The sequence below is a fragment of the Pezoporus wallicus genome, unplaced genomic scaffold (assembly GCF_028554395.1).
Source record: "Pezoporus wallicus isolate ANWC-B61680 ecotype Strahan unplaced genomic scaffold, APGP_CSIRO_Pwel_v1 contig_5690, whole genome shotgun sequence".
NCBI classification, from domain to species: Eukaryota; Metazoa; Chordata; class Aves; order Psittaciformes; family Psittacidae; genus Pezoporus; species Pezoporus wallicus.
The window spans coordinates 451,493-523,581 of NW_026642407.1; the positions used below are offsets into that span (position 1 = coordinate 451,493).

General features: G+C 39.6%; 2 protein-coding genes across 2 annotated transcripts; one reads left to right on the forward strand and one right to left on the reverse strand.

Moving 5' to 3' along the window:
* Window positions 1-27,423: 27,423 nt before the first annotated feature.
* On the forward strand, window positions 27,424-29,830 carry MAD2L1 (mitotic arrest deficient 2 like 1). The gene is made up of 5 exons (XM_057429904.1): window positions 27,424-27,559; window positions 27,727-27,873; window positions 28,030-28,150; window positions 28,762-28,865; window positions 29,383-29,830. Exons 1-5 carry the CDS (start codon window positions 27,484-27,486, stop codon window positions 29,553-29,555), a joined length of 621 nt encoding a protein of 206 aa, XP_057285887.1. The 5' UTR covers window positions 27,424-27,483; the 3' UTR covers window positions 29,556-29,830.
* Window positions 29,831-30,547: 717 nt separating this feature from the next.
* On the reverse strand, window positions 30,548-35,098 carry RPL7L1 (ribosomal protein L7 like 1). The gene is made up of 7 exons (XM_057429917.1): window positions 35,038-35,098; window positions 34,803-34,911; window positions 32,789-32,952; window positions 32,491-32,628; window positions 32,120-32,229; window positions 31,659-31,871; window positions 30,548-31,410 (listed from the first exon to the last, which is right to left on the reverse strand). The coding sequence occupies exons 1-6, from the start codon at window positions 35,049-35,051 to the stop codon at window positions 31,663-31,665; spliced, it is 744 nt and encodes a 247-aa protein (XP_057285900.1). The 5' UTR covers window positions 35,052-35,098; the 3' UTR covers window positions 30,548-31,410; window positions 31,659-31,662.
* Window positions 35,099-72,089: the final 36,991 nt, after the last annotated feature.

Consider the following 72,089-nt stretch of genomic DNA (forward strand, 5'->3'; position numbering starts at 1 on the left):
CAAAGGTAGATTTAAGCCATTGAATTAAAACACTTGAAAGGCAAGAGAAAGCCATAGTAAAAAACCTGAAAGCAATACACTGTGAGCCCCCCAAGAGTATCCACCAACTGTACAGAGTACAAGGGTGGAGGAAAAGCAGAGTATCCAATGAGAGATAACATAAATAAAAGCATAAAGTCATGTGGAATACAGAAAGAGTTCAGCATGTACTGAATTTCTGCATGGGTGAAAATAAATCTCTCCATTCTATATAATTTATGTGATACCCTAGGATTTGTGACTACTGTTGCCTTTAATCAACATCATAATATAAAAAAAATATTATTAATAATTATTTGTATTACTTAGGACATGGTCTAAAATGAGGGATTCCAGTTGCTAACCAAGCAAAGTATACAGTTGCTACCCCCAAATATGGACAAATAGATAATACTAAAACCAAACCAAAAACTAAGATGATTAGTCAATAATATGATCAATCATTTCAGCACATTATCCGTATACTTACTTGCTTTCAATATTTCTGTAGACTTCCTGCCAAAATAGAAGTACCAGAGGCTGAAGAAGAGTTCTGAAGTGCCTTTGCTAACTTACGTGGAGATCCTTCTAAACATCGAGAACAAGTTAGAAAAACACACAAGAGGAAGAAATCAGAGGCACAAAACCCTCACAGAAAAGGAGGAAGGAGCTGGAGAGGAATAAATAGGGAGGTAGAAGAGAAATCAGGAGAAGACAGAGGCACAGCAGCCAGAGCAGACATGACCTCAAGCAAGCAAATGCAGTTGGATGGGTCAAAGGGGATAAGCAGGGACACTGATCAGAGACGTGGCTAACTCTGAACAGAGCTTCAGTCATGATAAGTTATGAGGCAGCTGCATAACCACTAGCAAAGACTTGGGTCACATAAGCACCATATTTATTTACTGGAACTCACTGGAACAAAATCAACTGTACAGGAAAATCATCCATTTTTCTTGTTGTTCTTGGATATAAGGACTGAGTACTGAACAACTTTATGGTTGAACAGTAGGACCCTGGCTTGCAAAAGAAACATGGGTTAAACAAAAAATCTTTGAACATAGTTTAGTAATTTTTTTTCACTCCAGCCAAGCACTGATGCCTGGAAATAAACAGGTGTTCACACCACTGCTTGTGCCACAGGTAAATCCATGAGCAAGCCAGACATTGTTTTCTTCCTTCCTTTTCTGCAGATCAGAGTTAACTATTTACCACAGATTTGATTTGTCATGTTTATTCTTCATGTCATGGCCCAAAATATTTCCTTAGGCCCAAAATATTTCCTTAGTCTCTTAATCAGGCTGCTTCCTTGGTAGTTGCTATCCTTCCTTCTAGAAATTACTGTACATATATTATTTGTAAAAAAAAATAAAAGAGAACAGTTATCAGTAACGGGGCGGGGGAAGAAACCCAATGGGGAAGTTTCATTCCTAAAACATTTCATTCTCAGCCATACATCAAATCCATCCATATATGAAGAACTTAGAAAGATGTTACAACATTTTATAAATGGTAACAGTAATGTTCTCTCATTATGCATACTAAATATCCTGGGTGATTATATATTCACTACATTGTTCTGATTCTTTAGGATAGGCAAATCTCACTGTATGTTTCACTGCTCTATACTTACATTCTTCCTATCTCAGTTATGTTGAGCTATGAGTTACTGAACAAAGAGTAGGGAGATAAAGACATTCAAATTCTGTTGTTTTCTACTCATAGAAGAACAAGCAACAAAAAATTCTGCTTCCACGTCAAACCCCTTCACTCACACTGCATCCAAGGGCAGTTTTGTGCAGCGTTACCACACCCGGCATTCTCATGGAAAACGTACTTTTTTTGGTTTTTTTTTAATGTCTATTTTTCCATACACAGTTGAGCAAGGAGCAATGTTGCCAGCTGTCACAAAATGCATAAACAGTTCATAATCTGTAATAGTTCCTTAGACAGCTGCAAGACTATAAGGAACAAAACTTTTCTTCCTCAAAAGCTTTCATGAAACATGTTATTTAGTTCCAAAATAGACAGCTATTTCAGAAACCATATACCATAAGGAAAAAGTAAATTTCTCTATTAAATTAAATGGTTTTGTAGAGTAGCCCAGAGAGTTAATTCTGGGCATCTTGTCCTAAAAGGAAACAACTGTTAAAAGACACATAGGCCCAGTGCAAATGAAGTAAATCAATTTACCAATTTAATTTGTGAAATTAAACTAGTCAGCTGACTTCACCAGATGAGTGTCTAGTTCTGAGTGACTTCACAACATGGCATTCTTACCAAGCAGAAGATTAACTCAAAGTGAGCAAAGTTGTTCCAGTTAGGCAAAGTCTACTTACCAGTCCATAGGGGGAGAAAGTTCAGACTTGGATAAAAGCTGAGCAACAGTAAACAAACGTAAATCTTCATACCCTTCATGCTGCTGGTGCTCGTTGCCACAGGCCAGATTTCATCTTGCTCTACAGTACTTCAGAAATCATACAATAATGACAGTTTGTAAGACTAAAGGGCAATTTATGCCAGATGGAGAAAATGGCTTATGGATAAGCAGAGTCCAGGGGAAGACAAAAGGAAACAAGGCTCGATGTGGCACAGAGATACATAACAGCAGAAACAGATCAGAACTGAAATTCAGCACAAAATGCAAAAAACAAGGTGGGTTTCAATGTATGGAATCCACAGAAGGATATAAGGACTGCCGTACTGACTCAGAGCAAAGGGCCCACACTGTCCAATATGCTAACCTGAACAAGACAGCAGGTACCCTGGCGAGGTTTTAAGACCCCTGATCCTTTTCTTCTCCAGGCTAAAGAGTTGCAGATCTCTCATCCTCTCTGTATTTGAGAAAGGCTCCAGCCCTTTAATCTTTGTAGCCCTCCACTGGACTTGCTCCAGCAAGTCCACATAGACACATAAACTGGGGAACCCAGAACAGGACCTAGCACTCCACATGTGTTTCACCAGCACTGAATACAAGGGACCTCACCGGCTGAGAATACTCTGCCTAACACAGCCCAGGAGGCTGTTCACCTTCTTTGCTGTGAAGTTTACTGTCCACCAGAATGCCCAGGCCCTTCTCTGCAGACCTGCTTTCCAACCAGCTGGCCTGCAGCTTGTACCAGTGTCTGGGATGATTTCTTTGTACTTCCCTTTGTTGAACTCCACAAGATTTCTCTCTGCCTCATTCTCCAACCTGTCAAGGTCCCTCTGAATGGCAGCAAATCCATCCGATATATCAACTGTGTGGTTATCTGTGTGCCTTTGTGTGAAGATGTGGGCCCATTTGTACAGTAACACGATCACATCTTTTGTCTTGTCATCAATATTCTCTCAGGGACACCTGACACATTGCTGATTGGTTCTGTTGCCACAGCACATTAAACCAATGGTTTAGTGGAGCTGCCAATGATGGAAAGATCTCTCGTTTCTGAATTATAACCTCCAGTTCTGAATCCAGGATTATCTAAGTACAATTTACTTCTTTCTAGATGCATAATCTTCCAGTAATTTACACTAAGAATTTTCTGCCACTTTTTGCCAATTTAGTTTTGTGAGATCCCTATGTGTTACTGCAATAGGTTATAAAGCGTCATCAACTCTGCAATTTCACATTATCTATCAATCATGCACTGATTTCCTAACGTAAAATCTAGGACACAAAGATAGGTCCTCTATTTTTCCTTCAACTTTTACCACTATGCCACAATTAAAGCATCAGCACAAATATGCTTCTTTAGGGATCCATGTCAGTATTGACACTTATTAATGTGGTAAATCCTTGTTACTATATAAAGACCAAAAAGATCACATAATATTATATATTAAGTGAGCCTAAATGCTCACTTCCCTGAATGACGCTGCTGTGCTTGTTTAACATTACAGATTTAAAATGTTTAAAAATGGTTTAGAGAAGCTCAGTTTTATTATGTATGACTTCAAACGCCTTAAAAAAATAATTTCAGAAGTGCTGGGTACTTTTGCTCTGAAAAGCAAGACTTTATAAAGAGTTTTGGGTTTCCAACCAGATAAAATTCAATTTAAAATGCTTATTTCCACTCACGAGGTCATGGATGAAGAAAAAGCTATTTTCCAGAACCTCTCCAGTTTCCTGTCTTCTCATAGTTATATTATGCAAGGAATGAAGGCCCCTAACTGTCCTGGCATGAATAAAATAGCAAACATAGGAAGATCATAGAAATATTCAGGCTACAACAGAGCTGTTCAGACTTGGTGGCTTTCCTTTACAAAGAGCTTGTGCAAACATTCTGTTTAATTTTGTATCTGTGGGAGCTTGCATCCTGCACATCTAATTTTCAGAAACAAACTCACACAAATCCTTATTCTTATTATAAACATTCTCAGCTACATCTCACCTAAATTTTTCATGGTGCTGAGTTTAATAAAAGCTGGATTTAGCACCATTATTTAGACAAGACTTGTTAAAAGGTTTCTGAGAAAGAATCCTTTTTTCACCTGCACTGAGAGGCACAGAATTTGGTGTCTTACGATACTCTGCATGACAACAGTTCTAAAAAAAAGATAACACGAAGATTATCTGAGTGATTCCAGCATATAAACCCATCCTTTTGCAAAGGATTAAAAAAAAACAAACACTGTTCACACTAGTGTCTTCTATGTGTAACATCAAATAGCATAGTTATTGTAAAACACAACAGAATGTTCAAAAATCCTTTGTTTCCATGAACAAATTCTTGTTTCTGGACAATTTACATTAAACCAAATTTATCTGCAATGTCCACCCATTGGTACTCTGACACATTTGACAGGTTTTCTTACAGCAGTAGATAATCTTCAAATACTTGAATGAAGCCAAAGTTTATAGGTGCTAAGGATCAGTTTTCAGTTAATTGTAACTACCGAAGCTTAGGGTTTAGCATTTTTACTTGTTAGCAACAATCTATCACACTCATGATCCAAACGAAGTAATTGATTACCAAGGTAATCTGGGAACTATGAGTAGCTTGCTCTTTCAAAATTATCCATAGTATGGCACAGTGTAGGGAAATAAAAATATAGATGAAAAGTTTCCAGTATGATTATGAAATTGAAAGTTCCTTTTCCTCTGTTCCAAGTCTTTTAGAAGAGCTTATTTATGAAAGCATGCACATCACAGTAAATGGTGTTTCATTCCAAGTATCACTGCTGAAAGCCTTGGCTTACTTAAGTTTGAACAATGTGTTCTCTCTAGCTCCTAGTTTTTCAGCCTTCTAAATACAGTAGAAAACACTATATTGTGTTTCTTTCACCAGAAACTTTGATAATGGAGCTCTGTCATGCTTCCTTGATGAAGCCTGCATTGCCTTAGGCTGATCTGAAAGGCCATCTGGAAATTACAACTGATTAATTAGCTGTGAGCTTATGATGTGAAGAGGGCAGATGGAAGAACATAGGACTTCATTGCTCCCTGCCCTCCAAGAGCTACCAGTACAATACACAATCTATTATCAAGGTCCCAGTCTCTTTCCATGAAGATTTAGAAAGATTCAGGTAAGTCTGCCACAGTAATTGTCTTTCCTCAGCTCTCCCAGCTCTGTTCACTGAAGATACCGATGCTGACAAAGATAACGTCTAAAAACCATGAGGGTAGGGAGCTGACAATAGTGTTTTCAGATGAAGTTCTGCCTTGCAACCCAGCTTAGGTAAAACCAGCCTGGCTTTATATTTATCACTTCTAGATGTATTCCCAAATGAAAAATCATAAACCTAAACTTTGTTTAGGAAGTGAAAAGGTCTTAAGACTAATAGACCACATGATAGAAATGGTAAAGATATTATTGCTCTTGATAAGGTAATCACATTTTGGAGCTCCAGTCATGAACCACCACATTATACAAGGTCTTACGCAATCACAGACGAGTATCTGATATAACCACTACACCAAAGTGAGAGAGACAAAAATTATTTATTCTATTTAGAAATATAACTATGTATGAACCAGAAGTAATCAAGCAGTTCTTAATTTCTTACTGGACACAATACAATGTTGTCATAGATATTCTAATGAAGGACGTAGAAGTTAGCTTACAAAGCATATTTATGCAAAAAGATTATCTTTGTACTATTTTGACTGCTACTTGTATTTGAAAATTAAGACAGATAAGCAAAGAGGTATCATCTTTGGTAAATAGCTTTTTCTGCACAAACAGTATCATAACATATCAGCTTGAATTTAAGTCTTATTTCTTTCATACTGATTGCTGATGAAATACGCATGCATGAGCACCACTGAAAACTGCATTTTCACAAGTTTTCCAGGAAACCTGGTGACAACTGAAGATTTAAGATTTACTTAAGATCAACATCAAATGTTTGCCAGAAGATGGCTGGTAAGAGGCATGGAGAATTATAGCACATTTACAATTAATGTTGAGACGGAACTTGACAGAAGTTCTTCAATAAACATGTTTATTAATATTTTGTTGTACTTGGAATAAAATGATATTTTGACCCAGATAAAAGCGTAAGATTCAGTATTTGTTCATCAAATCATTTTTCTCTCTTTATATCACTTAAGAGCCCATGTTTCGAAACATTAACCTCCTGACTAAAGACAGAAAAAAAGCCACTTGATGTCCACAACAAAAAAATCTTTCCTTCTGCACTGAAATCTGAAAAGAGTCAACCTCTGCCTATTTTACCCTGTCATACTTGCTGACATCAGCCTTGCCATTTTGAACTTGTCACACGGCCCTCTGACTATCTATTTTCAACTAAATTGAAAATATTCCAGGAGCAGCCCAAAGGAAAGAAACATCAGTGTATCTAGTTTGCACAACATTTCCAGATCATCATTATTTTCCAAGTGCGGAAGTCTGAAGATCTTTATTTTTTTCCCAGTGAGAAAAATTATATATGAACTCAAATGTGAGTCCACACATTGAAGCACTTTAGCTGTTTGCTGTCCATTACAAGGTGAGAAGTTCAAGGTTCCTGATATTAGCTAACAGTAATATACATGTATGGAAAATCTTGTTTACCTTTCCCCCTCCTATTGTTTCCTCTTCCTTCTCTAAACCATTTCAGTGCCTGTGTCCTGACATCCTGAACTCCACAGGTTAAGCTGCTTTTGATTTGCAAAGAGAGTTACAATAGTTAATTACTAAGCACGATTTTCTGCGACTCAAACATTTTGCATTTATAGGCCTTTGATATAGTCCAGAGCAAGAGGCTAACCCATATTTAATTTGTTCAACACGTTTCTGGTTAAAGCTCCATCAAATGGGTGACTGGTATCCCTCCAATTCAGCTGGAAAAGTCACTTTGAAGGAGGTGTTTATCAGCAACATTTGCCTCAGTGGAAACAGAAGGCCCAAAGGGCCAGGGGAAAATCAGTGGTTGGTTGTAATAGTCAAAACCAGCTATTACCCACAGGATAAAGTGTCAATAATAGGTTAGATCCTATTATTTGGAACTGATTTTACAGCAGGTATAAAATTAAAGAAAATAAGGCCGTTTCCTTAGGCAACAAAGGTCTCTGCTTTGAAATGCCCTCTAGCTTGACCCCCACAGCCCCAGAAGCAGGAGGAGGATCCAGCAGGGCTTGCTTCACAGCCGGCGTGCCCAGCATCATGCAGCTGCTCTGCACAGAACAGCTGAGCATGATTAACATAGCTAAAGGCCCACAGGGCTTAGCACAATTAAATCAACAGGCTGTAGCTCATTCCTCCAGCATGACAGATTAAAGGCACGAAACCTAGATGCCTTTGCTTTCTTCTATCTTCATGTTTGCTGGAGCGATTTTTGTTGAGTGTTTAATCCTCTCTGCAGCCCAACATTGACACAAAAATTTAATATGCATGTGGTTTTGACTGAAAAACTCCCAACCCAGAATGTCATGAGCCCACATTTTCAAGTGATACATTCAGTAGTTAATTCTGAGGGGGCTATACATTAAAATGAGAAACATTTTTAACAGTATTGTGAAGGAATATGTTGGGCAGCCTGAAACTATGAATGTTTTTCTTTTCTTGCAAATGGACACTCTGGAACACCTATACAGAGAAAGCCACAAACTCCTTTACAGGAGGAGCACTGTCAGACTGCTTTATCTTGAGGAAAAGATATTGTGTAGTCTTTTACATTAAATTATTCATGAGGCCTTTTATAGAAGACCTGTATATACTGTCCTGAATGAGACAGCTTAGTAAGATCCCTTCCAACTGTACTGCTATTGTAAAGGTGATGAAATTATTCTTTGCAGAACACAGCAAAGAACATCCTTACAAATCTGTAGAATAAGAATGACCTTGCTAAATAGTGGTACTAAACAAAAATGTGGATACATTCTCCATCTACAGCATCCCAGCCAGGCGTGGTAAGCAAAAGTTCCTCTTGTTCAAGCCAACAATTATTATTCTTTCTGGTTGTTTCACTGTCCCTAGAAAATTTAATGGATACTGTTCTCAAAAGCATTAATGTTCATATGTTTCACTGAACTTGAGCTCCTCATTGACAAACACCTCTAAAACTTAGCCTAAGCTTAATTCTTAAAATGCTATAGTCACTCAGGAACCAAAGTCTCAGTGAAACCCTGATACTCCCAACTCCTTTCTGAAAACAGACTAGCTCATAAATCACTGAGCATTTTGTCTAAAGAAAAAAAAAAAAAAAAAGCTACTTTTTTTTTGCCCTGTTGTAATGAGGTACAAATGCACTAGTCCAATTGGACTTACTTCCAGTAATATCAGGTCTAAGGTTCAGCAACCACATGTAAAATCTGAATGTATAAAAACCTAATTTCAGTCTTGCCTTTTGAAGTAGTTGTGTGGATTCTCTTTTTTAATTTCATCTCCCATCTTCATTCACTTCTCTCTTTGCCTCCTTCATGCTCTCCTTTTACATTTTTTTGCGTTTCTATCTTCACTCAGTCCTTCTTCATTGCCCCTTCAAAGATTATTTTAAGCATGTTAAAACCAGAAATGTAGGACCGAACCCCATGATGAACACCATATTTTGAAAGAAACCAGACTGTATCTAGAAAAGGTTTCAGGTGGTTTTGTTGATTTTTTTTTTCTTTTAAAAAAGAGTTTACTGCTTTACCAGTCTGAAAAGGTCCTTTGGCTCTGAAAGCGGAGACCATAGCACTCTTGATGAAGAAGGTATAAAGTGCATGGCCCCATGGGAGAATATGATGGAATATCTGTTCTGTCTGCACCAAAACACAGTCACAAAAATTTCTTCTAAACCTGTCAATGCATTGCCTTTTTCTCAAGAGAGAAAGTAACAGAACACCATGGTTACAGACAGGGGCCTGTGAGCATCACATCCTAGTGCAATGTTCTTTATGTTTGAAAGCCCTGTATCAGCCTCTCACCCAGCTCTGTCCTGAGCTTTCACACAGGAGGTGGTTGAATCTAACCAAGAGTGGAGGAAAAGCTAAGACCTCTGTTTTCATGCACATTTGGAATTCCCAGAGATACAAATGCTAATACAAAATCTTTGTCAGTCAGCACTATTTCACATACCTTGATGTGCCCTTTCTTGTCACACTATGGTTGCGTAAGGAAAAAGTGTGTTGTGCTTCCCCTACTTGTGAGTTGCAAACTGTTAAATGTTTGTGGCAAATGTGCTCTTATTCAGCAGTGCGGGACTGTGAGCTACATCAGAGTGATTCGTGTCAGCAACTCAGGGATCCTAGTGATCATTTCACTTTGTGTGGAGATGGAATCCCTTGTGATCATTGTGCTCTGTGTAAAGGGTATGATATGTGTCCCTGTCAATATCACAGTGAGGAGGAAGAAGAAACAAGGGAATAATTCCCCTGGGTCAACCGCAATATTGTGCAAGGAAATGTTTTGTTCTTTGTTTAATTGCATGAATGTTCTTAAAAGGGGTGGGGGGGGTGGGGGGGGGTGGGGTAGGTAACTTAGAGATATGTCCTGTTATAGAACATTGTGAAATCTGTGCTCACAAATAAACGTATAAGGAGTGGAATTTATGGGGGCTAAGATGGCGGTCAGACTTGTGATAGACATCTTCCTGTTAATGCATTACCAAGACGTTTAGTAAACCTAAGATATTTCTTCACCCGGAGACAAGACCCCAGCAACAGGAGGAGAAGCCTGGGAAAAGAAGACAACAGGATTGGCTGAAACCCAAGAAGCCTGGGAAAAGAAGACAACAGGATTGGCTGAAACCCAAGATTGAAAAGTATAAGAGACTATCCCCAGAAGTTCCCCTCATGCGTCTCGGGCAGAGCAGAGGCTCCCTGGCGCACCCAGCGCTGCTTGTTTATTGCCTCTCGATATTAATTATAATAAAAATCAATTAAAACAGATTGGAGATATTAGGTTTTTATAACAGGGACTGTTGTCAATCTGTTGATAACTTACATACATCTTTGTCATTTCCTTCCCTAAGCTGTCATCAGACTATGAATCTCAAAGCTGGGGGGACCTTGGTAAATTTTTCTCACTGTCAGACTTAAGCATACTTTGAAAACACAGTACTGTTGTGAACAGACATCTGACTTTAGTGCTACAGCGCTCTGAAGTATTGGGATGAGAGCTGGAAGTAAAAAATGGCTAGTTTCACAACTAAGATTACAAGTATCCTTCTCCTAACATATACAGAGAGCAACAAAAAAACTGTCCTAACTTGCTCTGGCACTCTCCATTATCAGTTGATTCGGAGAAAACTCGAGGAACAAACTCGCCAACAAAGTTAACAAGCAGGTACTCTTTATTGCGGCGCCGGCAGTCACAGGGGATAGCTCCTCTTAACAAGTGTCCTCGTATTGTTACACAAGCTGTCCTTTATATAGTCACTGGGCATATATGAATATTCATGAGGCTGTATATGAATTACATCATTTTCCAGAAAGTTTCCTGCATGCATACAAATATGTGGTGGTGGTCTCTGACGGTCCTTTACTTCTTCCAACGATCTCCATCACTTCTGGCAGCCTTTGAAGCACTCCCAGTAGATGTTCACATCAGCTTAATTAACATTACAGACATAGCAATCATCCTGTCCTTCTACTTATCAGTTAGTTTAACTGCTCCCATCCTGGACTTCTGCTAGTCCCAGATACTCCCCAGTAGATGTTTCCACCGGCTTAATGGGTTTGTTAACACTACAGACACAGCAATAATCCCATTCTTCTACTTATCAGTTAGTTTAACTGTGCCCATCCTGGACATCTGCTAGTCCCAGATACTCCCCATCCCTAGGTCCTGTTTTTCTATCCTGTTTTTCTTACACTTTTTGTACTAAGGTCATAAGGACCTAAAACTATGTCAACTACAAGGGTTTATCTTCATGCACCTCAGTTATTTCCCATTGGTACTGTTACCCATCAAACTTAACGTTACTTAAAACTGATTCCACTTATTTACAAAAGTTTATATTCTATTTAGTGCTTTTGTGCCTCCTTGTCTCATAGTGCATGTCCTCTACATTATAAAAAAAGAAACAGCCTCATGGGTCCATGATTTGATTTACACCATCATGTAACTAATACATTAAGCAGTTACTGGAGTCCTTGGTGCACTGCTTTTGGATGAAGTTGTTAGCGTAAGAACTGACACATAACCACCGGAATGGTTATATGAGGTGCTTTATTGCAGCGCTGGGAAACCAGGGGCACACACCCAAATCTGGCTTCAACCCCGTTACATTGCACTCGCAATTTATACACTAAAAATGTCGTCACTAATACATACTCAACACAGATTACATCATTGACTAATACATATGCATCAAGGATTGCCATATCAGACTATTACGACATCAGCCTCTTCTGCGCTTGCGCAGCCCCCCCTCTGGTGGTCGTCCTGATGAAGTAAGGAGTCTTCCTCGGATGAAGTAAGAAGTCTTCCTCAGGTCATCCTGTTCACTTTTCTGTTCCTTGGACATGTCCCAGTCATTATGTGGACGCCAGCATTCTCTTATTTTCACTTGACTACTCCTGGTACCTTTGTGAGTTCTGCTTCGGTAGTTTCACAATACTCCCCTGGATCCACCCATATACCCTTCCCCATATATGGCTATGTTAATTGCTTATCATTATAGCTACCATTGTAATATTTAGTTATAAAGTAACTAAGATACACAATAGCAGAATTTCAACTTGTTCTTAATACAAAAGAAACCCTCTACTGATTAACAGATTTTCAAATATAATCATCTTTTCTCTTTGTATTATTGTTTCAACACACAATTTCACCTATTACTAACAAAGTGTGCACAAAACACATTTGGTCTATTAAGCTATGGAAACATTATATATGGTAAGGGCTGATGAAAAAAAGAGACCAGTGAAATCTTCAAACCTAAATACATTTGCCAAAGTTGGGGGTCTGATTCTGGTAATTGCCAGTACCAAGCTGGAATAATGTAATTAAAAATATGTGATGTTACATAGGGCTAAACATAACAGAAGATTCCAGTGTGAAACAACATTCCAAATGAAATGCTGAACTTCATTAGGTAAAGCTTCAGCCAATCATCTGACACTCAAAAAAAAAAAAAAAAAAAAAACCCACTAACTTACCAACCAACAGTGTGAAACTGTGCAAGTTTCCAGCATCTTTTTACAAGAAGTATCAATTCAAATGGATTTTGCCACTATTATGAAGAGAAGCTGCTAGGTTTCTATGTGGGATTAGCTTGTCTGACAAACAAATCTTTGAAAATACATTTTCACAGATATCCTTGAAGCATAACTTTGTAGCCACTTTTACACATAAGTATCTCTAAATATGATATGAATCATTTTTTCAAGTAAGCTACTAATCTGGCTAGTTACAGTAAAATAGTTTATGGAGTATTTGGGCTGTTTGGATTTGTGCTGAAGGAGATACACAAATAACGACTTTTGATTCTGTAAAATCAGTGTCTTCAGGTACTCCAAAACTGTTATTTGAGATTAACAACACCAAGAGTCAGGTACACCTTTTCAAGTTTCCAATTTGATTTCATACATGATTATTCTCTTTTTATTTTTTTTTTCAAACAGGAGCAGGTAGCAGTGCTGTGTTCTGGCATTAATTACATACACACGGAAACAGAAAACCTGAAGTAAATCTGGTAGCATTTTAAGAATCCAGCTATTGTGAATTCATCTGGAATTTATTGGGCTACCCCTGGCTGTAATAAATTCATGCTGTATCAGTAGTAACATCACATGTACACTAATAGATGTTCTACTGAGATCAGTATTATTTAATTGACTCAAAGGATTAGTTTAAGATCAATTTTCTTTTACCTATATTTTTCAAATAGCTTTCTACTGAAACACAGCCTTTCACAGGACAAAAAGAAGGAATCAGAAGAAAAACATACATAAGAAAATACATAAAATCTGACATTTTTGTCTTCTTAAGATACAAAAAGCATTAGAATCATATAGTCTATCCCCCATGTAAACAAATACATTGTGTTTACTTATAGAAAAATCTTCCATGGGAAACAAAACATTCATCTCTACAAAAGTGAACAGACGCAGATTCAAGAGAGTTAAGATGCATCCAACTAAAAATTATCTCTATTACTGAAACTGAAAAAGAAATGATGCAAACAATCTGTTTGTAAAGAAGTGCTGAGCAGTATCATCTGCACGTTTCTGCTTTGTTTCACGCCAAATAAGAGAACACAAATAACATGCAGAAGATTTCACTGGTACCAGCTGCATGACTGAGGTACAGTAAGTAATGGAAAAACAATGGCTTGAGTATCAGGGTTGGAAAGGGAAGATGTTCTTGACTGTTTGCTGTATCTTGTGAACTGTACCAGAAATACTAATTCTGTATTCCTCCTGTGGTCCAAACTATACTCTAGACTTGAGTGCATGACTCATTTGGTGGCATTGTTATGAAAACACATTTAAGGGAAGTATCACAGCAACAAATGGTGTGGCTTTACACCAATCATCTACTACATTTCTGAATGCAGGAATCTGTAAGAAAGCTCAACAGGGAGGTCTATCAAGAGTCCCCTGGGATAGCCTTTTTGTCAAAAGGAGTACTTTAATCTGGTTTTCATACTGAGTTAAAAAAGCCAGTCAGAGTTAACAGGAATTCAACTGATTGTAATTCAGATTTGTTTTATATGGTTACTATTAGAATTCAGTTTCTCATAGCAAAACAACAAAATGGACATTAAAAGTGAGTAAACAGTGAAAGAATCCCAACTTGCTGAAATTCAATTTTCTTCAAGCAAACTTATACCTTGTGTAAAACTTGCAAAGGCACAGGGGATTAAACAAACAGCGTAAGAAAGATATACTGAACACATGGACACAACATAACTACAGAACTTGCTAACATTTAACAAAAAAATCATTCACACAGAGAAAGGAGACCACCTTTGTGGAGTACACTGCTTCATAACATGTGTGAAAAAGACCCTTGTTACAATGCCCTCCTGAAGCACACCCACAGCAAAGGACCAGCAACAGCCTCCCTCCAAAGACAAATACACATAATTCAGAAGATTAACTCAACAACTGAACTAGAAGGGGCAGAAATTACATAGCAGTCACCAACTAAATGACAGAACTAGTTTCCAAACAATACAGCACTTTGATCCAGACCAGATCCCTATGTCTGTTTTAGGACAAGTATCTGTTGGTTTGTAAACCAGCTATTGAAATTCAGGGAAAAGAAGCTGTGCATACTTTGGGCATCTAGGATGGGGCTAAGAATAAGACTAGAGTAACACTGGCAGGAAGTAGGACTCCACAGAACAAGAGTAGTGCTGAGCTGGGACTACCTGGCACTACAGATACCTTGCACTTGGACTCCTTCATTTACCCCACTTTAGCAGAGGCTTTGTACCATGCTACGACAGTAATAGGCTCTGCAAGGGCAGCAAAGACTTCTAACTAATTTTAACACTGAACAATAAGCTGAATGTAAAGGTTTACCTCCTTTTTTCCCCTTCTTCAATAAAAACAGCCCAAAAGACTGTGGTCTTTTAAAAACTAAGCTTGAGGCTCTTCCTACCTGAATGCCTCTATTCTTGTTCCGCCTTTCAGCACTAACAGTTTAATAGATTTACCAATGAGCCTATCCCCTCTAGCCCTCTAGGATAAAATGCACTGAGATAAGATGAACATAAAGGGACAAGAAAAATATCTGCAGGAAATACTGAATACAGCTTTTATAGCATTCACTGTAAAAAAGCAGGCTTATGTGCTAAGGTTGATTACTGAAAAAAAGCTGCTGTTTCAATCATTTGTAAACAGAAACTTTTACACGAGCACCAGAATGATTTAATGAAAAATAAATAAATTTACTGAGGCATCCAGTGTGGGTAACATTAAAAAGTAAGAGAAGTATCATGTTACACATATCCTGTATTCTTGTTGCTTCTTGTGAGTTACTGAGAGACATCTGGCTTCATAGGTATTGTGCCAAAGCCTGTTCCCATTTTCATGAATATAAAGAAGGTGTAACTATACTGGTTTCATTGTTTAACTGAGCTTGCCTTGCTGAACATTCCCATAGGGCACAAATGAGTTACTAAGCATCATTCTTAAAGGTATTTTGATGTGGGGTTGGCCATCTAGCTAGAAAGCAGCTTGCAAAATGATCTGGACACCAGGTTGAACATGAGGCAGCAATGTGTCCTTGACACAAAGAAGGCTAACAGTATCCCGGGCTGCACTAGGAGTGTTACAGCAAGCTGAGGGAGATGATCTTTTACCTCTACTTGGCACTAATGAGGCTGCGCCTGGAGTGCAGGGACCAGTTCCAAGCTCCCCAGCAACAGAAACACGGAGCTACTGGAAAGAGTCCAGAGAAAGGTCACTGAGATTATGAAGGGACTGAATCCTCTTATGAGGAAAGGCTGAAAGACTTGGGACTGTTCAGCCCAGAGAAGATCTCTATACTTGGAGATATTCAAAAGTCATCTGGACGTAGTCCTAGGAAATTTGCTCTAGGTGATCCTGCTTGGGCAGAGGAGCTGGACAAGATGACCTCTCCAACCAAGCAGGGGATTGTACAAGATGACCTCCCTTACAAACTCAACCATTCTGTGGTTCTGTATCTCCTTCAAAGTGCTAGAAATAACATGTGTTATGAATCATTACATGTTGAATTGCATGTATAAGCTTTTCACTTCTATTACCTGAAAAAAATAATTACAGAAAAGAAAACCAAATCCACAAGAGCAAGTATACATATATAAAACCATGTTTGAGATAGAGTAATACAAAAGCATAAAACACAGTAAATACAAATGAGGAATATCTGAAACTTGACTTACTTGTGAATATTTCACTGCCACACACCATGTAAATTTACACCTTCCCTGGTTCCTCACATTATTCAAAACTTTATTTTTCACTTTCCTCAGATATAGACAGATTCAGATGATTTATAAATTCTGACAGCAAGCTGTTGCCAATTTCACTATATACATGATTTAGACCTGGTTTTAGTTTAATTGACAGTTTGCTTTTTTAAAACACAAAAACTGGGCACGGAGGAAAAACTTCTAACAGAATCACTGAAATATTACCAAAAGTAGCCCATAAATCACTAAAAATTATTTTTAGATTCACAGAGAATGAACAGCCAGTGTGTCAAATAGAATGGAGGATTGATGGGGAAGGAGTATGTTTTTCTAGGAGCAATTATTTTGCTTCACAAAACAGAGTCCAGTTATAGAAGGCAGCCCTCTTCCAACATAAGCATGGTTTCTAGTTTTCCACTTAATAATACAATAAACCAAATACAAGAAAATACATTCTCAAGCATATAAGTAAGTAGCAGCACTTTTACCCAACACAAGAAAAGACTAGATCTATAAAATCTCACCTTAATGCCATTAGAGATACTGGCAATTTCACACTACAAATCTCAAGAGGAAATAAGAGAGACATGCAGTTCTAATGCCACATTCGCAGACCATGTCCTTCTCCTCCACTCAATGAGAAAGAACAAGAAAAAGAAAGGGGGTTAAAAAAAGGTCATGACAGGGTTGAGTGGAGACTGATACTGCCTGTTTTAAGGAACACCAAGAGTCATTTAACACAACAGAAATACTCTGCATAAAGAAAAGCTGAATTCACAGTAGATAAGTCAGTATTTTTTTTCAGACCAATACACGGTAGCTTATAACTTTTGGTCATTATTCATTACTACATGGGTCAGGAGCTGTTTGTGAATTAGAACTTAAGTTTTCCAAAATGCTTCTAAAATCCCAAGAATTGAATTTTAAATTTGAGAAGTGTGTCAATACCTTCTCAGAAGGTCTGCTCTGTCATCTGCACACAAACACAAGCTATTCCCTTGTCACAACAGCTCTGACTTGAGCTACTCTGTAAATAGGTACAGATGATTTTTATGAGCTTTTAATATACCGAAAGTTGGCTAAATCATCCTTAATAAGGATGATTCACCTTAATAAGGTGAATCCTTAATAAGGATGATTCACCATCTTAATTAATCATCTCAGGAAATGGGGCCCTCTAAATTGTTTGCCTACATTTTCAGTAAGTCTCAAAATACTGTGCAGCCAGGAGTCTCTCATTTGTGATGTTTCTATACAAGTTTAGATCAAATCATTTTCCAGTTCAGGCTATCCCCAGCAGCTGTAAAGTTCAGTTTATACTAACAACACATATCAGAACAACTCTCTCAAGCAGAGATGGCTGATGAGTGGTGCCCATACAAACATCATGGAATCGTTTACAAATCTACATTATCTATAGTACCATGACTACTGCAACCTCATCTTGAAGTATGTGAAATTGAAGAATGGAATCAGGGGTAAAAAAGAGGCAACATGACACAGCAAGTCATGGGCAAATGAAAACATGAAAGTAAATCCTGTCCTTCCTGAGCTCTAGTTCTTGCTTACTCCTAAGAATGCATCCATATAGAGGTCATCTCTGCCAAACTATTTTTGTTAACTTCATGTTTTAAAGTGTTATACAAAGCTGTTTACAATGCTTACACAGTTAGGCATGTCCTTTGACTCTACAGCATCCTGTTTAATGTTTCTCTAGACATATCAAGGATGAGGGGGTCATTAAGAGCAGCCAACATGGCTTTACCAAGGGGATGTCATGTTTGACCAACCTTATAGCCTTCTATGAGCAAGTAACTAGGTGGATGGATGACGGTAGTGCGGTAGATGTGTTTTTTCTTGATTTCAGTAAGGCATTTGATACTGTCTCCCACAGCGTCCTCATAGATAAGCTAAGGAAGTGTGGGCTTGATGATCAGGTAGTGAGGTGGATCAAGAACCGGTTGGAAGGAAGAAGGCAGAGAGTTGTGGTCAATGGGACAGAATCTAGCTGGAGGTCTGTGACTAGTGGAGTCTCTCAGGGGTCGGTGCTGGGACCAGTGTTGTTTAATATTTTCATCAACGATCTGGATGAGGGAACTGAATGTACCCTCAGCAAGTTTGCTGATGATACTAAACTGGGAGGAGTGGCTGACACACCAGAGGGCTGTGTTGCCATTCAGCGAGACCTGGACAGGCTGGAGAGTTGGGTGGAGAGGAACTTGATGAAATTCAACAAGTGTAGAGTCTTGCATCTGGGGAAGAACAACCCCAAGTACCAGTACAGGTTGGGGGCTGACCTGCTGGACAGTAGTGAAGGGGGAAAGGGACCTGGGGGTCCTGGTGGATAGGAGGATGACCATGAGCCAGCAATGTGCCCTTGTGGCCAAGAAGGCCAATGGCATCCTAGGGTGCATTAGAAAGGGTGTGGTTAGTAGGTCAAGAGAGGTTCTCCTCCCCCTCTACTCTGCCTTGGTGAGGCCACATCTGGAATATTGTGTCCAGTTCTGGGCCCCACAGTTCAAGAAGGACAGGGAATTGCTTGAAAGAGTCCAGCGCAGAGCTACAAAGATGATTAAGGGAATGGAACATCTCTTTTAAGAGGAGAGGCTGAGGGAGCTGGGACTCTTTAGCTTGGAGAAGAGGAGACTGAGGGGTGACCTCATCAATGTTTACAAATATGTAAAGGGTGAGTGTCAGGATGATGGAGCTAGGTTTTTTTCAGTGATGTCCAGTGATAGGACAAGGGGTGTAAACTGGAGCATAGGAGGTTCCATGTGAACATCAGGAAAAATTTCTTTACTGTGAGAGTGACAGATCACTGGAACAGGTTGCCCAGGGGGGTTGTGGAGTTTCCTGCGTTGGAGATATTCAAGGCCCGCCTGGATAAGTTCCTGTGTGATGTACTCTAGGTTACCCTGCTCTTGCAGGAGGGTTGGACTAGATGATCTTTTGAGGTCCCTTCCAACCCTTAGGATTCTGTGATTCTGTAATGTTGGAGAATATCTGTGTAACATGTCTGATACTGATACTTTCCTCCAAGTTTTTGATTTAATGTAGGTCTAGTTTTGTTACTATCAGTGGTTTTTTGTTTTGGTGTTTTTGTGTTTTTTTTATATATATATTTTCCACAACATATCAGCACAGCTGTCACTGGAGAGGGAGTAATCATGTACATGTCCTCTACTGTCTGCAGAGAACTTTGGCAGATTCTTTTTCCCTCTTTATAAATAACAGTGCCATTTTCTTGGTAAATGTAATGCAAAATCAGCCAGGGTAATGTGTAAAAGCCTGCAGGTCAGCACAGATTACTACCACTTCTAAATTCATGTGCAACCTGGTTGGCCAAAATGTGCCTAAGGACAGAGCAAGGTTAAGGCTGCTACAGAGATTAAATCTAAGTATCACTGGTATAATGCAAAACGCATGTGTGGCAGTAATTGGAGACAGCCATTCACAGTGAGATAAAACTTTTGGCAGAGTTCAGCAATCTGGTCTTGCTGTTCAGTGGAAAAGAGCTACACGCAACTCTGGGCATGTTGAAGTGAACACAGAAAGTTGCAGGGCATTTTACCTGGCAAATTAGCACAGGCAGCAAGCAGTTACGATGAATCATCCTGCAGCATTTTACAAGATTATTTAGGTAATAACAACAGGGGACAGGTACGCCTGCAGTTTACTGTGATCACTAGGGGAGCATGTCTCTATTATTGTTTCCCACAAATATTGTTTTGTGGGGGTTTTGACATTGCTTACAATGAAAAGGTCATATAAACAAATGCATCACTCATTAAAAAGAAGTATTAAAAGGACTTTTCTATTACAAGTTTAATTCAGAGCAGGAGATCTCAGTAAGTTTAAATTTTACCATTACCGAAAAGTTTATGCAAAGTGAAATTATACAGAAAATAAAGTATGTGAAACACAAAATAATTTGACAGCTGGACTGTAATTCTGGGACACTCTGATCTGACCATTAACTCAAACTCTTCCTTTCCCTTCTGTCTTCAAATGCATTTTCAATTCCTTTTTGTTCTGTGGCACAGTTTCAACAGATGGGCTAAAGAATGTTGCCCAGCCAAATTAGCCTAAAGCTTGATGAGTAGAAGACTTCTCTGGGCATGGGAGAAAAGGTTTTGGGTGTCTTCTGGACGCAGAAGTTACTGAACCTCAATTTTTTCAATGCTAGATGACTGTTCTCATATCACAGTATTAAATAAGTGAGTGTGGGCATCATCACCATCACATCTCTAGAAAAAGAAAAGTAAAAGCTCCCTGTTCTTTAAAATAAAAGGATGCCAGTGAGCAAGCCATCTCCAAGGTAGAAGTTGCAGAAATACAATGTACCTAAGCTGAAGGACTTACAAATCCTTTGTTGGAAACTTAGATCCAAGCTGATTAGCCCAATTTAATACAAAGTCCCTGGCAAGCAAGGATGGAAATGAAACAGGGCCAACTCCCAAGTCCAGTAGCCACAAGAAACAGGATCACCTTGCAAAACATCTCACAGTCACCCTGCATGGTGCCTGCAGCAAGCTTGTAACAAAAAAAAGAAACCCTGGGCCAACATGTAGCTTAAGCAAAATGCACAGCAAGCCAATGACAGGATCCCTCAAAGTAACCATGTAATCAGTTACCACCCAGTGACTTCTTCCCATGCAGCAGGTCTTTCTCTCCACCTTTCTCTCCTGTTTTAATGGATTATATTGCATTTCTGCAAAAACTGCAGTAATGCTGCATTTAACAAAAAGTACCTATCTACACTCTGTTCTCGTGAGACCCCACTTGGAGTACTGCGTGCAGTTCTGCTGACCTTAAACTAAGAAGGACATGGAGCTGCTGGAGCAGATCCAGAGGAGGCCACCGGAATTATAAGGGGCTGGACCACCTCCTGTACAAAGTCAGGCTGAGCAAGTTGAGGCTGTTCAGCCTGGAGAACAGAAGGTGTGTGTAGACCTCATAACAGCCTTATAGTATATGAAGGGGGGCCTACAAGGATGATGGAGAAGGACGCTTCATCAGCAATTATAGTAATAGGACAAGAGGTGATGGGTTTAAACCTAAACAAGGGAAGTTCAGGTTAGACATGAGGAAGAAGTTCTTTACTGGGAGGGTGAAGAAGCACTGGAACAGGTTGCCCAAAGCAGTGGTAAATGGTCTATCCCTGGCAGTGTTCAAGGCCACATTGGACAGAACCCTGGTCCGTCCAACAACATGGGCTAGTGCGAGGCATCCCTGCCCATGCCAGGGGGTTGGAACTAGATGATCTTAGGGTCCTTTCCAACCCTAACCATTCTATGAGTCTATATTTATTATATTTTTCTTTTATTTTCTCAGACAATGGTAGATAATTGCTTAGGTTGCTGCTTCATTACATGTAAGTCTATGGACTTCTTCACTAACATCTTCAAAGGCTTAAATGAACATAATCAGATCAAAGATGTGCTTTATTTAGCTCAGTGAATTTTCCTTGGTGGCAAGAGTGCCATTAACCTTTAATTATCTATTCCTGGTCTACCTGTCCACCAGCTGGCAGATTACAACCAAGGAGTAGCTTAGCTTGAGCAATAAAGCCGTGTTTTCCCTCAAATCAGATTTCAAGAAAGGGAGACTGTAAGGAATAATTAGCATCAAGCTGCTATTCCAATTACCAAGCCATCTGGTTTACATTTTTATGCACCAAGCAACATCAGATCATGAGTTTTGGATGAGGCCATCCATCGTGCAGGAGATACAGATAACTGGCATGAGCTTTCAAGTATTGTTCTGCTCTTCTCTAATTTTTCTCCTAAAAAAAAACAGCCAGTGCTGCCTAACACAACAAGCAGTCCTTCTGGGCTCAATAATGACACAGAAAATAAAGGGATTTTATTTAAATTGTACTAACAAATCCTTTCTTCACTTGTTTTCCTAGCTATTTTGCAGATGTTCCTACTGTCTGCCCATAAGCGATTTTTTAAAGGCCAATGGAACACAAAATAGTTTTCCCTGGTTTCTTATGTGGCTGAAACAATTACTAAACTCTAAGAAACACTTAGGTACTTATTTGATGAGTGATATAAAAAATAATTAAGTAGGACTTTTCACCTTACATGTGATCTATATGACGGATTGAGAGGAGCTTCTTTACATTTATAGTGGAATTCTATAAGCTTGGTTTTGTACCTGATACATCCCATGCCTAGCTCAATGCTGTTCTTGTGCAGGCATCTTAATTGCTTTAAAGCTCTCAATTTTTAACAATGCATGCTACTCCTAGACTGTGCATGTTTCTTCTGCTGTTAACCAGTAGAGCAGAGGAGTTCTGATGAAGACATCACAGAAAGTTCAGAAGTCAGGCATTTGTCTCTATGCTACAGGACTGGACTTCCTAAAGCAGCAGTGTGTAGTGAGAAGTGCAGGTAGTGCAGAGGAGAGGGGAGGAATGGCTCATGGCATAGTCCTGAGGTGGCCTGGGTGCCTCATACAATATTTTAGCTCATCAAATTGTCATGACACATTGGTGGCCATTCGGTCTTCCTTTTTTTTTGAAGAAAGGCATGCACAAATCTCTCAAAACACATGAAAAAGGATGTTTTTCTTGAAATAAATTGCGTTCTTTGAAGAATTCCTTCTTCCATATGGGAATAGATACCTTATTTACAAAGTCATCCTTCACCATTTTAAGCTGTCCAATACTTGGGAGAAAGAATTTGAATATTTGGCATGCCTGCTTTCAGTAATGAGTATCATTCTGACAACAGGGCACCTAACTTGCCTGGTGAACTAACTGTTGAGAAATATTTATAAACACTCTAATTTTCAAGATGAAATTAAGGAATTCTTCATATTTTGCTTAAAATATTTCTAATGCTAATAATATACTTGTCACAATATATTTACCTCTTCAGCCATTATACGTCTTAGGCATTATGTAAGCTGTACTGTATTCCTTGCAACACAATTAACTGAACAAGTCCATCATGGTTATATATCAGAACTGACATGATTAGAAAGCAATCATGAAATAACAATTGTCATCTAACACGTTGTGATTGTGCAACAATCAATAATCCTTATCTAAATATATTTACTATGCTATCAATCTTCTGGACCCTTTTGCTTCCCAGTACCTGATGACCTGTTGACAGTCTAAGGCTCCACTGATAAATCTGTTCAACTGTTCTTTAGAAAACCCATTCTGAATTTAAAGCTAAAGGGTGGTATACTGGCTTAGTAAGTCTAAACTATGTGAGAACTCCTAAGTTTTCCATTAACTTATTAACAGAAAAACTTCAGCTGTGACAGGAGTTAATGAACTGGGTTAATATTTGTCTTTTAAAATTATCATCCTTCAGATTGGAGATTAAGTCATAAAGAGCTGGATTCTTAGCTGTTAACACTGTAACATGACATCATCCAGCCCTACACAGTTCTCAAGGCTTGAAAAACTCATCAGTATCTGCTCTTTCTGATTCTGAAATAGGATTGCCGTCTTCATTTGAAAATGAACACGTATGAAAAATAAGTGTTCAACAGTTAAATTGTCTTTAGTGCAACGGCAAGGTTGCATTAAATGTTTACCAAGGTAAACATCAAAACCTGGCATCACGTTATTTCCTTCATTCTAGAACAATGCTTTTAGAACTAGCAAAAATAAATGCGTCTAAATAAATTTGTCTAAACTAAAGCATGCAACAGTAAAATGAATTCACTCTAGTTCAAGACCAGACTGAAAGGGTACAGATAACGTGTTTGGTGCCATCTCCCGGTAGTTTAGAGGTAAAACCATCACAAATACCTTGCTAAACCTTTTTTCATACATACACTTTAGAAATACGTCAGGTCGCTTTGCGAAGTCTACTCATCGTATTAGAAGTTATAGTGCAGCTTATTAGCCCACACTTACTTAAAAAAAAAATTCTTTGAATTAAGACTTAAAATTCAAGACAAGCCTTCCTAGTTGCACCGCTCAAAAGCTGCTGTTGGTGAAAGAATACAGTATGCTATTTGTAATAATATTCCATGGCTCATGTTTTAAAAAATAGCACCAGCCAACTTGAAATGTTATAGTTATTTTGACAGTTGACACAAAGTACCTGTACCTACCCTGCAAACTTCAATACTACTGACTGTTGGAAACAAATTTGAACAACAACAACAACGACAAAGAAATTAGTTTTGTAATACAATGCCTACCAAAAAGTGCAGTATTTTACATTCATTCTAGAATTAATTCCAGATAATAATAAATCACCAAAAGAATGTTTGGATGAGAGCTGTGAAGATGCAGTGGAAGGCAGTAAAGAAGCTCATGCACAGCAAAGTGGTTTAAAGATAGGTAAGTGATTTAAAGACTTGGAAGATTTAAAAATAACTCTTACATTGAGACAAGGAGGCACAAAAGTACAAAATGTAATCAGTTCTAAGTAATGTTAAGTTTGATGGCTTTGTAATGGAAAATACCTGCAGTGCTTGGAGGTAGTTGACATACTTTCAGGACCTCAATACAAAAGGTGTGAGAAAAGCAGAATAGAAGGACAGGACCTGGGATGGGGAGTATCCCAGACTAGCAGATGTCCAGGATGAGAGCAGTTAAACTAACTGATAAGTAGAAGGCCAGGATGATGCTATGTCTGTAATGTTAATTAAGCTTGTTGGGAAAAGTAAAGGACCCTTAAAGACCACCACATTTTTGTATGCATGCCAGAAACCTTTTGGAAAATGATGTAATATGCTCAGTAACCATATAAGGATGACCTGTATAGCAATTCGGGGACACACGTTAGGAGGAGCTATCCCCCGCGTCTCCCGGCGCCGCAATAAAGAATACCTGCTTGTCAACTTGAAACTCTGTTGGTGAGTTTGTTCCTGGAGTTTTCTCCGAATCAACATAAAGGAACAGTGATGGTACTTGGCTGTGCTGGTGGCCTACCCTATGCTCAGGTAAAGCTTTTCCTGCAAACCACCCAAATGTCAAAACCTGTATAGCACCGAACCTAAACAGCTAATAGAGAAAAATATGTTTGACAAAAAAATCATGGCAGTTCTGCAAACTGACAACTGCAGCACCCAGTATATGACCTACAAACTTCACAAGCTGGGCTGAGGAAGCAAGGGAGCAGAGCATCCAACCTGCAGAAAAAAGAATGAACTCAACACCCACTCTGATTTTTGAGTGCTGGCAAGAACAGGGATAGACAGCATTCTTACAGAGTAAGGAGAATTAAAGTGATGCACAGAAAATAGGGAAGAAGGCAAAAGGGCTAGCTACTTCTATGGGCTTAAAGGCACAGAGTCGCCTCCTAAAATGTAGAAAGAAATTACTCAGAAGAGCTTGAGATCTACCAGAAAAAGAGAAGCACTAAGACTCTGTTGGCCAAAGTAAGACTTCCTTACACAGTCACATCAACAACAGATCTTTAAGCCATCTACACTGAGATGTGGCAAAATACATCTAGTAAATCAAGAAGTATTTTGACTTTTTTCTTCCATTTGGTTTTAACAGTAAAACAGCTAGATGAGAAATGTGCGATAATTAATCAAAAATGAGCACTCTCCAAAACACTCAAGAGGAAGCAAAATGAATGAAAATTCAAGTGTGGGGGAAAAAAAAAAAAGAAAAAAAAAGCGGGGGTGGAAGGATGAGACCATTTTGGAACAGATGAAGAGTAGTATGCTAGTACATAAGGTCTGAAGCAAAACAGCTGATACAGCTATATCTAGCTTCTAAAAGCTGGGACTCAGATGAAAAATGCTTTTACTACCATAAGGCTTTGAAATACAACAATCAAAATATTTTATTCAGAAGACTAACATATAACACAACCACTAATGATCAAGACCCAGGATAAAGGTCCTCTAGGTTACCAAACTAAATTATTCAGACTTCAGCATGATTTCAGGATATACTACTGGTTTTAATAACAGCACAGCGAACACTGAAACAAACTGTAATTCCTCTTAGAGACAAAAAAAAAAACCTTTTTGGTTTGTTTTTACCATTTATTATGACAAAATAAACAACTGTGGCACTGACTCAGTCTTTAGCAGCTGGTCTACTGAACTATGTAATGACCATGCAGTTTTTATCCTAGGCTTAAGTATCAGTTTTGAATGTCATTTTCATTTGAAGCCTGTTCTGATGCCTTTGCTTTGAGGTCAATAAGGCCATCTAATACAGATATGTCGCAGATGATAATGTCTACTCATTCCAGAACCTTCAGAAAATTGTATTCACTGAAGGATTTCATTTGCAGCTCTTCCCTTCCCAACAAATCCATTCATTTTTCACTTATTTGCCTATTGATTGATACATACTTAGTATCCCAGCACATTACAGCTTCCCCTCTTCGTGATTCTATTTAAATATTTCAACATTTCACATGTACTTGCTGTTTTACTCTGTCTCTTACCTGCTAACCTCCGACAGTCTCCTCCGTGTGATAGTTAAGGCTAGCTGCAGTGTCTTCCTTGCTGTCCCTGTAATAACACGATTGAGGTGCTTTTAACAACCAGCAACGGCCCTGTGGCAGCCTCACCACAAGGTCGGATGTGCACTGAGTAATGAGCTTGTGGGTTCCCTGCATTTCCAAATGCCTCTTAAACCCTTTCTTTTCATGTTACCTGCTAACCTACAGATTTAAGGGAAGGAAAAGTGTGTTCCATCCGGCTTTCCGAGGTTCTTTCTGCCTGCCTTTTGACAGCATTCGCAGAACAGAGCACTTCTATTTTCGATAGCTACTGCCCAGTTTACACACTGAGTGCTACCAAAAATCACCCTTAAAAGAGGTACTCGCTTAATTTCATTTGTACCTGGGAGTACCATTTTTTAAGTTCCGAAGTGCCTTCACAGGGACGAACGCAGCTCTACACAACAACACCACGACCTGATGCAAAGTTTAACACCAGAAGACCCTTATTTCCCTAACAGATCGCTGCCGAAACAGCGCCCAACAGCGCCACAGCCCCACACCCCAAAACGTTTAAGAACTTTCCCTCACGTCCCTTCACGCCGCCTCGCGCCGCTCTCGCTCATAGCACCATCCGCGCATGCGCCCAAGCCTTAAGAGCCCGCTCCCCAACGGCCGTGCGCAAGCTGGGAGGAGGGAGGTGCGGGTTTGCGCGTGCGCGTAGGCCGCCTGAGAAGCCGGAAAGAGGCGGGGTGGGGCGGGGCGCGGCGCGGTTTGAACGGCACGGCGGGGAAGCAGCATCCGCTCAGCTGCCATGGCTAAGCAAGTGGGTCGGGACCAGCAGGGCATCACCTTGCGGGGCAGCGCCGAGATCGTCGCCGAGTTTTTCTGTAAGGGGCTGCCAGAAGGGACTGGAGGGGGGCTCCAGGACCAGTCTGGGAAAAAGAATGGACGCGGCAAATAAGCCTCTTGTGGGGTGACATGGCTTCCGGCAGGGAAGGGGGACTGTGGCTGCCTCGCACACACACCCTTTACCTTCTCCTTCTCCTTGTTGCAGCCTATGGAATCAACAGCATCCTTTATCAGCGGGGCATCTACCCCCCCGAGACTTTCACCCGCGTCCAGAAGTATGGGCTCACTCTCCTCATCACCACCGACCCCGAGCTGAAGAACTACCTTAACAACGTGGTGGAGCAGATGAAAGGTGCCGGAGGCTTCGGCCGGGCCGGGGAGCTGAGGGGGGTTCTTCAGGCTGCCAAGCTAGTACTGCTGGCAGAAGGCTGCTCTGCCCTTCTTACGTGTTTCAGCCAGTGCTTCTCATCTTTTGCACGCTGCAAGTAACTGCTGTATGTTCTTTCAGAGTGGTTGTACAAGTGCATTGTGCAGCGCCTGGTGGTGGTGATCTCGAGTATTGAAAACAATGAGGTTCTGGAGAGGTGGCAGTTTGATATCGAGTGTGACAAAACTGCAAAAGATGATAAGTGAGTAATGGTGTTCCTCTATCTGCTCTTCCCTATATCTAGTAGCTATGCAGATATAAGATGATACATGCCATGTGCATCTGTGCTGCTCTGGCTCAGAGCACTTGAGATAGCTATTGCTCACTGAGCATGGGAGGTGTGTCTTCAAACCTTACAAAGCCTTCCTTACTTCTTACTGCTCATCCTTATGAGCACACCTTATAAAGTGTAAACTACATGAAGCAAACATAATTCTCACATGTGATTTTTTTTTTTTTCTTCTGTAAAGCATCAGATCAGAACTTGATTTTTAATCTTCAACAAAGTATATAAAATCCTGTACCGGGTATATATGCCCTTAAGTACTACTACTTTGCTGTTGTTACATCAAAATGTTTTTATCCATTCTGGACTGAGAATAAATGTCACAGTTCCTTACAAATACTGTTAAGCTTCACAACAGTAAACCATCACTTAACTTTTCTAAGCCTACTTATCCTAGGCCTTAGTCACTACTATAAAAATTCTGTAACAAACAGACCAACAGGGCTGAACTAGGAGAATTATATTTGAAGAAAACTGTCAGGATGGTAGAAACTTTCTTTCTTAGCAGAGTTTTCCTATTTTTCCAGTGAACTGCGAGAAAAATCTCAGAAAGTTATTCAGGATGAAATTCGATCTGTTATCAGACAAATCACTGCCACAGTAACTTTTCTGCCACTGTTGGAAGCTGCTTGTGAGTATTGACTTCACTAAAGAAATCGGTTACTTCTTTTAGAAACCTCAACCTTCCTACTTTAGAAAATATTTTCTGCTAACTTTGAGGCTTTTTAGATATTACATGTCATATACCACCACATTTCTGGGACCACATTTTGTTAGACTGAGACGAGGACAGAACTCAAGAGTAGCTTAACTAAGTTAAACTAGTATATGTACTCTGAGGAATGTAAGCTTTCATAAATAATTATTTTGTGGCTAGCTGTGGACACGCTTGTGTAAGTAACTCTTGAATTCATATGAAGTGCTCCACAACATTTTAACATTTAAAAAAAAACAAAACCTTGCATCACACTTGAGAAAACTAAAATGGCTACATACGAATATAACCAGGACTTAATTTTTCATGTTTCAACTATTCCTTTTCCCAGAATTAGTATCAGTGTAATTTCTGCAAACCTTGGTACATGTCTCAACTCTAGATGTTCCATCTTCTTATGCATGAGAGTTAATTTGTTCCCACTTATTTACAGGTGCCTTTGACTTGCTGATATATACAGATAAAGATTTGGCAGTGCCCGAAAAGTGGGAAGAGTCAGGACCACAATTCATAGCCAATTCAGAAGAGGTTCGTCTTCGTTCCTTCACTACTACAATCCACAAAGTGAACAGCACAGTGGCTTACAAAAAAGATTCCTTCCCATAAGACATGGGGCACAGGGTTGTACATACCCTGTTACCTTGTACAGTTTCTGTTCCTAGGACAGCTAATTCATGAACACATCATTACTGTTGTTTTTGCTGATACAGAAAAAAGGCAATGTGTTTGTGATGATGTGGGTTAACACTAGACCAAGCTGACATTGTTTCTAAACATCTAAATAAGGTATTCATTATGATATTTCGACTCTTATTAAACATATGAGCTAAATTACTAGTGTGTTAAACAAGCACATTAATAGAAAAACTGCCTGAATCTGAGATTAACTGCTAGAGTTGTCCTCAGATCCTGCCACTTCAGTGTTGTTTGTTTTTTTTTTTATAAATTGCAATCTATTAGCAGGCTTAAATTTACTCTCAGAAAACCTCACTCCTGACACACCAGTTTTTTGTGTAAAAGTCTGGGCTGTTTTATTACCAGAAACAATCCCAAAACGAATTGGCAGAACAATTCCAAAGTGACTTGTACCTCTTTACCAATGAAAGCAGCTTGTTTATCAGGAAAAACTTACAGATGAAGCCTTGTATATTGATGACTGTTGGGCTTGAGATTGGGGGATGGTGTTTTACTAAGTATGTGTATGCTTCTCATGTCTGTCAAGCATTCTCTATGTCTGTAATTCTTGTTCTATAAAATAAAGCTTGAAACTGTATAGTGTTCTCTAATTCAGTCTGCAGTACTTCATCCTTTAGATGGTTTTATGAATGCTACATTAAGTTTACAACTACTGTAAAACTAATACCCTAAAGGCATTGTAACTGTTTCCTTTCAGTCTCAAAATGAATGTTGTGGAGTCACTCTGAAATTCATTCATGGATTAACTGTTTGCCCCCACATAACGTCATCAAGGAACAGTACAGTCACAGTGACCTAATGATTCAGCACAGTGGTTCCATATTTGTTAAAACAGCACTCCTCCTGTGTTCTTCGTTCATTTTTACACTTGAAGAAACTAGAGATTTAAAACCAAATGTCCAGGCTCTTCAGTGTTTTTGTTCATGTCCTTCACCAATCTCTGCTCATGCAGAGTATTTACCTCTTTCCACTCTTCTAGAGTCATATACACACAATTCTTCCTGCTGTAACTGTATTTTTAAAAGTTTATTAAAAAAAACCCCACACCTTTAAACATGTACTCTATCACTCTATTACAAAGTTTCTGGCTCTTTATCAGGAAATAGCACTCTCCAGCAGTGTGAACCTAGCACAAGTGAAAATACAGCCTTCTGTAAATCACTAGCATGAAAATCATTGCTTTTTAAAACAATCTAGGTACTTCAAACACATTACATCGTTCACTGCTAGGGCTTGCACTGCAGCAACAGAGGAACACCTGTTTCCTTCTGCCTGTCAGCAATTTGTGTTAAAGAGATGACTGCACCACCCCTTTAGCCTTAAGGAAGTGCACTTCAAGGCATGAAGCTTCAAGTGTTTTCACTGGGGAGTACAGGATGGAAAGTGTGAGTGGAAATCAAATGTGCCACATTTAAATCAGGAACTGACAACCACTGCTTTATACCAGATATGAGATCAGGAAGTGACAGGTATAGAGGCAGCAGTAATGAATACTAAAAAAAATTGTTTTGCAGAGATGCAGAAGTCAGATTGCTTCAGGGAGTTCAAGTCACTTTCCTTGTACCAAGCACAATTTATTTGCTTTAAGAAGGACCAGCCTGAAGTCTCATCTCCATAACCATCTGTATATTTTTTCTTTATAGAGAAAAATACATAAAAACATATACAGTCAAGAACTAGAGCATATCATTGGACAGAGAAAATGTCCATGAAAACTGCATGTGAGAAGGAACAGGGTCCAAATCCTTAAGTTTTCACAAAGACCCTGCAGAACAGCAAAGAAAAAAAAGAAGTCCCATGAATGCAGTCTCCCAGGAGCCAGATCCTTATGGAGGTAATCCAACAGATTTGCTGACACCTAATGGGACCCACAGTCTCCATTATTTTCCCTACCATACACATCACTTCTGTAGAGTGAAGCAAAAAGAAGCCCCCCTCATGTCCTGTGGCAGTTATTCTTAGGAAACTCAATAAAGGATAAGATTTAGAAGTTACACAACAGGCATTCTTCACCTGACTAGTTCAGCTGACGTATAAGCTGGTTGATTGCTTCGCCTCTGCAGCCAGGCTTACCCATTTCCTTGAGGAAACCTACTTTGTTACGTGAAGCATGGCGAGCCACTGACAGATGGAATGGCCACAGAAAATTTGTGACTTTCTTGAAATGCTTCCCAGCTGAATGGATCTCATGAATAAGGTCTTCCAGGCAAATAATACCACAGTCCCCTGCAGGAACAAAAATTAACACGCAATCAACCAGAAATCAGTAAAATAACAAAAAACTGCCTGCTCCCTCCCCCCCTGCCAAGATGTACACAAGATGCCAACTGTATTATCTCTCCTCACATTACAGAAGAATTGCCATTCCTCCGTATACAGGTATTGCAAGTTTTTTCTCCCTCCCTCTTAGGTCACATTGCAAAGTCATAACATCCTCCTCTCTCCTCAATTCATTTCTTCATTCTCCTCCTCACCTAAATGTTCCTCTATCAGCATATTATCTGTCAGAGGCATCCTCTTTTTCTTAATCTTGGCTTGGCCCCGTTTCAGGATGAGCTCTCGTATGGATTTCAGGTTAGGGTGCCTGTACAAAATTAAAAATCAGATCTTTTAACAAAGAGACATGAGACACAGGGAAAGCCTGTCCTACTTCTCTGGTGGGAAAGTGGCTAAGTTCTATTTAGAACAATGAGAAAAGGGATAATAGTGAGTTTTAGGTACAAAGCTGATGAAGTCTGGGCCATTACTCAAAAAGCCAGCTATGGATTTGTGATACCAAGCAGAGAATCAAAAAGCTATGACCTTTACATGCAAACTATTACCAAGTCACAGGACTGGTACTTACCCCCATGCGACATACGGTTCCACAATCCGCAGCATCTTCAGCAATAACGGAGTCAGTTTAACAAATATTCCAGTAAAAGTTTTTCTGAGCCGCAGCAACTCTATCACTCTTCTTACTCTTTTGCTCACCCCCTTAATACTGAGTCAGAAAACAAATGCTATTTATACAGGTTTCTCTAATAAAGCAACAAAGGGCCTCAGATTACCTGCAAGGAGATATGTCTAGGCTGATCATGCTTCCATTGCTTAGACATGATACGTAGCAGTAATAAAGGTAAGGAGTAACACAAGTTTCTTACTCTGCAATCCGCACAACAAAGGCTAGTTTGTGCTCCTGAGGTACAGCCATCTGCGGAGGTCTCTGTTCCATGCGCCTCAGCCGGGTGTCATCTCGGTGTTTGCGCCATGAATCTCGAACAAAAGCCTCCAGGCGTTTAAACTGCAGCTGTTTTCCCTTCTGGTGCTAAAGGCAAAAGGATAAAAGGTCACCACCTTTCCCAGCAGTTTCAGGGGTTTGCATCTCCAAAGGCCAAGTGAAATTCAGAACTTGATGAACTATACTCTTCCAGTTCTGGAGAAAAGTAAGAAGAAAATAAAATTGGTAATCTAAGGCCAAAAGAGACAGAACTGAGGAACAACATACAAATTTACAAGTAGCTAGCTAGAATTCATGAACAGTGAACTGACAGTTTTTCCCCTCAAGAAAAAAAATACACTAGAAAAACCAGAACAAGACCTAGAATACTTCTAGGCATAGGAGAAATCAAATGGAAGCATCTGCAGCCACAGACAAGACAGATCTTCAGAACTGCATACACAGCTCAATCACTGAGAGAGCCAGAAACAACATATGTGTCTGCAGAACAGATACTACAGCAATACCCTGGTGTGACTCAAAATTACCATCCCACAGAATAAAACCAGCTTTAAAGTCCTCTTCTATTAAGGCAAACATGCAACAAAACAAACAACATCCAAGTATTCAAATAACTATTAAGTATCACTAACTTAAATACAGAACATCCAGAGCACTTAAAAAAAAATTAATTCAGAATTATGGGAAAATTTAGAGCTTTTTTGTTTTTTAAAGATGTTTAAATGCCTATCCTTAGCTCAGGAACAAGTACATCCACCTAAATCATATGATAACTACCTTGCATATTCAACTCCTAATATGTTACATGCACTACTGTCTAAATTATTATGCTATTTTAAATTAAGGGATCTGATGTTATGTGTCTTCTATTTCACCTATAAAATTATTCTGAATTTTCAAAACAAGAAGCCCTATTCAAAATCTCATCACTAAGGTAATTTTTCTAATGAGAATCTTACATGTAGCTATTTAACATTACTACTTATGCCTCCATTTCCACCTTAGAAATACAGCAAGCCACTGAGATATTTAAAAACACAAATGCAGTATTTACCAAAAATGGCTGGAACTTTGCACATAACTGCATCAAATCCACAGAACAGAGTCAGTGGGAAAGCTTTGAACCACTTCCAAGACAGGCACCCGCTATATTATGTGAGATACAGCAGCACATTTCTCAGCAATTCGTAAAGGTTTGCTGTGTTCTGCCAGCCTGGAAGCCACATGCTGTGTGCAAGGAGTCTCTGTATTAGGAACACTTGCCACCCCGCATGCAGAAAAAGGCTTCATGATGACCTATGCTCTAACAGATTTACCTAGCTCATGACAGCTAACTCTAAACGTGCTCCAGAAAAGAACACCTTCTCCATCAAGGTTTATGGTGCAAAGGTGAACTAGTTTCAGACAGTGTTAATCCATGGCAACAAAATAACTCAGAAGTATTACATTTTATTACGTGTGTCTGTACACACAATCACCCTGGTAATCACTAATCTGAGAAACAACTCAGTCTTCATTAAACTCGTGTTTCAGTAATACAAGACGTTTTATCCTCTTTACAGGCTTCAGAGACACACGGAGAAAATGCTCAACCACTTAAGAAATGGACTTATGCTTCCCCTCAAGAGATAACCCAAAGGATCATCATGCTATCAATACAGCGTCAGCACCTAGTTTTTGCCCACCCGCAGGGCTCGGGCATTCCCCTCGTAGAGAAGGCTCATCACTCAGACCGTTTGTACGCCTGCAAGGAATCACAATTTCCTCCTCCGAAAGACGTGGACAGACGGCTGCAGCAGCGCTGCAGATCCGCTTTGTACTGCAATTCCTTACAACCAGGCTCCCGCCGCCGGCCGCCAGCTCCTCCACGCCGTCTGCTCCCGGCTGCACCGCCGGGCCGGGGACCGCCGCCCCGCATTCCTCCGGCGAGCCCCTACCTTGCGCTTGTTGAGGAGCGCCTGCTTGGCCTGGGTGGCCTTGATGGCCTGGTAGGCCTTCCTCTTCTTCAGCAAGTTCTCCGGCACCAGCGGGATCCGCCTCCTCGGCCTGCGGGGAAGGGGAAGGAGAAGCCGGTCACATCCAACACCGCCGCAGCTACACCGCCGCAACCCCCGACGCTGCCACCGCGCAATCCGAGAGGATGGCGGCGGATACCCGCCACGCCACACTCACTCCTCCTCCGCCATCTTGCCTGGGTACCGCTGCTGCGCCTGCGCCGGGGCTGTGTGATGGCCGTCCGGCGCTGTGCGGCGCCTCCCCGTCGTTTACTCAATGAACCTGAAGCGCACCGAGGCGTTTGCAGGAGAATGGGGGCATGAGGGGAGACTGGCTGTTTGTTATCCAGACCATACTGTGTCGGCGGGAAGGAGTTGGGGGGGAGTGGCGACTCTTTGAAAGCCTAAAAGGTAACAGTGAACCCTGGAAAGCCATTCTCCCTCATCAGGGACTGCTTTGACACCAGGTGCCGTATCCGCCTAGCTTCAGAGTTCCCAAAGAACGCTGGATCTGAAAAAAAAAGTAGTAATAAAATAATTTTTAAAACGTGTCATCTCTAGGTCCCCTCAACTCTTCCAGCTCGTGTGGCAGCCCCTGCCCGTGCCATGGTGACATTGTGGAGGCAACCAGGGCAGGAGCTGCCTTCTCCCGTACATATCACTGATACCAGGCAGAAATACTGGCCGCTGTGTAGCAGCAGGAGAGCTGCCAGAGTTGGCTGCGCTGGAAGTTAACGCGTCAGGCTCACACCCTGCCACATGCGTTGTGGGAGCAAGGTAGTATCCATGTTTGACAACACTTCATGCCCTAAGCACCTTCCCACTGCTGCTTCACCCCACTTAAAAGGTATCAAGGCCAGTGTCACCCCTGTTGTGAGTGCCAAGGAATAGAAATAACAGGCTTGCAGGGCTGTTGCCCCTAGCAGTTTGTGTGGCCATGTCCAAAAGTCACTCTCAGGGTGTACATGTCCCTCGTCCTAACTCTTCTGATCTGAGACAGATGTCTCACCACACCAGAGGCCTGTGAAGAGGGAAAAAAACTTTTCAGAAAGAGCTTGTCTTCCAGCCTCTCACCAGAACATCCTAGGGATCTTCACCAGGAGAAATTGCCAGTTTTTTTCTCCCTCCCTAGTGGCATCTAAGTCCTGCCCCCAAACAGCAGGTCCTGCCTGAAGGGGCAAGTAGACCCAAGTGAGGACTCGTAAGCCACACAGCACATCTGAAGTGCAGGTGAGCAGCTGGTCACAGCCACTTCTGAGGAAAGGATCTCAAATGTGGCCAGGGTCCTTGTCCTGGGTTGAGCAGTAGCAGTCATTTTTGTCCTTCTTAGTAGCTGGTGCACTGCTGTGTTTTTGACTTTTAGCCTGGGAGCAGCACTGATAACACCGATGTTTTTAGACTGCTCAAATGACCAAGTCTGACCAAGGACTTTCTGAGTCTCACACTCTGTCAGGGAGGAAGGGAAGCCAGGAGGAAGCAGACAGGACACCTGACCCAAACTGACCAAAGAGGTATTCCATACCACAGCACATCATGCCCAGTATATAAACTGGGGGCGGTTATCTGGAAGGGCTAGATCACTGCTTGGGTTGGGCTGGGTATCAGTTGGCAGGTGGTGAATGGTTGTGTTCCCTTCCCTCATTATTTCCCTTATCATTATTATTATTGGTGGCAGCAGTAGCGGTTTGTGTTATGCCTTAGTTGCTGGACTGTTCTTATCTCAACTCGTGGGAGTTACATTCTTTCAATTCTCCTCCCCATCCCTCTGGGAGCAGAGGAGGGGGGTGGGGAGAGTGAGCGAACCACTGCGTGTTTTCTGGGTGAAACCACAACAGTCCTGTAGAGCAGAAAAAAAGATTACCTCCCCATTGAGGTGGCAGGCACTTGTGACGAGGCAACATAGCATTTCTAGCTGGCTGGAGAGCAGGGTAGTTATGGAGCAAGGGACTGGGGATGGGGATTTCTTGTGCAGAACTGTCAGAAGGGGAGAGTCGGACAGGTGGTTTGGACAAGAATCTCACCTATAGATGGTGCCATAGCCTCACACTAATGGAATGTTGTTGCATCTGATGAGATTGTATTCCAGTTCTGCTGCCTCCTCTTTATCATGTTGGGTAGACGAGTGTACCTGACCTGTACATTGGACCTGTATTTTCTCCTCTATTTGATCTACACCAACCATAATTTCCTCTTCAATTTAACAGCTGAGAGCTTGAGTCTTTTACTAGAAAGCTCAGTGATATCAGAGTTTAACTGCTTACTTCTGTGAACCTGCAAACCTTCACAATAATGTCAACTAGGCCACTTCTACTTTGACACCCAAAAGATCTGTATTTAGAAACATGGTGCCACATTCCAGAATCTGCTCTACTCTGCAAAAATACACCCCATAGTGTGACCAAACCCAGCTTCCTATCAACTGTTCTCTGATGCAGTCTTTTGGATTATGAGACAGAAAACAACAAGCTTATGAAATAAGTCATATGAAACTTGCACTGGAGAAAGTTAGAAGCAAATCCACAACTGCATAATTTCACTCTTAACATTAGGGTAAGTTGCACCGTATAAAAATAGCTGAAATTTCTGGTAGCTCATGACAGAAAATGTGGCACATTTAAATCTATGAATGGATGTGCTTTGTTTAACAGAAGCGAAAAGCAAAAGGGAACTTAGGTATTTCATTATTAATGGTAAGGAAACAATAAGTAAATATTTCAAGTGGTGTTGCTATCAAATGTCACGCAGCATACACAGGCTGACTTGTTAAATTTTAACTAATAGTTATATTAATGAATAACCATTCAAATGTCCTTGTTTGCAGGATTACTCAAGAAAAATATTCTCACTTTCCTAGGCAGCAAGCTGTTGTAAACTGACATTCAGCACTGAAATTCTGTTCTCTTCTTTTTCTTGACAAGGCCTTTTCTTGACATTTTCTGAGATTTCTATGAACTGTTACAGACAAACTTAATGACTGCGCACTTACAATAGTCACCATTGATACTGATATGCAGATAGACTCCACAACTCGTTAAAGTTGTAAAGTAGGTATGCTTTTATTCAGCGCTGAGATGCATGGGGGATAGCTCCTCCAAAGGCATGGGTGCCTCAGTGTTGTTTCCCTCTACATTTATTCTCTAAAGTTATATATATTCATAAGGTTGCACAATATGCCTATACATATTCATGTCCTATCCCCGCTTCGTATTATAATGAGCTAGAAGGTCCTTTGCGCCTGCGCCTCAATAAAGCACCTCATATAACCATCCCAGTGGTTATGTGTTTGTCTTGACGCTAACGTTTTGGCGACCCAGATGGGACCTCGCGGGCATTGCTGAGGCGGATCGCGTTTCGATCCTGCTCCAGCCGGCACCGAGATATTCTCGGGGAGCTATCGACCGCAACCGACCTCCGCTGCTCACGACGGACCTCTGATACGGTGAGAAAGGTGCTTTTGATTTGGGTTACGGTACCGATTTCTAGTAAATGTATGGTATTGACCTTTGGTAAAGGTCTGGTAAAAGCCTGCCTGTTATACGCAGCAAAAAGCTGTGTGTGGCTGGGCTAGTAGTAAAGCCTGCCTGTTAGACATGACGAAAGCTGCGCTTGGTTGGGGCTAGAGAGCTCTCGGGGTAAAAGCCTAGGCGCCGTCTATTAGACAGTAGCAAAAGCTCTGCAGGTTCGGCAAATGTGGTTCGGTATTGGTATTTATGCTGCAGGAACAGCATCGGTGTAAATGTTGTAACTTAGTGGTGTAAAGGAAACAAGTTTTCCTTAGGATTTGTGGTACAAAAGGAAACTCCTTTGTACTCACAAGATGCCGCCGATTCCCAAGTCCTCTCCACTAGGCTGTCTGCTAAGCCATTGGAAGGAAGGGGGATTTGGGCAAAGTATGCGGAAAAGTAAATTGATTGATTATTGTAACATTTGGTGGACACAGTATGAACTAGGGGATCAGGAAAAGTGGCCTGAAAATGGCACTCTGCAATATAATACTATATTGCAACTAATGTTGTTTTGTAGAAGGGAAGAAAAATGGGATGAAGTGCCGTATGTAGACCTTTTCTTTACTTTAAGGAACAATAAGGAATGGCAGAAGTCTTGTGGGATTTTAGTTGTTAAAGCAAGTGCAAATGAACAGTGTAAAGGATGTGTTACTGAGAAGAAGTGTGTTGGATGTTTTGCTGTAGAAAACAGTTTGCAGCACCAGAAAGATGATGAAAATCTTGATTTGGCAGTGGCTCCGCTTGCGCCGCTAGTAGCAAAGGAAGAAAGGGGGGGGAGGAGAACGATAGTGATAACAATCTTGAGAATGAAAGTGATTGTGAATGCAGAGAGACAGAGATTTCTGCTACTCCAGTTTCACACCGAACTAGCCAGAGGGGAGAATGGAAAAAGAAAGTGCAGGCTCAGGCGTCTTAGGCACCTAGTGCAGTGCTTGCACCTTTAAGACAGGGAGTTGGAACGGAAGGACCAGTGTATGTTAAAGTGCCCTTTTTTCCTGGGGATTTGGTTATCTGGAAACAATCAGCAGGGACATATAGAGAGAATCCTGATAGGGTAGCCCATGTAATGAAAATGATCATTAAAACCCAGAATCCAGACTGGGTTGACATCCAGGTGCTTTTAGACACCCTCATGGATTCAACAGAAAAGGAAATGGTGTTGCGGGCTGCAAGAGAAAGGGTCCGGAAGGATATACGACAGGGACTGGTTGAAGGAAATGTAGATCAGAACTTCCCTACAGAAGATCCAATGTGGGATTATAACACGGCAAGGGGAATGAGGAATTTGCGAAGGTATCAAGATTGGGTGGTTGTTGGAGTGCAGAATGCTATGCCTAAAACAATAGATTGGTCAAAGCTATATAACGTAAGGCAGGAAAAGACAGAATCACCGTCTGCTTTCTTGGAAAGACTTAAAGAGACAGCAAAGAAATATACGGACCTGGATGTGGAAACTGAACAGGCTAAGGCACAATTGGCTTTGATCTTTTTGGGGCAGTCTCAGGATGACATTAGGAAGAAATTGCAGAAGCTGGAGGGAGCAGACTTGTGAAACTTGGACAGGTTGCTAGAAGTGGCTTGGAAGGTGTATAACAATAGAGAAAAAGAGAGTTCCCGGAGGCAACAGCAAAATCTATTGGCAGTGGTCCAGGGGAGAGAACAGGGCTTCCCTAACTCTAGGGGTAGAGGGAGAGGAAATGTGCGGGGACGAGGACGAGGAAGAGGATTCTGTAATCCGAACGCAGGGGTAAATGTGGAAAGAATAGGATATAATCAGTGTGCAAACTGCAAACAGGAGGGACACTGGAAAAATGAATGTCCATTAAGGGGAAGACAATTTATGTCTCCAAGGAACCCTTTTGTGGGATCGGAAGTGGCTCAGGCAATGGTGCTGGGGGAATATAATAATCAAAGCTGACTAACCAAAGCAAGAGTTAAGGAGCCCCTTGTGAAAATACAGTTGGGAGAAGAAGAAGTAAAATTTTTAGTGGACACAGGGGCTACCTATTCAGTCTTAAATGACTTACACGGAAGGTTAGGGAAAAAGACAACCACAATCGTAGGGGCCACAGGGAAGGAGGAAACACGGCCATTCCTACAGCCCCTAGATTTGCGATCTGGGGGGAAAGAGTTGACACATGAATTTCTGTATATGCCTGAATGTCCTGTTCCTCTTTTAGGAAGAGATTTGTTAGCTAAATTGGATGCGACAATTATTTTTTAAAATGGTGAATTAACAATGCAGATTCCGGAATCCAAACCAGGACAAATTTTGGTTTTGAAAGAAAAGCCTATTGCTCAAATCCCAAAGGAGGTAGAAGAGGCTGTAATACCGGTAGTTTGAGAAACAGAAATCCCAGGAAAATCAAAAGCAACTCAACCAGTAATAGTGGAATTAAAGGATGGAGCTAGGCCAGTAAGAGTTAAACAATATCCCCTAAAATTAGAAGCAAGATTGGAATTATAAAAACAATTGAGAAATTTTTAAAATACCAAATTTTAGAAGAATGTGAATCAGAATATAACACCCCAATTTTTCCAGTGAAGAAACCTAATGGTGAGTACAGGTTAGTCCAGGATCTGAGGGCCATAAATGAGATAACAAAAGATATCCACCCAGTAGTTGCAAACCCTTACACATAGCTAACATCTGTGAAGGAAAAGTATAAATGGTTTACAGTGATTGATTTAAAAGACGCCTTTTTCTGCATTCCTCTTGACAAAAGTAGCAGGAAACTGTTTGCATTTGAATGGGAAAAGCCACAGAATGGCCGAAAGACACAATTAACATGGACCAGACTCCCGCAGGGATTTAAGAACAGTCCAACTCTCTTTGGAAACCAGCTGGCCAAAGAACTGGAAGCATGGACCACTCGAGGAAAAATACAGGTACCGAGATCACAATATCTCCTATTGCAGTATGTTGATGACATCTTTATTGCAACAGAACAGGAGTCATTGTGTATAAAGGTAACCATTGAAATCTTAAATCAACTAGGCCTGAACGGGTATAAGGTCTCAAAAGAAAAGGCGCAAATTGCATGCACGACTGTGTTGTACTTAGGATGTGAAATTTCACAAGGGCAGCGAAAGCTGGGAATAAATCGCATAGAGGCAATTTGTGCCATTCCAGAACCGCGGAACCTACATGAGTTAAGAACATTTTTGGGTATGGCAGGGTGGTGCACATTATGGATAATGGACTATGGACTCATTTCTAAACCCCTGTATGAGGCCCAAAAATCACCTGTTTTTGTTTGGAATAAACCACAGAAAGAGGCCTTTAAGAAACTGAAAGAGGCGTTAATGAAATCTCTGGCTTTGGGACTCCCAGATCTGACAAAGGACTTTCAGTTATTCATCCATGGGAGACAGAGATTAGTGCTGGGAGTGTTAACTCAGAAACTTGGGAGCTGGAAGAGACCAGTAGGATATTTCTTAAAACAGCTGGACCCGGTAAGTGCGGGATGGCCTGTATGTTGGAGAGCAGTAGCAGCGACTATTGTTCTAATACAGGAGGCCAGAAAACTGACTTTGGGAAAACACATGGAAGTGTTTGTGCCACATATGGTGACAATCGTCTTGGAACAAAAAGGGGGGTACTGGTTATCCCCTAGCAGGATGATGAAATATCTAGCAATTTTAACAGAACAAGATGATGTAAGCTTAAAGACTACTAACCTGTTAAATCCAGCAGCCTTTCTAGGAACTGACGTAGAAGAAGGGATGCTTGAACTCAACTGTGTAGAGGTCATCGAGCATACATATGCAACTAGAACAGATTTAAAGGATGAACCTCTTGAACAACCTGACTGGGAACTTTTCACAGATGGTAGCAGCTTTGTGGAAAATGGAACACGGTATGCAGGATGTGCTGTAACAACACAGCAAAAGATAATCGAAGCAAAAGCGCTACCTCCTGGAACATCAGCACAAGGGGCTGAACTCATAGCTCTTATGAGAGCACTGGAACTGAGTAACAACAAAAAGGTAAATATCTGGACAGATTCAAAGTACGCGTTCGGCGTAGTACATATACATGGAGCATTATGGAAAGAACAAGGGCTTCTATCTTCTCAAGGGACTAATATCAAATATCAAAAAGAAATTTTGGAATTAATAATTGCTGTGCAAAAGCCTAAACAGGTGGCCATCATGCATTCCAAAGCGCATCAAGGAGTAACTTCAAAGATATCTGAAGGAAATACATTGGCAGACCGGACAGCTCGACAGGTGGCCCGGAAGGTATGGAATATGATGGCACTGATACCTCTCAAGGTAAGCCCACTCCATACCTATCCCTCACAAGATCCAAACTATTCAAAGGAAGATGAGAAATTGGCAGGACTTTTAAAGGCTCAAAAGAATTCTGAAGGATGGTATACAACAGTAACTGGACAAATAATAGTGCCACCAGCTATAATGCGAAAAATTCTACAGATCGAACATCAGAAATGTCATTGGGGTGGAGAAGCATTGGTGACTTATTTAAAGCGAGGAATAATTTCCACACAGATGTTAACCATGGCAAAATCAGTAGGGTCAAAATGTGAAATTTGTTTGAAAAATAACCCAATAGTAAGGAAACAGGTTGAAATGGGAAGGATCAGAGTAGGGATGGAACCAGGAGATTATTGGCAAATTGATTTTGTGGAATTACCAAAGACACAAGGGTACAAATACTTATTAGTAGGGGTTGACACCTTTTCTGGATGGCCGGAGGCCCTTCCCTGTCACACCAATCAGGCCAAAGAGACAGTAAAGTGGTTGCTCAGAGAAATTATTCCACGATTTGGTGTTCCTTTAGGAATATCATCAGACAGAGGCCCACACTTTATCGCAACAATAGTACAGGAGATAAGTAAACTGCTAGGAATATCATGGAATCTACATACTCCCTGGAGACCTCAATCTAGTGGGCAGGTGGAAAAGATGGATCAGACAATAATAAGGCAAATCAGTAAAATATGCCAAGAGGCCAAAATAAAGTGGCCACAGGCACTGCCCATAGCCTTGTTGCGAATCAGAATAAAACCTAGACGTGGAATGTTAGTAAGCCTCTATGAAATCCTCTATGGAAAACCATATGAGGCACCAGAACCTAATCCCAATACCCACATTAAAGGGAATCAGGATGTTTACAATTATGTGCTATCTCTAGGTAAAACCCTAACCAGACTGAGAAGCACCCTGGTGTGGAACAGGCCATTGTCCTTGGAAAATCCAATGCATGACATTCAGCCAGGAGATCAAGTATACATCCGAAATTGGAATGAGGAACCATTAAAAGAAAGGTGGGACAGACCTCATCAAGTACTATTAACAACGTTCACTGCAGTAAAGGTAGAAGGGGTGGATTCTTGGATACATTATATGCGGGTAAAAAGAGTTCCAAAAGTCTGGGAAACACAGATACTAGGCCCTATGAAACTGAAGCTGAAATGTAAATAAGATGTCTGGGTTTTGTTACAAAATTTTGATTGTCATTTGGTCATTAACAGAATTGACATTTAGTCCTCTCCTAGGAATTTCTCAGAAAAATGATCTGACAAAACTTAAAACAAGATGCCATTCTGACCTGCAAGTTCACGGAAACCATTCCGATGGGACCAACACTTTTAACGGTAAACGGTTCTATAGGACTGAATCTGCAGTTAGCCACAGCGAAATCGAAGTTATGGGAAAAAGAACTAGAAGATCAGTGAATTCCACACAGATAATCCAATCATATCGCCGAGATCCTGAAGAAAACCTAATGATAGGTCTGATTAAGGATTTCGCAAAAATGAAAAACACAAGTAGAATAACAGCTTGTTTGCCGATACCCAGAGCAGCTGGAGAACCGATTGAATGGGGAGTAATACTGTTTTCACTTTCAGAAATTAACAGAACAATCATTTGTCAGGAAAAAGAGGTAACGAGAAATATAACAGTGATAGAATATCAGGAAGAAGGTGTCTTTGGGGATCCTGCAATTTTGATATTAAAATCAGTATGTGAAAGGTACCAAAATGCTCAGTTTACCTCTATAAGAGACGAGTGGGGAAAGTGTGTCTATAATAAAGGGAAGAAGATAAACAAACAAGGAAAAGTATGGGAATGTGAAAAAGCAAATGGTTTAAAACAAAACTACTGGGACACGGCTTGGTCAATGAGCATTTTGCAGAAATTTCAATATATTGGAAACACATTTTGGTGCCTTAGATGGACAGGAAAGCAAAATGTGACAGAAAACATAAACATCAATAATTTGCTGTCCATAAACAGAGTTAGTCAAGATGTTATCAAAAATGTTCCTTGGGGGAATTGTACCAAAATTTTAGATTGCAACTCTGACCCCGAAGAAATCACAATACCTCCAGTTAAAGTCGCTTTAATGGCAGGATGTGCATGTCGAGGACTGAGAACTGGAGAAAAAGTGATACAGGTCCCAATTGACAATGTAGACTGTAAATATTCTACGGTGCGTAGCATGGGACATTTTGTTTGGGCAGCAAGTGATGGAACTTGGACTACCCACTTATCTGTGGACGGTCCAGCTAAAGAAGTCACCTTAGGATTACCAACTCTTTGTCCAATTTGGAAGAGGTCGCCATTCAAAGGCAGATTAGAAACCCTGCAGATTCATACAAAAAGAGATATAGGTGATAACAACAGTGATGATGAAGACACTTGGCAGGAGCCCTCCACAGGAGTTAAAATAGGATGGGCTTTTGAATCCCTATTTGCCCAAGTAGCAGCATATCGAAATAGAGAGATGATTGACAGTCTGATTGGCCAAACAAAAAGGTTAGCCAGAATAACAAAGAAAGGATTCAAAGATTTAAATTTGCAATTACAGGCAACAACTAGAATGACTTTGCAGAACAGAATGGCATTAGACATGTTGTTACTTAAGGAACATGGTGTCTGTGGATATTTTAAGGACAGAGTGGATCATTGCTATATTCACATTCCTAATGTGACTGCAGATATAGAACACGACATTTCCCAACTAACCAACATTGAACGAGAGATAGAAAAAGAAAAAGAAAATGCTGAACAAGGTTGGCTAGGGACAATATTTAACAGTCTGGGCCTTCACCTTACTGGATGGGTTCGTTCCCTCATACAAACTGCAATTGTAATATTAATTGTGTTTTTGATAACATATCTGATGTATTTTTGTATCCGAAGGGAAATAACTCGCAACAGTGCCTGGACTCATCGAATCATAGGAGCAGTAACTCGGGAACATCCAAAGTACCCCACACCTCCACCTACCTATCAGGAGACAGCTACCTAAGCGAATGAAAATACTTGCTTAAGTTAAATGAAGTATTTTCAAAGGGGGGAAATGTTAGAGAGGGTGACGTTTTTACAATAAAATAATCATATAAAATAGTAAAATGATTATATTTGAGAAATTTATAAATCAATAGTGAGGCTTTGTATATTAGAAGACGTTGTAACTTTGCCGTTTTGTATCATAGTTACTCTGTAACTAAATGATACAATGGTAGTCTTGGTAGCAAGAGCTAACGTAACTGTATATGGTGAATGGAGTATGGGTGTATGTATTGTAAAACTCTACCCAAGCAGAACCTAAGTTTCAGATAGCCAAAAAGGGCATACCAGAAGCATCCTGGTGAAGGTAAGAGAATGCTAACGTCCGGAAGACGATTGGGACCTAGCCAAGTAGAGGAAAGGTGAAAAGGACAACCTGAGGAAGACTTCTTACTTCATCTGAGGAAGACTCCTTAACTCATCAGGGCGACCACCAGAGGGGGCTGCGCAAGCACAGAAGAGGCTGATGTCGTAATTGATGTAGCAATCTTTGATGCATATGTGTTAGTCAATGATGTAATCTGTGTTGAATATGTATTAGTTACGAAATTTTAGTGTATAAATTGCGAACGCGATTTGACGGGAATCGGAACCAGATTTGGGTGCGTACCCCTGGTTCCCGGCGCCTCAATAAAGCACCTCATATAACCATCCCGCTGGTTATGTGTTTGTCTCAGTGCTAACAACTATAGCCATTTTTATCCTGTACTCCATGGACGCATTTTGCACTGACATTAAAAAAAATAAATAAATTAGAATATAATGCTTAGCAAAGCATGTTACCTTTTGATTACAAGCTGCAGCAGGTCTTTCGTGCTGTTGTGAGGAGACGGTGTTTGAAAGGTTGAATTGATTAGGAGAAAACTCCAGGAACAAACTCACCAACAGAGTTTAGAGTTGACCAGCAGGTATTCTTTATTGCGGCGCCGGGAGACACGGGGGATAGCTCCTCCTAACGTGTGTCCCCGTATTGCCATGCAGGACATCCCTATATGGTCACTGGGCATATTACATCATTTTCCAGAAAGTTTCTGACATGCATACAAAAATGTGGCGGTCTCTTCCCAACAAGCTTAATTAACATTAGAGACATAGCAATCATCCTGCCCTTCTGTTTATCAGTTAGTTTATCTGTGCCCACCCTGGGCATCTGCTAGTCCCAGATACTCCCCATCCCCAGGTCCAGTTTTTCTATTCTGCTTTTCTTACACCTTTTGTAGTAAGGTCCTAAGGACCTGAAACTATGTCAACTACCTTCAAGCACTGCAGTTATTTTCCATTACAAAGCCATCACACTTAACATTACTTAGAACTGATTACATTTTGTACTTTTGTGCCTCCTTGTCTCAGCATATGTATGTTTAACGACAATATAATCGCAGCCTGGTTGATGCTTGGGAGAGACACACTAGGAGGAGCTATCCCCTGTGTCTCCCCGCGCCACAATAAAAAATACCTGCTTGTCAACTTAAACTTTGTTGGCGAGTTCCAGGAGATTTTTCCCAATCAATATAAAAATATGTAAAATGTGTATATGTGAATTTGTGTAAACAAATGTAAACATAACAAAGCGTAAATACAGGTAAAAGTATGTCAAGACCTGACTTAATTTTGCATGCAGATTTTTAGGGCTCCTGTGGTACAATCTACAGTGAAAGTAAGAGGAGGGATGATGCTGACCTGACTGCAAAATTGGTGCCTGCATTTCAGAGAGGATGTCTGGGTACAGAAACAAAGGGCAAAAGCTAAGTCAGGAGGTAAGGTAGGATGTTAAAGACATGAAACTTCTTGCCTTATTTTATCCTATCAGTATAAGAGAATAATATAAAACCCCATTAAATTCAGTTCAAAGCACACAAAATCTCTACTGACACTATGTGCAGTCTCAAAACAGCCAAAGCCACTCTTGAAATCTATCACTCTCACCAGTAAACTGTGCCCCAACCTGAAATCAGTCTGTATTGAATTCCCTATAAAAAGAGCCAAAAAATTAAATTTTGTTTATGATCTAATCTTGGGAACTTTTTAATGGGGAAAATACCTTGTGATCTTAAATTATGCCCATTTCAGATCTTTTAGGGAAAAAAGTTTATATTATTTGGAAGGAGGCCCAGGAACTACTCTATAAACACTCAAACCAATGTTTAACAGAGAAAAAAGCTGGATGGTCCAAAACTGACTTTCACGAAAATAAAAATCATATGAAGATAGACTAATACTTAATAAAAATATTTTTGCGAAAAGCTGTGGATAGTTGCATATTTTTATTCTTCCAAAGATTAGGTTTCTAACCCAAGTATCATTTAAAACACTGTTTTCTAAATATGTGTTTTATAAATGGATTCAACTAAGTTAATAAAATAACTCTATTTCTTACAACACTGTGATCATTAATTACACACCCATTGCAGCAAGCTCACATTGCTTGCCTCCCTCATTGCGCTGTAGCTAATGCTCGCATTCTGCAAGCACCTACTTCTGTGAGAACTCCCCCCGGTTTCTCTGGCCCCACAGACAGCTCTGAACTTCTCCCACTCTGGGATATTTGCCGTTCTGGCCCACAGCTGACTCTCTGTGGGAGAGAGGAACACTGCATCTCTCAAGAGGAGCACATTTCTGCTAGGTAGTACTGAACATGAAATTACTGCTCCATGTGCTAGTTCATTTATGGCTTCATTGTCTTCTTCAAGCTGTCTCCTGTGTGAGAAGCAAAGACTTAGCAGCTATAAAGTACTTTTTCATGTGGGGAGTTTCCCACGTACACAAGACTAAGTCCTCTAGCATAGCCCCAGAGAGGCTGGCCAAGTTTTTTCAGTAAATTCTACTGCCATTATTTCTGTTCTTTCTCTACTGCAATTCGTTTACAAGCATTAACGGAAAATATTATAGCTTTGAAAGCTGGATTTAGCAGTAACTATTGTGAATATGTCACTAGAAGAAAAGCAGACTACTAATAAAACGCTGACACTGTTCACAATTACTGTCCTTGGAAATTATATGTGGGGCTTAAGAATATTAAATTAGAGATTTACATCTGTCAAAAATGTTCTGACATATTCTAAGAGCGTGGTGGTACCTACCTATTTACAAATTCCAAAGTGAAGCACTTGTAAGAAATTAAATGTTAATTAATTTCTTCTTGCTTCTAATGTACTTGTAAAGGCTTGATTAATGAACCTGAAACAAAAAAACTGTTTTTTTCAATTGCAATAAACTGCAATGAAAATAACTTCTTTTTCTGTCTTGTCTGTAAGACTGGGTACAGAGTGTCTGCAATGTGAGTGTACTACAAATTTAATTGTATCTTTAAAGAAAAGTGGAGGTAAAAACGGACATTATTATGTATGGTCTTCACAGGTCTCTATGACCTCTCTCATTCCTTCACAGGGATGAAAAGCTACATTGTATTTGGGAGAAAAACTAATTGAATTATGTCTGGGATGAAAGACAGTGAGAACAGAGTAGGTATCTTTCCCAGACTCAGTACTTGGGAACCCTGTTTCCTACTAGGTAGCTTTTTAATTGAACCTTCAAGATAATTACGCTATTTAGGTTGCAGAAGCATATTAATAAATACACCACAGCATGAACTATTCATAAAAATACTACAGAGTAGGAAGCCATAAAAAGACATGGAATGGAATAATCTAATTAGGAAGTTTATAATTTCAGTGTAGGCAACTTAAGAGGAAGTGCTTTGTATATCCAGATGCGTTTTCTGTCCTAAATGTCAATTATTCTGATACAGTGGTGGTGGGCAGTAGATAGTAAGTGTTATCTTTAAAAAAATAAAAAAAAAAAAAAAAAAAAAAGTTCTTTTTTTAAAAGGTTCTGTTTACTGTCACATAAAACCTTTTAACAAGTTCAGAAGACTAGGTGAAGGAGCTGTTGTTTCAGGCAGAGGTAGAAATCAAAAGAGGATTAAAACACCTTGAGAAGTGATCTGCAGTAACCTATGTAAAATCGCAGGCCAATAGTACTGTAGATTCCACTGTTGAGGTCTAAACAAAGCTGAGGTTCTGAGTGCTATAAGGGTGCATGGCAATAGGGCTATCAAGATCTCACTTTTTTCTCCGTAAATTTATGCAGGGAAAGTTCTGGTTGGAACATTTTATATTGCCTACAATTATTTGTAACAACTGCCTAGTCACGATAAAGATACAGAATATTTGTATTTGACTAGGAAATATAAGGCAGGAAACATAGAGCCTGAAGGATATAGGTGGTCACCCATAGCTTTATCCCAAGAAATGGGCTGTGTCCCAGCTGCTCAGAGCTGCCTTTGGATGGCAGGACCAAGGGAAGGGAGAAGGTAGTTGCAGGGTTCTCTTCATGGTACAGAAGAACCTTATAAGGCTGAGTGCTGAGGCAGTAAGATTGCAGATAAAAATCAGTAAACAAAATTGCAGCAATAAGTCACAAATTTATATACAAAATGATGGGCTCTAGGCTAATTAATAACACCAGGAGTAGAATTTTTGAATTATTATAGATGAATAAAAATATCAGCACCATGCTTAGGACAACAAATAGAATAGTAATTGAAAATTATTGGAGAAGGGATAAAAAGCAAAGCAGAGACCATCATCGTATACTGTAGCCCCTTACACCCACATTTTAAATGCTACAGCTATTGTCAGTCCTTTTTCTTCCATCTGTCTATCCCATATGTCTACCTTATATCTCCCTCCACCTCTCAGCAAGGCAGACCTAGAAAAGATTCAAAGAAAGAAGATCAAAGATATGGAATAGTTTCCACCTGTGGAGCAGTTAAGTAGACTGGACCCTCAGGCTGGAAGAAAGGTGCCTGAGAGAAGATAAAGTAGTCTGTAAAATCATAAATGGTGTGGTATTTGTTCCCTCTTCAAGCACAAGAGGTAAGGAACCTCAGATGAAGGTAACAGGAGGCAGGTTCACAGCAAATAACTATTTTTTCTGGGACATGAACTTCTAGTTAAGATACAGCCACTGGATTCTGAGAGAGGTGAGGTGAATCAAAAACTATGAGAGGAGTCCCTTGACCCTATCATAGACTCCTGAGTCTTAGAAGACTATTGATACAGTATATCTGCCAGCCATTTATATGTTATGAAGATGCAAGTTTACATGCCATTTCCTGTGAAGATACTTTCAGTCAAAAGACTGAAGATTCCTTTACAGTATCGAGCTGGCCCTGGAGATACAGCATTAAATAATTGGATTCTCAAATACTGATAGTTCCTCCTTTGGTGCTCTTGGCAAAATACCTTTCAAGTGGGTACCTATCAGATGAATACAAGACATAATTTGAAAATCCTACCTTATATGCAACATTTAAACGTCTTAACGCAACCTAGAGCATTCATAACCATGTTTTGTAACACCTTTGACTATCTTTTTACTTTTCTTTATATATTTGGGCTGTATAATGAAATTCAGTTCAATTCCTGAACAGATTAATTTTTGCAGTATTATTTCTATCTCTACCATTCTTTTATTTCCCATAATAGGCACACTCCATATTTTCCTACAATGGGTGCAGATGTTTCTTTCACAACATTCAATCCGTTTTTTTCCTAAACCCTTCACTCACTGATCCTAATACAGATAAAACAATTAAAAAGGTTGCTAAAAATGAATAAATCCAAGCCCTGGGGATGAACCAGAAATAAGAAAAATACCAATGCTATGCCCCAAACTCTTTTTCCCACAATGTACAAGTCTATAACAAACAAGAAAAAAACTGAACAAAATCAGTCACGTAGGAGCCAAATGACCCTGCATTATCCTCCAGTAGTTTAAATATTTATATTTGGGTGGAGTTGAGAAAAGAAATACAATTGTAGGCCCCCATTTCAAAAGAATGCCAAGTCACCTTTTAATTGCCTAACTTTTCTTTGATACATTGATTTAGGATATTAGAAGGATATTTGTATTTGTATGCATACCTCAGATTTGGTTGTGGTATATATCAGGTCTCAAACCCTTCTGATAATCCCATGTCATAAACTGTGCCATCCTGTCATTTTAATCTCACAGCTAGATCTGTAACACTTTCAAATAAAATAGAGGCAGTTTCTGTTGCTATGGCAGAGAAAGTCTAGATGACTGCTGCTGCTTCCTAACAGACTATATTTTTAATTTGTTCTACCCAGGACTCTGTGCTGACCTCCACACTTTTTTGCAACAGTGGTTACACGTGCAACTGAAGCATTTTTCCTTGCATTCAGACAGTATGGCAGATTAGGTATCTGCAGCAGAAGCATGCAGTCTCAGTGTTGGTAAACCCCTGTCTTTGTAAACCAGCTTTGCCAAACAGCAGAGTTACACATCCCAGCTGTCCATCCCCGTTCACCTCCTCCCCTCTTCCATGGATCTGGCCTTTCTGCTAGCTCTGCTCTGTACCTTCCATTTTAATTGAGATCTATCCCATTTTACATTCCCCCTTACTGTTATAGCAAAACACTTAAAAGGCAGACAGAAATGGGTTTATTTGCTTGCATGTAGAAGAACAGCTAATTTAATCTGACTGCATATCTTTCTCTCCTTTACACCTGTACTGCATTCCATTTTCCTGCCTTTGAAGTGCATCTTTTTCAGATCTTTGAACAGCCTTGGATAAATGAATCTGTTCTTGCAATGATCTATTATCCCTGCTGTCTGAAAGTTAGAAGGATGAGAAAGCTTACCAAAAAAAAAAACTGAGAACAGAAGAAATTAGCAAGAAGGGGATCAAGGGGCTAGTTAGCTTCAGGTACCACTGTCTGGATCACAGCTAAGGAGAGCACTTCCAGCAAGCGATGCCCAACTGTTCCAGCATCTTGAAGCATCATCCTTGCAGCATTAACATTGGTCAATCATCTGATGGACTGAGACTGCAGGGGGTGCTGCTCATCCATTTTGAAAGAAAACAGCTTTCACAGTGCTCAGCCTAGCAGTACAGAGATATAAGATGAGGGGCAATGCGTTACACAGGAATAAACCACAAAAAGTCAAAGCAACTATGCTATTTGTGCTGTGCTGTGCTTGGCAAGACTTCCTTCTTCCCCAAGAGTTTTCCCACAACCCCCAGCAGGATCAAGACCTTTCTGTATCAGACACAGTGTTCACATCTAAGAGTTTCTGACTCAAGAGACTATACTGAGGAAGAGCTAATAAAGAAAACCTGTGTCCCATTTCTACAGCAGTCAGCAGGATAATAAGTGTGTCTTGTTTGTTTCACTTTTCTCCACACACATGCTAATTACTGTAAGTTATTTTTTATATGATATATAGACAAAGGAAAAGATTCATAATCTTTTTTTTTTTTTTTACTATTCTTTAATAGCAGGAATATGCACCTTCTTTCAGTACACAACCTCAATAGTGAAAGATGTCATTTGGCTGCAGGTGTGATTCAAATGAAGGTTTGTTCTCAAAACAGTATCTTCCATCTCAGCTTCTGACACAGTGCAGTTATATCTGAAAGATGCAGACACAGACACACCTTTTTTTAAACCAGTTTTGTCAAGTCAGTGCCTAATAAGAGCACTATGTGAAGAGGCAAAGCTAATTAGCCAGGTAGATTTTATCATGGAAGGAAAGGCTCTTATATTTGCAGGAGGGGGGAAAACCTGACCTACTTTCATATGTGCTGGTGTTTTTTATTTAAAGCGTTTTCTTCAGTCTTTCTAAAGACAGTAGCCAATTTCCTAATATTATAGCCAATGTAGAAAGGCTTGGTGTATTTTTGTACTAAATATAAGTGCTTCAACTTAGGTTTCAGTATCTCTCAAAGAAAAAGATACTTTCTCACAGCCATTTACATAGGCAATGGAAAAGAGAAATAAATACCTTCAAAATTCACCCCTTTCCAAAATCTTAAAATCTCTATTCAGAAACACTTTAAAATCTAATAGAAAGAAAGCATGGAGTATAGTGGCTTCTCCATCTTTCATTCTCTTCAAATCCAGACTGGGCCCAGCTCGAACAGGTAAAGCCCCAGTCCCCTTCCCCTACTCCCCCTTTGTACCCTGTTCTACATGAGGGAAAAAAAAAAAAAAAAAGAAAAAAGTGCACATGCTAGTCAGGAAAGAGCCACAAATAATTCTTGCCACATCCTAGTGAGGCCGAAGGACCACAGACTACATTGCAGCATATGCCTGTATAGCCCAAGTATATGCTGTAGACCCTGTATTTCATTTTGATCCATATATGGATTTAATTTGAAGCACTCACTTCTCATAGACAGTTCAAAACCTGGAAGGCACTACTGGAATGCAATCCTGCTATCTATTTGTAATGATCTGAATAGACACGTAGGTTTAGTGGTGTTTTATTATTATAGATCACCCCCTGGAGGGTTTAAACAAAAATACTTCAGATGATGAACAGATCATGAATTCTTCATGTCACTTTAAAGGTTTGGTTTTCTGAATTTGCACTGTCCAGATGTGCATGGTTTTTGTTGCTGATTCTCTTCTCCAGTTTACAAACCACCAAAATTACAAGCTTCATTTGGAATAATCACGTCTACCTGCAAAGCATGTTTTTTCTGCCAGTACACATTGGTATTTCCACCACTTTCTCTGCAAACAAATTCACTGGAAAGTTTATGTAAGGCTTTCCATATGGAGCCAAAAGGGAAGTTTTTGGAGTTTAGTGGAACAAATGGATTTTTTTTTTCTATTCTACTCTAATTAAAATTAATATCACTTTGGCTCATACTAACACCGCTAACCATAAGGAAATTTGTAGTTCAAACTTCCAGCTCACTAGGCTTAGATGCTGCTGAACATATGGTATGTGTGATCACTGGCTGTTCCCAATAAAAGCCCATATGGCTATAAAGGCTATGCAGCAGTGATGTTTTATCCTCACTTATTATTAACTAGTTTCTCTACTTTTAACTATGAGTTATTTGCTGTCTATTTTCTCCTTATGCATAGGCTATTCTCACAGTCATCACAACTCCTCTAGTAACCACCACTCAGGTCATTTTGCCTTTATAACCTGGCTTCACACTCCCCTCAGCAACACTCCCTTTCTTTTACCATGGACAGAAATTTAAACTTCATGTGAAAAGGTACAAGACTTGACTGCTAAACAGCATCCAGCAGAGGCATGAGCTGCCATCAAACCAGCTCGAGCTGAGGGGAAGTACATGACCTCTGGGCATGAGGTGTGGGAGGGAAGCAGTCAGGATGAGTTGGGGAAAAGCACTGGAGGGGTGCCTGCAGGCATAAGGAATGCAATATCAATCAACATACTGTGAGCACTTGAAGTTGAAACACCTTTCTGACTGAGCACAGAATGTGTATCTGAGCTTCCAGAAGAATAGATCTAGTGCAATTCAGCAGCCCTTTCTTGCAGCCCTCCTTTAATGAGAGAAGTCATCTTACACAAAAGCAGCATAACCAAGAACCATATGTCTTTACCAGTTGCCACTCTTCTCCAAATATTTCATATTCTTGTTACAGCAGTGACATTAATAACAACTGTTTTACCATGCAACAGTGGTACACTGCATGGTTGGTACACTTCAGGAAACTGTACTACTGCCAGTAAGAAACTCCTCTTCATGTCATTTCCTACATGGTCATTAAGAGTCTTTCACAAAGATACATACAAGGGGAAACATTCTTCCTGTTCTTTTTTAACTTGACTTCAAATAAAGTATATATTTCGTTGTTTGTTTACTTGATAGGTTCTACAGCTGCTGCTCATAAGACGTGAAATACTCCAATCACTTCCAAATTATTTTAAAATCTAGTGCTTAAGTTACCCTTCCCCCGAGCTTTAATGAGTTTTAGATGCTTATTTTGTTTCTGCAATTGATCTCATTTATACACTTTGGAAGACATACCCAGAATACATGAAGAATGATAATTACCACTGTGCAAATATAACAGTTTAGAGGCATTAAAATGGAAATACTAGGTTTCTGAAATGCAAAACACATGCCAATGGAAATTAGTTTACTGGAGAAAATAGGGCATAGGTAAGAAACCGAGGGGAGCGTTATTTTGGTGGCCATTCATTTTATGCCTTTTTTCTTCAGGTATCTGTCAGAAATTAAACAGGATATCTGTAGTGGAAGGCTTATACATGACAAACATGAGAATATTAGCACAATTTTTGTACATAAAAATATCAGTGAATGCCTGTTAGCAGAGTAAACTCATACATTCATTAATAAGGATGTTTCAGCAGACAATTGCATTACTTAATAGGGTGCTGACATTAAAACAAGAGTCAGTGTACTGTTCTCTGATCAAAATGAGGATGATTATCCCTAAATATTTTACAGCTTATACAAGATCTGGGTCCAAAGCGTTTGACTGTGCATGGTTTAAAACTTCTTGGGATTCATCCCCAGGTGTCTAAAAGTAGTTACTTCCTTATCAGCCTCGACAGCTGAGTGGGAAGATGTTGTACCACTCGCCTCTTTCCCCTAGGCCTCTGGCGCCTCTCCTGAAGGCATTCCTCAGAGCCTTGGTTCAAGCTTTCCGCTCTCTCCAAATCCAATCTGGCAGAATTACAAAACATTCATCATTGAGGGGGGTCTGGAGGTTGTTGGGCTTTTCATATTTTTGTATCATTTTTATGCTGGTGGTATCTGAACACTTACAGAAATTTCCTATTTCATTCTCTTGACAGGGCCACTGAATCAGAAATGGCACCAATCCTCTGTATAGAGCTGCCCTTCCTATCACAAATGCACTTTAAGCTAAAAAAGAAGACCTGGTTGCATATTCTGACAGCTTGTATTTCGTTACTTTTTGTCCTTAAGTGCTATATCTTTGTTATACCAACTGTAAAAAGGGATAAAAAAATAGGAGTATGCTAAAACTTTATATAAATTTTATAGGGAGCTATTAAAGGATAGGTAAAATAGAAATATTTTACCCCAAAACTTAATTTCAGCTGAATTTGTGTTCTTCCCAACAGGAGGCCCATGCTACTTCTGTAAAAAATGAACTTTAGGTTACACTTACTTATTAATAGTATTTTCATTATTACTGACAAAAAAAAAAGTTTAAGCTTAAATCCTTAAATCAAAAAATATTCTGACAGATATATTACTGCAATTAAACTTGCCTTAAAAATTATTTACTCTAAAAAAGCTATTCCTTATCAGGATAGTCTCAGTTATTTGTGAAATTTTTCCTTTTGTTTGTTTTAATACATGCTACTTTTTATAAACTTAATCTCTTGACCTTACCAAAATTCAAGTTAAGCAGTTCCTTGGGAGAGAATTTACTATGCACTAGATGCTCTAGTTTGTGTAAAATTAAGTGTAGACAGCACATGTGATCTCATGAACCCCGCAACAACCAGCTCTTGGCAGAAACAGTGGCTGCAGCACTGGCACCAGTGAACTCAGCAGAGCTCAGTGCTTTCACAGACATTTCTTTTTGTCTTTCCATGAACTAAGTATCTTGTCTTTCAAATGCTAGTAAATGCAGGTATGCTCAGATAGGACTCTTTCCTTTCACTGCTTTCCTTTCTCTGCTGACAGCTAAGCTACTAACTGTGGTGCTCAATAAACTGCACATTTCTTCTCCCTTTCCATTGTAAGCAGCAGGCAGTGGAATCCCAGCCTAGTACAAGCAAATTTATTGTATACAGTAGGTAAATATTTGCTCTACTAAGTCTCATAGTTACTCCTCTTAGTTTTTTCCACAATCATATTAAAACTGGATTATGGCTTAATATTGCTTTTATTGTCTTCACTTTGCCTATTCAATAGCATAGCAACACTGTTATTTAACATTTTGAAAGACTTTCACACTCACATAGCTGAAATGACATTTTGTTTGGTAGAGACCCTAAATTCATGCAGAGGGAGAAGAGAAAGAATAGATTTCCACAGAAGCCTGCCAAGGATGCAGAGCCAGCATTTAAGCCGATAAAAATGATCCTCTTGCTTCCATGGTGGCACCAATTATGTCCCTAACAAACATGCATGAGCTGTAAACTGTAATGTGCTTAAATTCCTATGAACTCTTATACAACTATTTAATTTCATAGAGCTACTACATGGTTGGTTTCATTAAAATACTTAATAGTTATTGCTCTGCCAGTTAAAAGTAGTATACAACAGTTTAAGAAACAAAAAGTGACCAAGAAAGCATGGAAGAAGCATTTTTAGAAATGGATCTCCACTTCCCAAATGTTCCTGCAACAAGTGAAAACAACTTTGAAACAACAACAAAAAAACAAATCAACAACAACTAACAAACAAAACCAATCATTGGCAAAGAGCTCTCTTTCCGCAGGAGAGGTCTTGACTTCTCTGAATGACCCATGGGCCGCTTGAAACCAAGGAAAACCCGCTGTGGTGATTAGTTCTGTGCACTTTACCACAAGCTGTAAGAATTTCCCATAATTACGCTTTGCAAGTAAATTACCACCACATAACAAACACATCCAGACTTAAACATGAACAGAGATATTTCTGGGATCTTTGAAGAGGGAGAAAATTTAATAATGCGATTAGAGATGCTCATAAGATAGCCATAAATGAACTTCCTGTCTGAAAGGATTTTGCCCACATGTTCTACCAAGAATAATATTAAACAATCACAATAACTGAGATTTCTGCAGGACCTTTGACCCAAATTGCTTACAGAACAAAAGGGAGATTCCTTCCTAGTTTTCCAGGTTTTTGTTCTGTTTTATAATCTGGAATTCAGGGGCAATGTTCCAACTTCAAGCTATGCCTCTTGGTGAAAGATGGTGCTGACGTTCACAACACCCATCAGGGACGCTGGAAAGACTGTGCCTGGCACAGACAAAATACCTGTGGACATCCACCCCCTAAGGTATAATCAAAATCCCCTGGGGATGGTACAGGCAGACAGAAGTTTATCTTGTGCACTTTCCGTAGAGGAGTAACCTGGGCAGTTCTCTGCTTCTCAGCCAGAAGTGCTGAACTGTTGCTGTTGCAAATACAGGCACAAGCTGGTTTAAATATAACTTGATGGTTTCTAAATGCATCTATTCCTCCTGTTACTTAACATGCCATCTTGGTATGTGTCTAAATTTAACTAGAATTCTACTGTTTAGAGTGGATGTCACTTTACATAACAGCTAATGAAATGTTTGTCTACATGTAAATAGCTTCCTTGCAGAAGTGAAGCTAGCTCCTGTACTAACAGCACCTCACTTTTTACTGAAGAGCAGTTCTTCTAGTCAACTGCTCTTAACTTGCAATAACCAAAGGTTGTAAGGGCTGAATTGCATGCTTTGAGATTAACAAATAACAGAACAAAATAATAGATAGATATATGTCCCATTTGAAAAATTTGAAACAGACAGGGAGGCCAGAACATGCCCAGTCTGCCTAGAGTTAAAGGACATAAGAGTAAGACTCAGCTTCAATTCCTTCCTGCATTTCTTCTCAGTAGCCAAATTTCAAGTCTGAGCACACTCATGTGGACTGTTGCCTCTGTTTAAAAGCAAATTAATTACAGGCATATTGGAAATGTGATCAGATTAAACCCCTCTTGCTTCACACACTCTTGCTTTCTGTATTTGTGTCCTCTGGTTTGAATTTCTAGAGAGAAAATGGACAAGTAAAACTAGGTGGCTTGTGACACAGAATTTCCTAGCAACTGTAAGTAGCTGTGCTAGAGCAAATGCATGGCTGGGAGAAGGCATCGGCCAACCAGGCAGCCAGAAGCTTGTGAAGGAATAATTGAAAGGATTAATGGACAGTACCATATGCTCACAATTTGGATCTGGCCACAGGCAGTACAGAGCTTGATTTCAAGAATGGTCTTTTGTGGGTCCTGCTCAGAGGACCTGTCTTTCTATTGCTTAGTAAATGCAGTTACACTCAGCTAGGACTCCGCACTTTGACAGTGAAGACAGTGAAGAACAGAGCACTGATGATCTGTTGCAGCGGAGCAGGAAGCACTGGGCTGCTTCTTCTATGGGCAGCACCGCTAAGGGCCCCTGCCAGCCCAGCTTCTAGGGTCTTGTGGGAGGTGGAAGGATCATCTTGTTGGGCAGCACTGCTGGCTTACCACAAACATGGTGTGCAACACTAAGTGTATCACTACACCACAAGCAGATGAGTTGATTCATGGGAGAGAAAATGTCCTGCCCAGACAAGCCAGGGCTGTTCACAGCTCGGCCTGGAAGAGGAGATTAGAGCTGCTTCTTAGAGTCTTGCATTTTCTTTCATCTTATTGTACATGTAAAAGTAACATACCTGAAGAAATAAACCAAATGAAAAACTGAGATAAGGTGTTCACTGAGAGCATGTTCTTTTACTCCAAGTTAAACTGCTAAACTTTTCCCAAAATATCCAAACACCAAAGTTTTTTGTGGCAGTAAGCCCAGTAAAGATGTGAGACTCAAGTCTCCTGCATCCTGAGCTCCTCTCTGAGCTTATAGCAAAGATCAGGACATACTGGGAGAGCCTAAACACTGACAGTACAGCAGAGGTAAAGCAGTGCTTGCCTGCTGTGTAAGGAATAGATCTTCAAGCTTGCAATTTCAGCAAAAGGAGGAAGATGTACTACTAAAGTACCGTAAGAACAGAAGCATTATAGAATACCAGGGATCTGTGCTTTCCCCTTTGCTGACAAACACCATGAAACATTTTATCTTTCTGACTCAATATCGTAGAAGGAATCTAATTTTAAAGACAGGAACTGGGGCAATACCTTATGATTTAAAACTAGCATTCACATGAACAAAGTGCTTGCTTTTCATTATGTTCAATTTGTTTCTACCATACCTTCCCCCTCCAAGTATGCATGGTTTTTGTTTGCAGAGTAATTCTGAAAGCAGTAGAATTTCCACAATTTCAGAATGCACTTGAGAGAAAATTGTATTGTAAAATTTACAAATCGAAGAAATACACTAAAAGGCTTCAAGATAAGCAATTCAAGATAAGCAGGATAGGAGATGGCATCTGTGGTTCTTTGTAAATAAATGTCAAGTAGCAAGCCTATGAGCTAAAAATAAAAGATGTGAACAACTGCTAAACAAAGGGCCAGAAGTTGCAGTGGGACAAACTCCAAATGCTTTTCTTAATGTATTATAAGGGAATCAGTCTGGGTTTCCCTAGTTAACATGAATAGACAATAGTTAAATCCCCATATAAATTTTAAGTTGGAAGAAAAAGCAAAGAAAGTGGCACTTCATCCCAAGCCATCCAGAAAAGTGAATACGGTAGTTACATTGCTGTCTCAAATAGGTCCAGCTGCCATGCTAAATATAAGGCAATAACACATATATTTTGACTGTAATAGAGGTTTTGCCGTTTTCTCCAGAAAGATACAGGTTATGATAAATAGATTTGCTATCTCTGGTCCTTAAGGACAGTTTTTTCTACATAGTTGGATTTATAATTGCTCACTCCTGTGCCGGAAGAGAAGGCCAGCCATGTAGGAAATAGCTGACAAACAGCCCATGCTGTGAGAGAGCATCCATGGAGTACACGCATGGGAGGGAGCCAGCTTTGTAGCATTGCGAGAGGTTCAGCTGGCAGCACACCAGGAACATTTTGCTCCCAACAAAGAGTGAGTATGGGAAGAGGCTGGAAAATACAGCACCTTCACAATATGTCATTTCTTGTTGTAACCAAAAACTGTTACGGCTTGAAGGAAGAGCATAGGGGAAAAAAGGAGTAGGAAAGAAAGCATATGGAAAACAGGAGGTGAAGAGAGTGGGAAATATAGAGAAGAAAAAAAAAAGGAAAGAAGGATAATAGAGTAGGTGGATTAATTATCAGACTATAAATAGGAGAAAAAGGAATAGGAAAAGAGAAAATAATCAAAAAACGGGTTGTTTTTCCCTAGTGCTGAGCTAGAAAGTTGTCCCATATGACCAGGTCTGATGTCCAGGAGGGCACCTTGATGTCAGGTGCAAGTCTAAATCAAGTCAAATCAAATGTCTGCCCAAGGCATTTCGCCCACCCAGGCCTTATGTCAGGTTTTACTGACCACGTCAGCCTCTCCATATAACACACCAGGGATCAGGGCAGGATCTTATTTAGGAACTGAAGCAACAATTTTACAGATATTAAACTGCTAATAGTAGCTAATTTGCACTGCTACTTTAAATTTACTCCCATACTGGTTTCTCTGTTTTCCAGGACTTGTCTTGCCCTTTCTTCAGCAGATACCCGTCCTGCACTTTCCTTTTGAAGTCAAAACACCGTTCTGACTGAGCACAGTATGTATATCTGAGCTCAGCAAAAACTTCAGAAGAACAGATCCCTGTAATTCATCAGCCCTTTCTTGCAGCCCTGTTTTTATGATAGAAATCATCTTGTACAAAAGCAGCATCACCAAGATCCATGTGTCCTTACCATCCCTCTTTCATAGTCTGAAAACCTCTCAGTTGAAGCTGTAAAGAGAGTTGCTCCTTGATTTCTACTAGAAGCATAAGAAAAGCTGTCTTCCCTCTCCTCCCTGCGCTGTGAGGAGCATTGCTTATGAGGACTGCCCATGGCTGTCAAGGAAAGGACGTGATGGGCAGGGAAACCTAAGCTGGGGGCACCCAGTGTCAAGCTGAAGTGCAAAGCTGGCTATGGAACAAACGATCTTGTGATTGCATTCAAGGTTTCAAAACCTGTTTTTGTTTCAATGGAGAATTAAAATAAATCCTTTCAAACATTTCTATGAAACAGCTGTGTTGAAACATCTGTTGTCTAGCTGAAGACATCTTGTATCACTCTGTTAGTATTTGACGAGGGTCTCTGTCCTAGATCTTTCCAACTAGATATTTTGTAAGTCTGTTAAATATTTCAGCTACACCAAAATAACATAATTTGTGCACCAGTGACAAAAGTATAGCACACGGAGGGGCGGGGGGAAGAGTGTTGAAGTGTTTAAGCACCCAGTCTACTGATGACTGTGAAGAAAAGCTGCATCCTTCAAGAGAGGAACAGTAGGGATCACAGCTGGAGGTGTTTGAACTACCTGCGGTCCATACTGCCTAAGCTGCCCCCTTGTCACCATCGTTCTTCATTATCTGTCATTTGCATTTGCCATAAATTAATCCAGTATCATTGACAATATGAACAAATTTGGACTGCACCTCACCTTTCCTAGATGGATGTGCTTCCTCTGTTATTACAAAAGAGAACTAAATAATGCATCTGTCTTCCAAAACACCTGAACTCACTAGCATTAGCATAACAATGCCCTTTGTTAGCTCCTTCAGCATGCATTTAATGGAAGCTGCCTTCTGCAAGGCCACAAACTGCAATTCCATTCCTTGGATCAAATATTTATTATTCTTTTACCAGTAACAGCTTCTTGTCTTCCTGATTGTAACTCTGGAAAACTGACCTTTTTCTTAAGGTTGCTACTCAGATGTTACATACTGTTTCAACACCCAGTAAGTTACAAAAAAAAATTGTTGTTCTCTACTGTGTGCATACCTAACAATAAACTACCTTAGACACCCTTAATAACGAAAAATTCAAAGAAAGATGCCATTTATTAAATTGTTCATTAAAAGCAATCTGGTTGATACATGATTAAAGAATACTTCACATGCAGCTATTTTTCAGGAAGAAAAATCTGAAATCAATACATGTTTCAATCTCTATTTCACAAGGGTTAATTTAGTTAGACTAGGAGAGAAAGAACCAACTTGCAGTAAATACAACCTTTGTCTGAGCTCTTGGGCAAGACAAAGGTTGCAAGACAACAAGCCTGTTGTCTTACAAGCTGCTGAAAAGATTCCACATGGGAAAGAAATACAAGGTATTGGGCTTCCAACTGGCACTAGAATTATGAAATTGCCACTTCCAACTGGCACTAGAATTATTAGGTCCTCAGCCAACCACATTATATTTCTAATGCTGACAAAGAGTGGTTAGTAAGATGACATTGAGGCATACCTAACTAAAGTATTAAAAAGTAATTAACAACATCACTTCTGAGTGTCATTTTACATAAAACTAAGAAAGCATGCAACACAATCTAGCATGCCAGAAAAATTTTTCAACACTTGCAATACTTGAACACTATTCCATGATGGATGGTTTGGGTTTGGTTGCTTTTGTTTTTTTTTTCCTTAGTGAAATTAAAGATTTATTTTTTTTTTGTGATTTAAAAACTGACAGACAAATTAGCTACATAGAATCACAGAATAGTTAGGGTTGGAAAGGACCTTAAGATAATCAAGTTCCAACACCCCTGCCATGGGCAGGAACACCTCACACTAAACCATGTCACCCGGCATCCTGGAAAAAGTTAAGTAAACTAACTTTAAAAGTGTTGATTACACTTACCAGAATTTCTTTTCTGTATATTTAAAATTTTCTAATAGCATCCAGGTAGTTAACTAATAAACTCCACGTGCACTACATACAATTCTGCCACCAGAATGCACTTAAGTCCTAAAGCATCCAGCTCTGCTCAAGGATCTTGTCTGTCTATCAAAGTACTTTTTGTTAGAAAGAAACAGAATGGACATACCTTGACCTTTCCCTGTAGTCTTCATGCAACTCCTACAAGATGAGCACAGTGTAATACTGACAGTTCAGTCTGACTAATTACTTCATTATATACTTTAATTTTCAAATATGTCAAACTTCAACCAGCCAGGCTGAAATTTCTTCTTCTTTGACTCTGGAATATTTATTTTTTTTTTTTTAGTTTGATAGAACGTAAAAAAAGTTCAGCCATTTTCAGAACAAAGTTAGTGAAGGATGGTTTTGCCAACATTCATATTTTTCATCTTTTCTGAAGAGCCATACTGATTTATAACAGGAGCTTGAAATCTGGCATGAACACAACGCTGCAGTTGAAACAGTATCTTCTTTTTGTCTGCAGCAAAATCCATTCTTTATTAGCTGGGTTAAAGTTTACAGAAAAATCCTACTATCTACAAAACAAACTGTTGCATTTTGATATTCTGAAGGTTTCAACAGGAACATGCAAGCCCTGAAGCCTGCTAAGCTGCTTGTCCTGGGCAAGGTACTACACATGTGAACCTATAGCTTGCGACACCTTTATCTTGAACAGAGCTCTTGCTTTCTTACAGCAAAGCTATGACATCAACAAAGTGTCATAGAAGAAAAAAAGCTAATTAGAAATTAGTTGGGTGTTAAACATTCTTAACACTACTTATATGCTGTAGACAGCATTAGAGGCTTTTAAGCTCAGTCTGTGTAATTTCCCCAGAAATTAAGGGCTTGTTCTTCAGTTGTTGTAGCTCAGTGTTCCTGTTAACGTCAGTGGAATTACATAAATTTGCCCTGATTAATACACTTTAGTTAAGCAGCCAGGCAAATAAAATCACTTTGGCTATGTTTTTAAAGTATTCCCAAATATTATCTGAAGGGCTTCTTCAGTGTGACACACACAACCCCTGACAGGACCCCGATGTAGGGGACAGCCCTGAACTGGGGGCACATACCAAACTGTGGGTCAGTAAGTTTCACAAGGGTACCCCAGGTCACTGCTTCCTGACAGCAACTTTAGAGGGAGGAGAAAAAAAGGGTTTGAAAAACATTCCAGATTTCAGCAGTTTTTTCTAGCTGTGCAGACACAGAAGTTTCTGAAATGTTGGGAGGGACAGCCCTAGCAAGCCTGTGACCTTCTATAACAGACTGGACCGTGGCATTTCAGAAGGGATTTGGTCAGGACTGTTAAACACATGCCAAAAAGAACTGCTTCTTGGATTTTTTCAATCAAGTAGCACTATATTTGGACTGGAAACAGCCTGTGGATGAACAGGAATAACTGTTAGAAGACAAGTGAAAAGTTTCAAGCAGATACTACAGTCAAGGAAGAAAACTTGAACATACCTGGGCAAGTTTCCAAACTGACTCAAGCAACACTTTTTCCCATGACATCAGATTCTAAACAAACAATATATTATAGTCCATATGTTAATTAAAGAAAATCCAAGCAGTGCTAAGCATGCACCAGCCTACCAAACACTGACTGAACAAAAACTGGATTGCTTGCAAGCCATGGAAGTTAAACAAATAAAAAGCACCGAATTTTCAGGATAAGAAGCCTGGGTAAGTTTTCTCAGCAAGACGAGGTTGTGAATATTGAGGTAAGTTTGAAAGCAAATTGCCGGAATAGAAGTTAATACAGTCTAACTAGATAACAAGTACAATAAGTGAACAGTGCTTTGAATATGCAGCAGTCATAGGGCTCAGAAAACTGTAAAGGTGGTTGCAGATAATGTGCTTAGAGAATCTGAAGTTCTCTACCTACCTGAAATCATAGGTATTTACAGGAGAAATCTGGACTACAGAATGGTTTGCAGTCAGAGTTCAGAAGATCTTTTGGCAGATAAAACATGTTTCCAGTAAGATGATACGAGGATAAACATGAAAGAGAAATCCATAAATGCTGTTTTCACAAAAATAATGCTGGTTTCTTAGAACTGACTGTATTTTAAGGAAAAAGCTAGAATGTAGTCCTCATGAGATGCCAACACAAGCTATCAAGAGCAGTTAGTAAATCACAACATTTAGCAACTTAAAATGGCATGGCACATTTTAAAATTCAAAACAAAATCCAAACTATGTTCTACAGGAGAAAGAGATACTTGCAAAGCATAGCATATTGATGCTGTTTATGGAAGAATTGAAGTGCACTCTTACTTTAAGATGGCCCCATTGGCCCCATGACGGTAATGCTTACTGCATACGGCTGAATTTTCTGAGATTTTATCAAACCTTGAATTATATGATCAGCTGGTCCTGTATAATGAGAAACAGGAGGCCACATTTGCTCTTTCTCACAATTTAATAAACCAAAATTAGAAAGGTGCCCTGTCAAATGAGGACAAATTTCATTAGGAGGGTCAAATAGGCAGGGTGCTAAATTTCAATTGTATTTCAACAAGATGATTAACCTCAGAAGATTAATAGCCACGGAAAATCATGTTGAATTATTGTCATTGTAATATTAAAGTGAAAGAACCTAAGTTCATAGAGGTATTAAGGGGAATGAACCTTTCTTTTACTTGTACAGTACTGAGCACTATCACAAAACCAAGGAATACCTTGTTTATTAGCCAGACTTCTGACAGCACAATTCAGGTATTTTTTTGTTTTAAATTATGGATATACTTAATGGAGTTGTTTTCTAGTTTTATGCATAAATTTTCATTCTCTTATACTGATTCCAGATGTTTCATTCCAGGAATCACTTTTGTCAGTGTCGAACTACACAATGAAAGTCAACTAAAGAAAAAGAAAGAATTATATAGACAAGTTTAGCAACCATGATTCTTTGCCATTATATTTGGATCTTTGCAGCTGTATGGAGTCTTGTCTGTAGAGATATTTAGATAACAGCAGACTTAACTAATCCCAAGTACTGTCAAGAAAAGAGTAGCGTAGAAGTGTGCTGCTTCCAAGTAAGAGCAATCCTCCTGAGCCAGCTGCAACAGCAAGCTGTTAGCTGAGATGTTCCTCAGATCTTTAGTATTAATGATAATCTTCCATGTTATTTGTAATATACAGTGTTTTAAATGTTGAGTTTCACTGCCGGTTGAGGTGTGTTAACATAATACGCAGTTAACATCTGCATATTGCTCATGAACTTCATTGCCTAATTTGACAGCTCTTCCACGGATCTCCAAATTCTGCTTTGCAAGAAGTAATGGCCAAATTTATTGCATAAAGATCAAAAGGTTTTTGAGCAGGAAGAGTTTCACATCTTTATAAGATTAGTTGGATTTTAAGTGTGGTCTGTAGGTTCAATCTGAAATCACAGGTATTGAAATTAAGTACTTGCCATCATTCCGTACTCACTGACAAGTTACAGAGTGCATGTAAACACTTCTTTATGACTCTAAAATAAATTAAAAAGTAATAGCACTGGATGTTTAACAGCTTACCTTAAGATACAGTTAACAGTAACTTGGGTTTCACTCGAAGTTTATTCTATAGGTTCAAGAAATTCTAGAAGAAAAAAAAAAAAAGAGTAGGCCTGGTACCCTTAACTAATCCTTATGAAATCAGTAACATTAAGATGGGGAAAACAAATATGGGTAGTCATGCATGTCAGTTACCTTTCAGGCCTTGCTCTTGATTTGAAGTTGAGGATGTAAATTCTCTGCAGTGTGCAGAAGGAAGAAGGGAGTGAAGCAAGGTGTGACTGGGAAGAAACATTTTGAATCTGATGACAGGCACTTGTATGTAAGATTAATAATTTATCTATGTTTCCAACAGTGCTACACTTCTAGTTTTTTAAGCCCAATTCCTAACGCAGAGGCAAAGGAAACATACATAGATGCAGGCATGGTGCAGTCAGTATAAGATTGTATCGGAGAGACTAGCATTGTATCCTTCCATTGTATCCATTCCACAGGAAATAAACTCTCGACCTTTACAGAATATTACATGATTAATAAGTAGGATCCTGATTAGGGTCATTGTAATGCACTGTTGTCACTACTGCAAGCACTTTATAGGAGCTTTTCCCTTGTTCATATTTCAGACAAGTAACATTTGCTTATTTAATAATGAATTGTTTAAATCATAGCAAGTTTTCATTATTAATCAGCACAAATTAACCCAGCATCCATTTCATTGGATGCAAGTAAGACAACATCTAAAAGCAAAACAAAACTGCGGATTAGTCACGCCACCAGCAATTATACTTTAGATATACAGATGACAGTTTCCACATTTTGCCTAGCTGCTCGGTAAACCTTAGTGTAACATGCCAGCTTTTTTTTTTTTTTAATAGAAAACAGGTATTGGCACATTTATCCTTAGTATATTCTATACACGCAATTGCTGTTAAGGTATTTATTCTAGTATATGAAAAGCAACTGAATGGCATAGTAGGTTATCACAAAGCACTGGCCAAAACTGCTATGCTGGACTGAATTGGCTGTCAAACATGTCTTTTCAAAAGTCTTGAAAGCCATGTTAACTGCTACATCTTAGTTTTCATACACCTCAGCAGTTATACATTCTGCCAGGAAGCATAAACTGTGAAATGTCTGTTCTTGCAGTATTCAGTGTTTTGGCCATAGTCAAGAATTCCTGGAATTGTAATAGTGTATTCTTCAGGGTATATTCAGAGTTAAACTAAATCTCCAAATGTTTCTTGGCTCATCTGCCATTAAGTGGACCTTGTACTTACCATTTATATTCAATGGAAGGGGGCTAGTACTGCCATCTATTTTGACAAGTGTTTTCCATTGTCTCTGCTGACAGAACATGAGGCACATTACAAGGTTAAGTTCTCCTAAACTGCCAAGAATTCTTCAGTCCTCAGAAATCTTATCAAGCATAACTAAGAATCTAACTGTAAGTCTGTTTGTAAAGGATTTTAGCTTGTCATGTGCTGCGGGTCTTAAAATATTCCTAGATCCATATCACTTGTTCTCTGAGAATCTGCCTAGCCTTCATTCCTTTAGGTCAAAAAATTTACTGAGTGGAAAACTATAGCTGCAAGCATCTATAATTAAAAAAAAAAAAAAAAAGCCTGTATCACTTGTCTTCGGCACTTTGTGTTAAATACAGAGCACAAATCAGTTATAACTGCACGTTAAAGAAGAGTTGTGCAAAGTCAAAATTATTTTTTTTTTCTGGTTAAGAACATCAGTCCACAAACAGACTTTGAAAAACAGGACTTGACTTGCAGAAAAGCCAAAGACTGCCTGTTTAGAATTGTTAGTTTCAGGTGCAACTTCAATAGCTTTGGCAGAACAATAGGATAATATGACATCTCTGAACTCCATCTAATAATTCAGTGCCTATAAGCTGTTACTTAGCCTGCAAGAGACTATGATAATCAGTAGTTTCATAGCAGAAAAGCATTTCTTTCTTAAAAGCTGAGCAGATGCAGAAGCTTTATTTCAGTGCAACTCTTAGAATGGCTGGGATTGGAAGGACCTTAAGGAAGTCACCTGGTCCAACCTCCCTGGCTTAAGCAGGACCATCTAAAGCCAGTTGGCCAGGAGCAGATCCAGAGGGCTTTTGAATATCGCCAGGAATGGAGACTCCACAACTTCTCTGGGCAACCTGTCAGTGCTTGCTAAACCTCACAATAAAAGAAGTGTTACCTGATATTCAGAGGGAATCTCCTGTGTTTCAGTTTGCTTTATTTGTTTGTCAGATATATTTCAGTTACAACTCAAAACATGTTTCTTGATTTCAGAGCCCAGCAAGATTCTAGCCTGGACTCTGAAAACACCAAGCTTGACATGCTGTCACCAGTAATAAGAATCCAGTGACATGTAGACTTGTAATCTGTACATAAGGTAGATGAAGTGGCTGGAATTCAGTGAAAATACAATTTATCTCCTTGTTTTCTTGCTTTGCCAGGCTAGTAGAAGAAAACCCAGTGTTGATATTCATCACTAAATAGATTTGATAATATATATGTATGGAGGAAAGCTGCTGAGCTTTTCCCTCACAAAGCCAATGGCTCCACCAAGAGTCTCTATCCAAGGCACTGCTGCCAACCAGTGACTGCTCAACTGAAGACATTTAACTTGCAGCTCATTAGGTAATTCGAGGCATCTCTACTCTGAGGTGGAGAGCCTAAATATATATTTATTCTGTGTTCATTCCATTTTTAAGGACCATTATAAATGTGATGCTGTCTTGCATTTCCCAGAAGTATGTTTTTTCTTTGATAGGAAATGCTTCTAAGGGTCAGCAACAGTCCAGCTGTCCAGGGTGATCTGAGATTTGCCTTCTCAATTTCAGATTTCCCTCATACTTACTGCAGCCCAGTCAGTTCTCAGTTTTAGATCCATCTGCTCTGCTGATGGGTCATTTCAATCTCCCTAAGCTTTGCTTGCATCCTACCTTTCCCCTGGATTTTCACTATTTCATTACCTCATTTGTTTACAAACCCACCCTGTCTCTCAGCCATTGAATTATTTCATCTTTTAACTTCAAACTACATGCTTATATTTAGATTATGGCCCTATAACCAAAAGCCTCAGCATTTTCTCCTTGAAAGTAAAAACTCAAGAAGCACTGTGGTATGCCAACACCAACAGATTAGTAGCCTCATTCTTCACTGCAGTGAAGATGGATAAACCAGAGCAACGTCTTTTCATCCATGGGACAGAGTTGAAACCCAAATATGAGTATGAGCACAGCACCAAAGTTGTTTAAGTAGGGGCACATGCCAACATTTTAGTAAGACATTATGTATTCATTCTACAGTTAAGGTAACTGTCTTCAGCAGTAAAACATGAGATTTCTAAGTGAGAAATTCATTTCTGTAACCAAGGCTTGGATAGACTAGAAGAGGCTTCCAAGGCATGAGGGAATGAAAGACTTCAGATATATTCAGCAGGTTCTGGTGTAATTCTGTTTTCCCTGTACAAGCAGGAATGACATATACATCTGAAAGTATTTCATACTTAAAATAAGCATTTTTAATAAAGGTTTCTCAGTTTCCAGAAGACTGTTTTTGCATGGCCATGGTATCACAAAAGAAATGTAAGCCCAAGTTCTTAAAGCTACTTATTTGGGCCCTGGGACTGGTTTCATCCAGCCCAAGTACTAACTTTGACATCACAAGTGTAAGGTTCTGCCCACATGCAGCTCCTTGCAAGTCTTTATCATTAACCCTATTAGCATACATATGGAGATGAACATATACAGACACACATGTTCACATATCTAACACTGAATATTTTTCAAATCTCCCATGCCAGTTCTTTATGTACATACAGTTTTTCTCTTTACTCAGCACAGAATCAGACATAAGTTATCTGATACTCTCAGAAAGCCACCCACCAAAATTATTATGTGCTGTTCCTGTTTGTTCTCCTTTAGCCAACTGTAGTATTTTAATAAGGATGATCTTAAATAAAATTTCAGGAACCATTTTTGAAACGTATGGAACATTTTACCAGTACCACACTAAAGGAAACATCTACCTAAAAAGAGTTTCTAACAGCAATAAATTCTATCTTCCTATTCTTAGAACATGTACTTTCAGTCTCTTACTGGATTCATGAGAATCAAGAGAGCTTTATGTGGGTTGCCAGTTACGATATTACTAAGAGTCCTGAAAAAGTAGTAATGAAAAGCTACAGCTAATCTTGAAGATGAGTTTTCCTAATTTCTGTGGTAAATATGTAACACCAGACAAAAATGGCCTTGCATAAATCATCTCACAAGATATGCATTTAAAATACTTGGTTTTGAACTGGAACTGAATAATTAATTTAAACTACTACCACAAGAGAAGAAAGATGAAAAATTAGGTTGCCCTGCTAAGTGAGCTCCTTAACTTTGAACAGACAAATCACAGCAGCATGGAAGAAATACTACTGTATAATTTGTGTCACGTGACAAAATGCCCTATTTATGATTCATGCTGTATGCCACAGAGACATTGTGCCCATATATAACTCAAATGCAAGACATGGAATTGGATTCAAAATACTTGGTTTTCAGACATGATATTTATCCACAGAGATGTAGCTGTTATCTCTTACAGGCTGAACCCCA

Coding starts and splice junctions, on each gene's coding strand:
- RPL7L1 (XM_057429917.1), bottom strand. Junction 32,629..32,788: donor TTTGTTGTGCGGATTGCAGA/GTAAGAAACTTG, acceptor TTTCTGACTCAG/TATTAAGGGGGTGAGCAAAA. Junction 31,872..32,119: donor GCTGATAGAGGAACATTTAG/GTGAGGAGGAGA, acceptor TTGTTCCTGCAG/GGGACTGTGGTATTATTTGC.
- MAD2L1 (XM_057429904.1), top strand. CDS start 27,484: ATGGCTAAGCAAGTGGGTCGGGACCAGCAGGGCATCACCTTGCGGGGC. Junction 27,874..28,029: donor CGTGGTGGAGCAGATGAAAG/GTGCCGGAGGCT, acceptor ATGTTCTTTCAG/AGTGGTTGTACAAGTGCATT. Junction 28,151..28,761: donor AAAACTGCAAAAGATGATAA/GTGAGTAATGGT, acceptor CTATTTTTCCAG/TGAACTGCGAGAAAAATCTC.